At 42.8% G+C, this 72,089-nt stretch overlaps 1 protein-coding gene and 1 long non-coding RNA gene across 3 annotated transcripts; both read right to left on the reverse strand.

Moving 5' to 3' along the window:
* Nucleotides 1–310: 310 nt before the first annotated feature.
* LOC115176953 (zinc finger protein 385D) lies at nucleotides 311–43,147 on the reverse strand. 2 transcript variants are annotated; one of them, XM_029737376.1, is made up of 8 exons: nucleotides 42,836–43,147; nucleotides 32,573–32,718; nucleotides 14,706–14,813; nucleotides 10,980–11,151; nucleotides 4,679–5,029; nucleotides 4,231–4,412; nucleotides 2,607–2,708; nucleotides 311–1,894 (listed from the first exon to the last, which is right to left on the reverse strand). In XM_029737376.1, the coding sequence occupies exons 1-8, from the start codon at nucleotides 42,855–42,857 to the stop codon at nucleotides 1,649–1,651; spliced, it is 1,329 nt and encodes a 442-aa protein (XP_029593236.1). In that variant the 5' UTR covers nucleotides 42,858–43,147; the 3' UTR covers nucleotides 311–1,648. The 2 variants fall into 2 exon arrangements, with proteins under 2 accessions (XP_029593236.1, XP_029593235.1); XM_029737375.1 differs by having other exon boundaries at nucleotides 4,679–5,050.
* Nucleotides 40,457–40,935, reverse strand: LOC115176954 (uncharacterized). Its single transcript, XR_003872311.1, has 2 exons — nucleotides 40,734–40,935; nucleotides 40,457–40,633 (listed from the first exon to the last, which is right to left on the reverse strand). It is a non-coding gene; the product is annotated as an uncharacterized LOC115176954 (long non-coding RNA).
* Nucleotides 43,148–72,089: the final 28,942 nt, after the last annotated feature.

Raw genomic sequence — 72,089 nt, forward strand, 5'->3', positions numbered from 1 at the left:
GGTCTTAATTTAACGTTAGGATTAGGTAAAAAATCAGACTGTATTACTTTGTGGCTGTGCCAGCTAGCGATCACTCCGCAGAGCTGCCTCCAGAACAAGATTCATGACAAAAAAACTCAGCAAGCAAGCTGAGAGCTTTCAATTATGGAGTATGTCTATATGACACAATGACATGTAGGAGTGTGTGCATTTTACATTTGAGTAATTTAGCAGACGCTCTTATCCAGAATGACTTACAGTAGTGCATACATTTTTCTACATGCATGTTGCCACTGTACAGTCCCATTGGTGAATTGTAGCATCAACAAAGTTAACAAAGTAAGAGTCTTTTATTTGAAATTGTTCATCTTTTACACATGAACAGATATTATACACAAGCCTTAGTGGTCCCTTGAGCCCATGACGTGGTCATTCAGAATGGTTATTGGGTGTCAGCTGGGATGGTTTTAAGGTGGAGGGCAAGGTCACACACAAACGCCCATATACACCCACACACATACGCACGCACACACACAAAGAAACAAACACTTACACACTAACAGACACAGACACGTAATGCAAGAGAAACTTCCACACATACTCTAGCCATCTAATGCACTGTAGACGTCAACAGAGGGGGGACTTAAAGTGCAAACAGCAAAAGAGGAGATCCTTCCCAGTCTTTTTTTACAAACATGAGTAATAGCTACCTCCACTGAAGCAATGATCTTAGTACGACACTGTCTTTACAAACATGATATCCCTATAGCACATTTATAGCTCAAACTGTGCCTTGCATTAGACAGAAATGACACTGCATAGTTCACTGGTTTGTCTTATACATTATTGCAGTACAATATAACTCCAAGTTCTGTTCTTGGGTATGATTCATGGGTATGAGAATGGCACAGGAACGTGGGTGGCTGTGTGGGTACTACTAAGTACTAGCTACTATAAGGAGGGAATTGTGATGAGTCAATGACTCAGTGAAGATGGGCGAGTAGATTCGACAGGGTGGTCCTACAGTAATGATGAGACTGGCCTGTAGTCCAGTGGAACAGGAGATGCAGTGCTAATACTGTAAAGTAGTAGTAATCCAAATGGAATAGAGTGGGCAGTAGTCCAGATGTAATGCTTCAGGTTGTCTGTAGTCCACATGTTTTGTTGAAGATGGTGGGTCTTCAGAGGATACACACCAGGACGACGAACGGTTAAAAGCCGTGGGTGGCCGTCCTATGGCCTCTGACCAGAATATCGGCTATTATTTCCCCATGATTCTACATTTGGATCATTTGGATCGTTCACACCCAGCAGGTGATCGCTAACACACCGCGGCCATCTGTTTATTTTAGCCGTTATTCGTTCCGGTGTGGTTCTTCTCTGAATGTAGGGGGAACCGCAGAGGGAAGGGGGACGCTGATCCATTCTGGGTCATTGATGGGTTTCTTGGGAAATCCATAACGGGAGGTCTGGCCAGCCCAGTAGGGTTTATCTGGCAGTATGGGTTAAACAATTCCTCTGTGCCTATTATCCCCATATTCTGGTGAAGGTGGCCTGTGGTCCAAATGTATAGAGGGATAAGCAGAGGGAAGGGGACTCTGGTTCATAACAACTTCCGTGGCACGTCCGTCATGGGAAGTCCATGGAGTCTATAGGGTGGGGTTGTGAGTCAGTAGGGGGCAAACAGTAACTGTGTATGGGAGGTCCTGACAGGCCCGGGCGTGGGGCGGAGCAGGGCAGCAGGGAGGGTATGTGTCTGAAAAAGGGTGGGGCCATGGGAAGGAGTGTGGGTGGAGCGGAGGCCAGGGAAGGCCGAGCCCATGGCTGCTGCTGCTGATGCCAATGCTGCCAGGTGAGCGGGCATTATCTGGGTTATCTGAGGTTGGCACAACTCCTTCCCCACTGTCAGCTTCACCTGGAGAGTGAGAGTGAGAGAGAGAGAGAGAGACAGAGAGGGAGAGCGAGAGGGAGAGCGAGAGGGAGAGACAGAGAACAAAAACTAAATCAGTGTCTGAGAGTATGGGTTTGAAGGTCAATGGAGCCCTTTGAAATAGCCTTCTGTATTAGTGATAGGGAAATGGAGCTTCCTCTGAACACCAAGATGGAAATTGTTATGTGCTGTCAATCAACTGACTCATGTATTCTAACCTACTGGGAGGAATCTTTGCTCTTTCCATATAAAAGTGTCTCCTCTGGGTTAATACAGTTCATGATGGGATTTAGAGGAGTCATTTCCCACAGATTGTGAACCCCTGGGCCTGGTCGCAAGTTATCTCTGTCTGCCACTTTATGAGACCCATGATGGAAACTTGACTTTTCCCTCATTTCTTTCTGTCATTTGGCCCCAGATGAATCCCCAATACATTCCACCTTTAGCATGCTGGTCTCAGACTTTCATTTTTACTACGCCTGTAAAGTCACAAACCGTATTAACTCATATCCAGGGGTTATTGAATCAACAAATAATGAAGAACACTGTTTTAGATGACAAAACAAGAGAAAGAGATACCCTCAATCGTGTCTCTCACATCTTGGTGATATAGATTTGTGGAGTAGAGACTTTCTGATTGTTTAGGTGATTCCTACGATTCTGTATTTTGTCAGTATTGAGACAAGGAGGGACTTACTGGTTGTGTGGCCTGGCCTTTCGGGGGTTTACTGTAGGGACTGTATTTGGGTTTGGCCGGTTTGCCTGCCGCTCGGTCTTTGTGACGTCTGCTGCTGATGTGCTGGAGGAGAGATGGAGAGGACAGTAAGGTTATATAGTAAGAAAGAGAGTGACTACAAGTGATTGGTCCTAGATTTATCCCCCGCGGGACGGTTGAGCTAACATAGGCTAATGTGATTAGCATGAGGTTGTAAGTAACAAGAACATTTCCCAGGACATAGACATAACTGATATTGGCAGAAAGCTTCAATTCTTGTTAATCTAACTGCACTGTCCAATTTACAGTAGCTGTTACAGTGAAAGAATACCATGCTGTTGTTTGAGGAGAGTGCACAGTTATGAACTTGATAATGTATTAATAAACCAATTAGGGTTCATTGGATCAGTCTAAAACTTTACACATGCACTGCTGCCATCTAGTGGCCAAAATATACATTACGCCTGGGCTGAAATAATACATTATGGCCTTTCTCTTGCATTTCAAAGATGACTGTACATATTTTTTTAAATACTATGTTTTTTTTCTTTTAATTATCTTTTACCAGATCTAATGTGTTATATTCTCCTACATTAATTGAACATTTCTACAAACTTCAAAGTGTTTCCTTTCAAATGGTAGCAAGAATATGCATATTCTTGCTTCAGGTCCTGAGCTACAGGCAGTTAGATTTGGGTATGTAATTTTAGGTGAAAATTGAAAAAAATGTCCGGATCTGTCATGTTCACTGTTCTCAAACTCCCTGTCATAGATCAGCCAAGGCGCAGCGTGCCGGTAATTCCACACACTTTATTGAAGAAAACCAAACCAAACAAAACAATAAACAGGTAAAACAGAAAGAAACATGGCGCTCTGGGGCTGCTCAAAGGCAGCTACACAAAAACAAGATCCCACAACTCAAGGAGGGAAAAAGGGCTGCCTAAGTATGGTTCCCAATCAGAGACAACGATGGACAGCTGCCTCTGATTGGAAACCACACTCAGCCAAAACAAAGAAATAGAAAAACTAGATTTCCCACCCCACATCACACCCTGACCTAACCAAACTAGAGGAAAATAAACGTCTCTAAGGTCAGGGCGTGACAGGATCCTTAAGAGTTAAGGGGGATCTAAACAACCAAGGAGGACAGAACACCACTAATTGATTTGGAAGGGTTGTCAGCCGTAGAGGTACAAGAAAATTGCCAGTAAATGCAATATGTCAAAATTGCATGATCAATGCGGCACTCTAAAAGTCCAAATATATTTATAAGAAAACTTGCCAATTCAATTTTAAGACATGTTCCATTCATCCAGTTTTGAAAGTCTACCTACTAATTTGTTTCTATTCATTTAGTGTAATCAATGCTTGAAAACGGTTTTCTGCCATGTCAAGGTTATATTTCATAGGCTTAGTAATCATTTCCAAATAGACACTACTTCAACAAACCCAAGAGAGACAGATACAGTTATACCACTGATAAGAACATGACATTTAAATATAGTGAATTCAAACAATTCCCATTAACCAAATTCACAATGTTCACTCATGGAACTGTGATAATATACAATGGCTAATGTTCATGTAACACCCTGGTGTAGCTCACCTGTTTTAGCTGTGTCTCAGAGTTGACGTGTACATCGCAGATCTCACAGTGAAAGGTTTTGTTCTGCAGGCCCGTGGCTGCCTTGGTGGGCGGAGCTAGGTTACTCTTGACCCCTGGCCGGGGGAAGGACTTGATGGAGCCCACACCACTCCTGGCCTCTAGCATGGTCTTGTGCTTCGTACCTGGATGATAAAATAGGAAAAAGTGAGTTACAATAAGGTCTTTCAAGCATTTGCATCCACAGTCCTTTGCCACTATTATGTAAACAGCATTGAGAGACACTGACATTATCTGCCAATGAATAGACCCTAACAATCAATTGATGGTCATGATTGGCTGTGTTCTTCACATTGACCAAAGAGTGAACTCTATTTAAGAGCTGCTATACAGGGTTAGCAATCGAGCCCCTCAGGGACAGGAGACCCTGAGAGGAGGGCGGATCTCTCACCACTGTTATGAGCCTCCAGTTGGGATGCCGAGTTGACGGCCATCTTGCAGAGCGAGCAGTAGAGCAGACGCCTGGCTTTCTCTTCCTCTGTCTCCGGGTCTGTCTCAGCCTCTTGCTCCACCTCCATGTCTGGTTCTAAAGGTGAGCTGGGTTTGGGCGAGGCCCGGTCGTCCCATCCTGTAGCTGAGGTAGTCTCTGTCCCTGTGGATGAGTTGGGACTCGATGCCAGCGTAGGTGCCAGGGGTGGTAACATCGATGTCATGGGTGCCAGGGTTGATGCCAGGGATCCCAGGGTTGGAGCCAGTGTGAGCACAGGAGATAGTGGTAGTGGCGATGCACCTGGAAAGCCATCTGCAGAGGGCAATAGATGTGCTATTTCAGCAGGGAAGGTAAATTAACATGTTACAAGACGACTACTGCACCAAAAATAATTGTCTCATGTAGAGAGATCAAAGTCATCTATGGATCAATAAGATCTGATGAGAGAAACAACACAAGTTGTTATAAAAAATACAGTGAACTGGCTCCTCATTTACCAAAATGACATTTTAGTCTCGGCAGCATCCCCTGATCGATGTCAATTCCTCTCAGTTCTCTCTACTGCAATGACACAGAGTGAAGATCGCCAGGCAAGGGAGCGAATCAATAGTGAATTATGTCGTGCTATTTTAGCAAACCACTATGTATGGCCCTTATTTGTATGGCCCTTATGTCAGAGAAGCACAATACTGATGGGAGTTACAACATCACTAGACACACATTTATCACAGTCCAAGAACAAGCTATTCATTCACTTTCTGCTATTAAGGTGATTTTGAGAGCAGCCGTTAGGTTTGGTATGTAATTACAAACACAAAAATGCGTTCATTTATTAGTGTTGATGAGCGTAAAAGAATGAATGTGATTTGTGACAATGTTAATGTCATTGAGTATTGAGCAATCTTCCAGTGCAAGAATTGTAATTGCTTATTCCATGAGATCTCAATTAAATGATTTGAAAACTTTACATGAACTTCCACATGACCCCAAACCATTTCATTCATAATACTCTACAATATCCACATTACAATATACACCATTCACTCCAGTTGACATTTTTGACGCTTGATATCTGTTATATCACATGACGCCACCATAATTAGCATTTGAGTGAATCTTTAATTGGATGGTAATTGATGGTGGGCCTCACCTTGTCACTGATGAATACTGTTTCTGCTAAGAGGAAAACAATAACAGTGCCCTCTCACCCCCCTGCAATTATCATCCAGCTACTCCCAGCCTTCTCTTGAGTGCCAGGTATCAAAACACCCCGCAGTCACACTAAGCCAATCACTCAATCAAAGCCAACTCACTAGAGACCAAGAGCTGTCAACCTACCTCCTTCTGTGGGCAGGTTTTCAGCACAAAATAATGATTAGAATTTTTTGAAAAGCAGGGTTAAATGCGTTTTTTGTAGTTTGTCTGTCAACATACATGTATTTTGCTTGCATGCGCACATGCGTGTCTCTATACATGTGCTTTTGAGTATGTACTCTCTCTATGTACAATGTGTTTTTGTGGTGAGTATATACAGTATGTTATATTTACAGTATGTGTGTGGTTGTGTACTGTTCACACACAAGCACGGGTGTGACTCTTCGTTGCTTCATCTTTTAAACAGGAAATCCCATTTCAGTGACACACCTCCATTTCAATCAAGGGCGTCCTGTTCAAAAGGCAATGTAGGCACATGCATGTGTCTGTTCTTGCATTGCATTGCAGTGCACTCATCTTCCATATCGCCCTTAAAAGAGCCATTTGCCTTTCGCGAGCAGGTGATTATAGTGTACTTGGCTGGCCTAAAACGCCCTCTACTCTGGGAAGGCTCCAGTAATCCATATCCCCACTCGCTGTGACCTAACTGGCTCTGTTAAGAACTCAATCACCTCTCATTAATGAAGGTAATGACTGTGATCAATCTAGAGAGGCAGCGGGTGGGGACTGACAGCTATGGGCTAAGGGGGGGGGGGGGGGGCTAGTGAGGGAGAGAGAGAGTGAGAGAGAGAAAATGGAAGATAAGGAGTAATAGAGTAAATAAGGAAAGGAATAAGGAGACGGAACGAGAGCATGAAGAGGGAAAGAGAGCGTGGAGAGGGAAAGAGAGATTGGAGAGGAAGCAACAGTGAGAGAGAAGGAGGGAATGAAAAATAGAGTATGTGAAAGAAAGAAAGAGGAGGGAGTACAAGGGCCCCAGAAGGAAAGGGGGAAGAGATGAGATCAAATCAAAAGAGGGACACAATTAAAGAGAGAGAGGGAAAGAGAGTGGATGCCACAAAGAAAGAGGGAATTCGATTGGGGAAAAGAGACAGCTATCATGACCCTCTCGGAGAGCTCCCCATCTTTTTCGTCATCTGTTTCAGTTTTTCTTTTACTCCCCAATTTTGATCTTGTCTCATCGCTGCAACTCCCCAAACATGACCCGCCTAACCGCGCTCCTTAACATCCGCCAGCTTAACCCGGAAGCCAGCCACACCAATGTGTCAGAGGAAACACCGTTTAACTGGCGACCGGGGTCAGCCTGCAGGCACTTGGCCCACCACAAGGAATCACTAGGGCACGATGAGCCAAGTAAGCCCCCTTGGCCAAACCCTCCCCTAACCTGGATGACGCTGTGCACCGTCCTATGTGACTCCCGGCCACGGCCGGTTGTGGAACAGCCCAGGAATGAACCAGGGTCTGTAGTAACGCCTCTATCACTGCGATGCAGTGCCTTAGACCAATGCGCCACTTGGGAGGCCCACGTCACCTGTTTCTATACCTCTACAGCTCAGTTTGCCCAGGAGATTTCCTTTGGCGATAGAGCAGAAATGCTCTTCTCAAATCCTTACTCTCGTTATGCTTCAAGGCAATCACAGAGCGCCCCATGATATCTGATTACCTTTCTCAATGATGCTGGACTAAGCTCTTTAATTAAAAAGATTGAGCCCCATTATATGCCACCATGACTTAAAGGACAGAAACCCCTCAAGGCCCTGCAGTTGTGAGGCATTCTTTCCTTTCTTCATTTTGATTTTCAGGCCAACTAGAGGCAGTTTTGAATCTACTGTGATTAGGATCTTGATAAAGTAGCTTTGATACAGAAGTGTATTTATAATGGTAGTGATTATCATTTGGATAACAGAGCAAAATTATCTTTGAAATATTTCACAGCATGGGTCATAGATCTTACGTTGACTCATTCCACCCCTCCTTCCTCATTGGAATTCATTCTCCAGTGTCACGGTTGTTGGGATAGACGGACCAAGGCGCAGCGTGATTCGAGTTCCACATCTTTTATTAGTGAAACTTAAACAAAACAATAAACAAACAACGACCGTGAAGTAACAGAGCGCACATCAGCACTCAACAAAACAATATCCCACAACCCAGGTAGGAACAATGGAGAACTTAAGTATGATCCCAAATTAGAGACAACGAACATCAGCTGCCTCTAATTGGGAACCATACCAAGAGCACCAACATAAAAATGAAAAAACTAGAACACCCCCTAGTCACGTCCTGACCTACTACACCATAGAGAACCAAGGGCTTCTACAGCCCTAAACCTCCTCAGAACTTCTCACAAATGAGGGTATTTACAGTAAATCCTAGTTCGACGCAAGTGAAAAGCAGGTTTCATGCACAGAGTCATCAGCTTTGCCACTTTGTGATGCATGTCTGTGTGTAAGGGCTTTTTCCAACCCAGTGCATACAGATTTGGATCTTTGAATTCCTTGTTAGTTAGGAGACGTGCATGGGGAGCTTTAGTGGTTAACTGATGGCTGAACAAGCCTAAGCTAGCCCCCATGCCCCATGCCTGTTCTATTGTGCAGCTGCTGTCAGTGCAGGCATGGCTCCCCTGACAATCTGCTCTTTAATAGCTAATATCAGGGTACATTTCCTCAGGCACTGGACTGGAACTGAGAGATGGCGACTGCGTTATGGGCAACTCTTCTCTTTCTTAGCCACGTGCATGCGCACACGCACACATACACAGACAGACACCCACACACACAGCTTGACAAGCAGTGGCTAAGTCATTGGCTAATTTATACAATCTCACTGTGGCCAGCTGTCCATTCGAAGCCACACACAAGTTCACAAGTCTAAAACACACACACATCTTCAAAATGCATACAGAAAATACATGAACTCACATGTACACAAAATGTGTGTTATAATGGCTCTTTGGCAGAAGTTATGCATCAACACTGTGAGCCCACTATCAAGAGAGACTGCAGTTCCTCTCCCCATTCCTCATATCTGCTCTCCGTTGCCATTTCTCTTCCCTGACCTCTGCTTTTCATTAGAGGAGCTCACGGGCACTGATATACCTCTAAATACTTCAGCCTTAAAGATAATGTGGCGTTTACCCGCCTCGCCAATTAATTTCCCTGACATCTGAGCACATTAATATTCATTACCCAACGCCACTTTTGACAAACGGACGCTCCCACGCTTTGTAGACACGATAGTGAGGTGGAGGAGAAACCTGCTTGTTTTGTTTTGGGAGGTCAGTGATGAAAATGATTTATGGCTATTTGTTCCTTTCCCGATACAGTGTTTAATGGTCTGTCTTTGAGGCCTTTCAGGGTCTTATTTTTAAACATTATTTTGTGAACAATATTTTCCACGTAGTGAGACGTGGGCTTGCTCTTGAAACACACCTATGAGTGAGCTCTGGACTGCATTTCTCTAACAAATACATAAATATTAAAAGATATACTGTCTGAATAAACTAAAGCTTGTTTTGGAATTCATTAGGTGCGTACCAGACTGAAGAGTGATATCAGCTCTCGTTAAAGGGGGTTTCAATTAAAACATGAGGAGGACCAACACATACATTGACGAAATCCCCCATTGTGGAGCAAACGTTATTTTAAAAAGTTACCTGGTATACTCTACCTTCACAACTCCAATCAAACTTTATTTGTCAAATGCTCCGAATACAACAGGTGCAAACCTTACCGTGAAATGCTTACTTACAAGCCCTTAACCAACAATGCAGTTCAAGAAAGAGTTAAGAAAATATTTACCAAATAAGCTAAAGTAAAAAATTATAAAAACACAATAAAACAACACAATAAATAACACAATAAAATAACGAGGCTATATACAGGGTGTACCGGTACTGAGTCAATGTGCGGGGGTACAGGTTAGTCGAGGTAATTCGTACATGTAGGTAGGGGTAAAGAAACTAGAACGTGGGGACAAAACATTGTCCCATTGGAATAAATATCTTATGTCTTTTGAAATATGTTGATACCCTCTCCATACATTGTGAATTATCCTATTCTGCAGGTGTGAGCATGTGGGACCAGAGTGTTCACAATGCAGCGCCTTACAGAGTGTGAAGAGGAATCGCAGAACCTGAGCTCAATTATAGGGCGGCAGGTAGCCTAGTGGTTAGAGCGTTGGACTAGTAACCGAAAGATCGAATCCCTGAGCTGACAAGGTACAAATCTGTCGTTCTGCCCCTGAACAAGGCACTTGGTGTCATGGTGACACATGACACCATGTGACACCATGATCACTGTTCCTAGGCCGTCATTGAAAATAAGAATTTGTTCTTAACTGACTTGCCTAGTTAAATAAAGGTAAAATAAAAATATGGATGCTTGTATGTGCTCCAGAAATGTGCTCCTGGTTTAAAATCGCTTACTCATGGAACATTGGATTGTAGGCCCTATACTGAGGCACTCAGACCTAATCCTGGAAAGCCATGGTCCAAGGTTTCATTGGTGCCGTTTTATTAGGCAATTAAAGATGGATACAGGAATACTTTACAAGTGGACAGAGGTTACCCAGATAGCACTCTGGTTCTCCAGGTCCAATGGATTTAGCTGTAAGATTAATGGAATTGACAGAAGGTCACCCTCCACTGACTACATTTTAGAAAGATAAAAGACAGTCAAGCTTATCTGGTCCTGGTGCCTGTCTCCTGTACTAAATATACATCATCAAGACGTCTCCTGTATCTACTTCCTCCTGCTCCCAACTTCCTCTATTGTGACACCATGATCAGATATACAACATTTACAGTAATGTTATCCAGGTGAAAACAAATGGATGTGAAGAAAGAGAACTATCAGCACACTGTTTCTGTACTGTTTTCTTTTGCAACCTTTACACCAAAGGGACCTGGTCAGGTATTTCGGCAGACTCGGCACCTTTTGAAATTTGTTGGATGGATGTGACAAAGAAAAGAGTGACAGACAGAGCGAGTGGAAGGGGATTGGAAAAAACAGCGGATACGGAAGGAAAGTAAAGGAAAATTACCAACCTTTCCTGTCAGTGCCGTAGCACATTGCTGGAGGGTTGATGCTCTTAGTAGGGGTTTCGTAGTTGGTGGTTTCCTTGGTGACCACTGAACCTTTGAGCTTACATTTGGTAGCGTCCAGAGATTTCAGCTTCTTGGCGTGTTTTGTTCCTTTGTAGTGGGCTACGGCTTGGCTCTGCGAGAAGAACAAATAGCAGGCTCGATTTAAACCTGGCCAAACTATGACCAAAAACTAAAATATACAAAACACAGTGCGCTGCAGAGTTTGTCCCAGTTTAATTTACAATGTTATCCATGCTCCTTTGCCTGTTATGTGATGTTTGTCTTTGTCTCGCATGTCAGTATAGTATCAGGGGCCATGTGACGGTGAATCTGTGATAGTCTGATGTTTCATTAATGTAGCTGTTTGAGTTTAGAGTCCAGACACGATTCTTCCAAGATTCACCTTCACAACGGATTTACCCAGACGCATGGACTGGGCCACATGCAAAAACTTTCAGTCGTCCTTGTTTACCTCCACATACTTTCTGGCTGACTTTGCCCGTGACAAGAATTCTTACTTGCTGTTTGCAATTTTTAGGAGAACATTTCTCCATCTCATTAGAGCAAATCAACAAAATGGAAATTTCCAGAATAAAAACCTTTTCTCTACACTCAACCTAAATTGATTTAGTCTGTGGAGGACATAGACAATTACTGGCATTGGAAAATGCATAAAATACTAAATCCTCTAATGCAAGGAACCAAAAAAAAGCCAAGCATGGCACTAGCTAGGTTTCCATCCAATTGGCAACAGATTTTCATGCAAATATTCTGAAGTCAGAAGAAATGATGTGTTATATAGCGAATCTCTGGTCTTGGCACGTGCGCTCTAACCACCATCTTGCAGATACAGTGCGGATAGGCTACCTACATGATAAGAGCAAGATTATTTTAATTTTTCCGAATGGCAGCCAAGCATCGATTATCATGTCATCAGAATAAGACCCTAGATATTTATTGTAAAGGATCATCAAGCTCATCAACTTGCACTTTCACCACCCTGTGAAGTTCATCATAACTTATTTCATCTGTAGCCTAATATACAGCCTGCTAAACGAGTCGTAGTGGAAGGACCACACAATATCATCGCGTGACTTCAAATTTACTTCGATATGATGGTCATTCTATCAATATTTGCGCATAAAGGCATTTCCACCGTCATTTCTCGCATCATTCATTTTACAGACCCAAAAAGATCCCACCTTGTCTAGCGTATTTTGTTTGGTTGACATTTGGAAAGTTTTCTGACAAATTTGCTGTTTCCATCAGGCCTGTTACGACATTTTTGATCTGACATGTTCTTTACATGCATAAAAAGGTTGGATGGAAACCTGGTTCATGTCTATGTTATCTTTCCTCCAATATATTGCTTCCTTATATCATGCTCCAGTTATCCAAGCCATCAGTAGATTTTTGCCAGAAGTGATATGGATGAGTGTTTAGTGTAATCAAGACCATAATTAATCTTTCATTAGAGCAATGATGTGGAAGAATTGCCTTAATGATACTTGAGATTTGACACAGACCAGATTAAGGTGGGGAAGGAGGCAATTCATTTTTGGATGGTCTATAAGTGAGAAAGACATCTTACCAAATAAGACTGTCAATTAGCCATTTAGTCAGTCAATCATCGCACAGAAAAATTAAAGTACATTCCCACGTGTGATATTTCATGTTCTGTGCATTCTTTAAATCATTCTTAAAATATACTCTAAACATATAGATCAGCCAAACCGGTGACATTTTTTGGTTGGGTTATAGTCACTATGTTACAGTATATGGGTGGCTATATGGAAATATCTTGCTGGCCGTGTAATTAGATCAATAAAACCACGTGTATGTTACTTGAACTCTGTGAAGCATTTATTTGGGCTTCAATTTCTGAGGCTGGTAACTCTAATGAACTTCTCCTCTGCAGCAGAGGTAACTCTGGGTCTTCCTTTCCTGTGGCGGTCCTCATGAGAGCCAGTTTCATCATAGCGCTTGATGGTTTTTGCGACTGCACTTGAAGAAACTTTAAACTTTAACTTTAGGACTGACTAACCTTCATGTCTTAAAGTAATGATGAACTGTGGTTTCTCTTTGCTTATTTGAGCTGTTCTTGCCATAATATGGACTTGATCTTTTACCAAATAGGGCTATCTTCTATATACCCTACCTTGTAACAATAGCTCCAACACAACCTAGGAAGCCAAATACCATGATGATGTCTCCAATGACTAAGAGCAGGTTTAGAGCTGGGACTGCTTCATCTGCAATACTGCCTCCATCCATATTTACTTTGGTAGATGGAGACACCCATAAGGATGCATCCATCGATCCAAGGCAGCAAGTTGAAGAAGAAAAGCAGATACTTCAGGCCCTTTTTATAGACTGCCATTTTCTGTCAACAGCCAAGCAAGAGGTGGAGAGAGTGAGTGTGAAGTTCTCCACAGTGTGAGACTGGTTTGGTGGTAGTGGGTGTGTTTGTGGCTTGTGTTTTACTGGTCACCAATCAGAACATCAATAGTTATCTCCTCAGGTTGAAATGTGAGGAGACATCCTCCTCTAAAGAATCCTCCTCTAAGGTAAAAAATAGTTTTACTGTTTCAGCAAGATATTTGAGAGCTGTGTCAGCTTATTGAGGCATTTTTGACTTAGCGCAGAGGAAAACTGGGTGGGAATATCCCAATTATATGGTACAATGGAAAGACCGCTTTAATTAAATCATATTGTATGTATTTTAGCTTTTTTCACCACTCAAAAGTTCAGGTATTCCATTCTTCACCAAAGTAAGTTAAGCTACACGCACCATCCAAACAACCTCCAAGTCCACCAGGTTTCTCCATCCAATTTAAACTCCTATATAGTCAATCTGCAAAGATGCTAAAGTATTTTTGATGCCCAAGTGACATCAAACTGAAATTTCTTCTCCCTATCTCGGTACCACGGAGATTTGATAGGTAAACACCATCTTTATCTATTTGCTCAGGAGTTGTGATTGATGGCTGGGATGGATGATGATTATCCTGAGCTAGACCTCAATGCTGAAGAAATAATAACTGCCGCATTGAGTAATCACTAGCACATTGGGGCCCTGAATAGATAGATAGCTTCCTTAGAGGAGGAAGTATGACAATGCCATTTTGGAATGCTACTGAATTAACTACCCCTGGCTCAAAAATGTGTTTTAAATTGTAGGAAAATGCGTATTGATGGTAAGAATAAGGAAATTGTACATTCAGCTTCCATGCATTTTAGTAATGAGGGTTATATCAGAACTACTTTGTTTATTATTAAACAACTGCTGTAATGTATTGCAAGATAACAGTTGCTTACTCCAACTTTAAAGCCTTTACAAGAAAGTTGCCCTAGATTATAAAGATGGCATGTTGTGCTGGATATATTATTCAGGACACATCGTCATGTGAGACGAGTGACATCATGTGCTATTTCACAATAGCACATGATGTCCTCTTTTATAACAAATTACATGTACTTTTCAAGATTCATGAGCCCATTATGTCTTATGTTTCAAGCAAGACTTTGCTTGAAGTATGACCTCGTCAACATCTTCTGTGATCCTGTAAATATGGGTCGAGCATGTAGGAGTGGACCGCTGTGCTTTGTTATTCAGGTCAGTACAACACAACACGGGATTCATCGAGGGCATTTGGTACCCCGTATGATCTCCAGAAGCTCACTCACCTGTGAGTTGAATCTCAGTTGGCACACGCTGCACGAGACGTGTCTTCTCTTCGCCAAGGGAGGAACTCCAAACGTGTGATGCATAACAGCTTTCTGAACTGGGTCCATCTGGGGGGAGAGAGGAGAGTATAGAATCTAAGTGAGATACAGTGTTAGAGCAGACCTCTAAATCAACCACCTTACATCCCTTGGTGTGGTGGAAAGAGAAAATGATTTGCTTTAGAGCAGGGTTCCCTAACTTGTGGCAGGTGATTTATTTTTATTATTATTTATTTTTTATTGCTGGACACAAAAGACTGTAAAAACACCAGCAAATCAACAACAAGGGATTTTAATTTTGGAAATCTGTTCCATAGTAGAGAGATATGTGTTCGTATACAAAGCAAGGTTTGAAGTTATTATGTTTTAGTCAAATACTATATATGTTTGGGCTTCTTGCGGCCAATTTGCAGTATGCAAATGATTTGTAATTATGTTCCAGCCCCCTGACCATCCGCTCAAGAAAAGATTGGCCCGCGGCTGAATATAGTTGATGAGCCCTGCTTTAAAGCTTCTTCGTGGGTTAGACGCTTAATATTAGCTACAGCAGCTGTCTTCCAACTCAGACACAGACATATTGCACATTAATCTTAGTCAGTAGACACAATAACCTGTAATTGTTCACTCTCTCTTTGGTCTTTCATTGTTCAATAATCATCAGCCAACAGCGCATGATCAATTCAAACAACGTCGTGCTGTACCCCAAAACAAAAGTGTATTGATCAAATCCTTTAAGTTTAGGGCAGGAAGAAGGTGTAAAAGATACTTCTGTTGAAGCATTTGCTTCCTTTATCATGTGTTGCTGCAATCTCTTTCTCTCTGTTTGATATTGTTTGCACCTCAATCTGTCTAATGACCGAGTTTAAAGGAGTTAACAGCCATCTAACACGGAGAAAAGTTCCATTGTTAGAGCTGGATTAGGGGAGCTATCTGTTGTTGGCTTTCTATACCAAATACATAAAACACTTCAAACATTATTTATTTTTTATATGCATTAGATTAGTAAACAAAAATGAATTGGGTTAAAATTGGGATGAAACCTCAAATGTTGAATTAAAATGACAGTAATCAGGCGGGGTAAGAGGTCAGATATACATTACCGTTCAAAAGTTTGGGGTCACTTAGAAATGTCCTTGTTTTTGAAAGAAAAGCACATTTTTTTATCCATTAAAATAACATCAAATTGATCAAAAATACAGTGCAGACATTGTTAATGTTGGCTAATTGATCATTAGAAAACCCTTTTGCAATTATGTTAGCACAGCTGAAAACTGTTGTTCTTATTAAAGAAGCAATAAAACTGGCCTTCTTTAGACTAGTTGAGTATCTGGAGCATCAGCATTTGTGGGTTCAATTACAGGCTCAAAATGGCCAGAAACAAAGAACTTACATCTGAAACTCGTCACTCTATTCTTGCTCTGTGAAATGAAGGCTATTCCATTGCCAAGAAACTGAAGATCTCGTACAACGCTGTGTACTACTCCCTTCACAGGACAGTGCAAACTGTCTCTAACCAGAAAAGAAAGAGGAGTGGGAGGCCCCGGTGCACAACTGAGCAAGAGGACAAGTATATTAGAGTGTCTAGTTTGAGAAACAGACGCCTCACAAGTCCTCAACTGGCAGCTTCAATAAATAGTACCCCGCAAAACACCAGTCTCAACGTCAACAGTGAAGAGGCGACTCCGGGATGCTGCCCTTCTAGTCAGAGTTGCAAAGAAAAAGCCATATCTCAGACTGGTCAATAACAAGAAAAGATTAAGATGGGCATAAGAACACAGACACTGGGCAGAGGAACTAAACTTGGATTAGCTAACAGAATGTGCCATTGGAACACAGGAGTGATGATTGCTGATAATGGGCCTCTGTACGCCTATGTAGATATTCCATTAAAAAATCTGCCGTTTCCAGCTACAATAGTCATTTACAACATTAACAATGTCTACACTGTATTTCTGATCAATTTGATGTTATTTTAAATGGACAAAAACATTGTTTTTCTTTCAAAAACAAGGACATTTCTAAGTGACCTCAATCTTTTGAACGGTAGTGTATATAGACGGGTTAGCTGACAATGTCACAAAAACGATGCACGAGCGTCCACAGCAGAAGTCTGTGTGTTGTTTTGATTCTGGACCGTCAAATCGCTAGCAACAATGACAAGAAGCTGCCATGTGGGGAATCGTAGGTGGATCGCTTCAGCTTGTTGCATCTTGTTATTGATAACATTGTTTTGAGGTGTTTTTGACTCTTGTCACGTCTATGCTAATGTGACAAACATTTGCTAGCTAGCTAACCAACTACAGTAACGCTGTATTTGAGAGACAATAAGTGCTCATTGTGCAAATGTATTTATGTTTTCAATAAAGATTTGGAGAGGAAATATAGTTTACATGTCAACAATCCTTTGATTTTAAGCCAAACCCCCCTGTTGTGCTCCACAGTTACACACGCATCGGTTTATTGCTAAATAACCCACCTGTCTATAGATCTAGATCTATAGGGCTACAACTATACTGTTAAAAAGGGAACATTCTACAAGAACATAATTGGATTAACGCAATCATAGTGTAGTAGTGCTACACTGTGGGTGAATTGAAGAAATGTGTCTTACGCAACATTCTTCCATTGTAAATCTCACCCAAGTTTTGGAGAGAAGATGACATGAATCTGGCACAGGTCCCTGGCAGGGAAAGCTTCAGTACCGATACATTAGCTACAGCCTGCTGGGAAATAGGCTAATATGGAGGACTGGAAACGGATCGAGTGTGAGAAACATCTGTGCCACGAAAAACAGGATGACCTTCTACTTAAAACACGCACTGGGCTTGAGTGTCAGAAATGCAGAAATACCATCACAATCAGTGTCAAATTAATATTGGGACAGGGCTATGTAGACTTAGAATAATAAACACACAATACACCAAAGTTACTAGGGAAGTACTTCACACAGGTAACCTTGGTGTGTTTCGGTGTATATTCACTGTGTGTTCACATAGCCTCATCACATAACATTCACAGAACTCTCTTCTAGATCTACTGTATAAAATGTGTCCATTCCACAGTCCTCCACCACTCAGCTGAGGCCCCGTACACACTCCGGTTGTACAACTGATGTACAACGTATTTCACACAATGGTGATACAACCTGATAGAGCTTGTCTGCAAAACATTTTTTTACGGTGTCTCCACAGCACTTGTGTAATTATTTTGGTGCAGAAAAACTCTGTTTTATCACAACCGTTTAAACAAATGCGTTGTAAACAGTGGCGGTTCTAGACCATTTCAACTGGGGGGGCCAAGCTGGGGCCAGTTGTACTGTTAGAGGGGGTGGGTACATTAGACGTTATTGTTGTCATATCGTTTTCTTCAATGCATTGCAGGCATTAGCAGGCAAAAGACCATGTTCATAATCATTAGTGTTCCGCGTTGCCACTGTCTAATAACGGATGTAAAAAAAGAACGATAGCAAAAATTTGTTATGTAAAAATTATTTCATGCTCCACATTTAGGGGGGCCACAAGGGGGTCCAAAATTGTTGTCACAGGGCCCCCCCCCCCAGAACCGCTAGTGTTTGTAAATCAGTTCACACTTGAGTGTGAACAGGGCCTTAACCAGCACAGCTGCATTCCTTGTGACACATTATTCCTCCATCAGACTCTCCCATCAGCCACCCACTGCGCCACATACTGCACAGAGAACCTCCTGCTGGGAGCCGGCTTCAACTGAGATATCTCCCCATCCACACACACATCTTTATGCTAAGTCACACGCCTATTATCAAAGCCCACGGACATGTAGTTTTCCCTTTTTTATTCTCTCCGTCCGAGCGAGTGTCTCCTTTCATTCATGTGTCCTCTGTGATTCATGCTGATGTGTTGGGAGATGTCGGGGGACCATCGCCCCTGACGACAGAGGAATAACCCGGCCGTTTAATGGATACTATCCGACAGCTGACAGCAGCCTGTCTGTTGGACAGTTCAGAGCATCGGCCGTGGGACCGGTTCACTCAGAGCAGGTGATAATGCAACAAGACTAGACAATGATGAGACGCAGTGGCAGTGTGTGTAGGTGACTTTCCCTTCCTAACTGTGATAAACTGGACAAACAAAACCCTGAGCACTATTTTTGTTAATTTATCAACATTTTATTTTCTATATACCTATACAAGGCCCATATATCACTGTATAAAACATTAGGTCAAATGAATCCATAGATCAGCCTTTTTGCATATTGTCATAATTATATTCAAAATAATAGTATTTTGTGTGCTTATACATTTAGTAAAAGACTGTGGCAGCAGCTCAAATGCTGCCCAATATCATACTTATGCTTTATGTGTCCTTGTAGTCTACTGGTTAGGATTCCACCACTGCAGTAATGTGACGGCATCAGAGAGAGAGAGGGAATGAGAGCGAGAGCGAGAATGACTGGTCAATACACTGAGCCAGCCCCCACCGTGAGGTCTGAATGTTCCATTCACGGCCGCCAGGCACGCTTACCATTAACTAAAGTGGGATGAATGACCTGTCAAAAGTAATCCTCCGTCCTATACGTTTCCCAATTACCTCGCTGCCTGGGCCAGTCAGTTAGTTATCAACAGACACGCCGCTATAGATTGTTGCCACACCAAAACATTTGCAAGTCAAATGCGGGGGACGCTCATAACTAATGAGAAACAACAAGCTTCCCAGGTGTTAATAAAAACGCAGACCCTTATCACATGAGAGGAAGTTGAGAAGGGAAGAGAGGAAGCAATGAGGTCTGAGGGGTGAAGAGAAGAGAGTCTGCTGTAAACTGAGCGCACAGACTAGTGGATTTATCCCCTGAAGATGCTGAAAGACAGCGGTAGAGAAAGATCAATCCATTTTCCCTCACTGTCTGAGTACAACTGTTAAACTTTGAGTACTTTTTCGTAATCATATACCGTGTGAAGTGGATATGTTTGGTGTAATATGGATTTGTTTGCAACAGGAGGAGAGATAGGGAGAATGAGAGCGAGAGAGAGAGAGAGAGAGAGAGAGACGAGAAGGAATTTCCCCATAGTGTACTTGAGTGGGTCACTGGATAGGAACATTCACAGTGACCGTGAGTAGAATGAAACTCATAGAATCTTGATTCAATTTAATATTCTAATAGGAATATTATTCTGTTAGTGCAGATCAATTTCATCTTCTTCAAAGTGTTAACTTGGCTCAAAAAGCCTCAGGGAACATTCTGTTTTCTTTCTATTGTTGTGCTTGTTTATCTCTCCTCCTTAGGGTTGAAGCATCTCAAATTGAAAAGGATTCGAGTGTGTTTCTTCATCATGTGTAGAGGAAAATAGGTCTAGTGGATCTCAGTGGAATTTGTGTGTGTGTGTCTATCATTACTATGCAAAGGGGCAGTGGCACTGTTGAGCTCTTCAATTGGGCTTCTTATTCAATATGCTGCACAGAAGGCTGGAGTGGGGGTTCATTATGCATATTGCTCCTGTGAATATTACTGCTTTTTAAGGGGTTTTAAAAGGTTTTGGATTCTATAAAAGAATGTACGTTTTATGCTGTTGTTCCCCTTGATACAGGCACTTACTGTCAGTAACGCTAAATAAGAGTGTTAAATGATTCAAATGTATGTAGAGAGAGAGAGAGAGAGAGAGAGAGAGAGCCTGAATGGACTACTTTTGATGAATACGGAGCAAGCATGAGGATAATTCTCTCTCTCCCCCTCTCTATTTCTCCAATCTCTCCTTTATAACCCATTCTTTCTCCCGCCCTCTCTGTCTGCTCTTTTTCTCCATTGCGCCTCTCGTTCCACTTATCTATACCTCGGCTTTCTGCTTCTTGTCTCAGATTGTATTTTCTCCAGTATGAGTGGTACTTTAGCATTTTCCCATCGGTCTTCACCGCTGACCCTTCTCACACCATCAAGATCCGTCAGGATGAAATATTGAACTAGGGGTGTCTCCTCTGCTCCCCAGAGCCACCTGGCTGTCTCACACTGTCCCCGACCTGCTCAGATGAAAATGTAACACCTTAACCCCTTAACCCCTGCCCCACCCCTTGCCTCAGAACAAAGCACATCTGAGCTCCATCAAATTGTCTTTATCCATAGAACTGTCACATGTGACATGATATAAAACCCCTAACTAACACCTAAAAAAAAGTAGCCTTGAACATTATGAAACAACGCTTACAAAGGGCATTTAACTGCACCCCCCCCCAACAAATCAACTTATTTGAATGAGTCCATCTACAACAGCAATACAATATTTTCACAGGTCTTGAGCCAAACTCACCACAATAAAAAAGGGATTTCATCAGATCAAATTGACGTGGTTCGGTAGTGTTTTGCTAAATTCCTTCATAACCCAATTTCTAATCTATCAATCCTCTCTGGCAACACCCCACTGGATCAAGGGGAGTTATTCTCTCATGACATGGTTCAATGAAATCTAAGATGAAACAATTTATCTTCTCATAATATTCTCTATGAATATCAAACAAGGCCAATATTCATGATAATGAAAGAAAAACCTACATTGCTATTGAATTCCTCTTTTCCAAATCAATGCCCTGAAATAGAGAAATGCTTGGCTTACCTGCAAACACAGAATATAATAATGGTGAACACTTTAATATCAATGAATTCAAGGGTTTTACACACATGCCTACACTGCTTGAAGCAGGGCTGGCCCTTGGTATACTGTAAGCTACGTAGGTGGTCACCTAAGCAAGGGTTTACCAAACTTGGTCCCCTGGGTGCACACTTTGGTTTTTGCCCTAGTAAGTTTGCTGATGACACAACAGTGGTAGGCCTGATCACCGACAACGATGAAACGGCCTATAGGGAGGAGGTCAGAGAACTGGCAGTGTGGTGCCAGGACAACAACCTCTCCCTCAATGTGAGAAAGACTAAGGAGCTGATCATGGATGACATTGACGGGGCTGTAGTGGAGTGTGTCGAGAGTTTCAAGTTCCTTGGTGTCCACATCACCAACGAACTATCATGGTCCAAACATACCAAGACAGTCATGAAGAGGGCACGACCAAACCTTATCCCCCTCAGGAGACTGAAAAGATTTGGCATGGGTCCCCAGATCCTCAAAAGTTTCTACAGCTGCACCATCGAGAGCATCCTGACCGGTTGCATCACCGTCTGGTATGGCAACTGCTCGGCATCTGACCGTAAGGCTCTACAGAGGGTAGTGCGAATGGCCCAGTACATCACTGGGGCCAAGCTTCCTGCCATCCAGGACCTATATAATAGGCGGTGTCAGAGGAAAGCCCATATTGTCAGAGACTCCAGTCACCCAAGTTCTAGACTGTTTTCTCTGCTACCACACGGCAAGCGGTACCGGAGCGCCAAGTCTAGGACCAAAAGGCTCCTCAACAGCTTCTACCCCCAAGCCATAAGACTGCTGAACAATTCATAAAATCGTCACTGGACAATTTACATTGACCCCCCCACCTTTGTACATTGCTGCTACTCACTGTTGTTACCTATGCATAGTCACTTCGCCCCCACCTACATGTACAGATTACCTCAACTAGCCTGTACCCCTGCACACTGACTTGGTACCGGTGCCCCCTGTATATAGCCTCGTTATTGTTATTCTTATTGTGTTACTTTTTATTATTACTTTTATTTTAGTCAACTTGGTAAATATTTTCTTCTTCTTGAACTGCACTGTTGGTTAAGGGCTTGTAAGTAAGCATTTCACAGTCTACACTTGTTGTATTCGGCGCATGTGACAAATAAAGTTTGATTTGATTAGTACTATACATCTAATTCAAATAATCTAAGCTTGATGATGAGTTGGTTATTTTAATCAGCTGTATAGAGCTTGGACAAAAACCAAAACGTGCACCCAGAGGGGGCCCGCCCCAGGACCGAGTTTGGAAAACTCTTGCCTAGGCCCCCGACCAACATTTAAAAATATATTTTTGGGGAACATACTGTTGAGAATAGTAGAATACACAATTTCTAAATTTGGTGGTGCATCAGCAGTTTTCCTTTTCTTACTGACAGTCAAATCAAATCAAATGTATTGGTTACATACACATGGTTAGCAGATGTTGTTGTGAATGTTGCGAAATGCTTGTGCTTCTAGTTCCGACAGTACAGCAATATCTAACAAGTAATATCTAACAATTCCACAACAAAAACCTAATACACACACATCTAAGTAAGGAATGGAATAAGAATGTATAAATATATGGATGAGCAATGTCAGAGTGACATAGGCTAAGATGCAATAGATAGTATGGAATACAGTATATACATATACATATATGAGATGAGTAATGCAAGATATGTAAACATTATTAAAGTGGCATTATTAAAGTGACTAGTGTTCCATTTATTAAAGTGGCCAATGATTTCATCCTCTCTGTGCTAGAGATGGCTGTTTAACAGTCTGATGGCCTTGAGACAGAAGCTGTTTTCAGTCTCTCGGTCCCAGCTTTGATGCACCTGTACTGACCTTGCCTTCTGGATGATAGCGGGGTGAACAGGCAGTGGCTCGGGTGATTGTTGTCCTTGATGATCTTTTTGGCCTTCCTGTGACATCGGGTGGTGTAGGTGTCCTGGAGGGCAGGTAGTTTGCCCCTGATGATGTGTTGTGTAGACCTCTGGAGAGCCCTGCGGTTGTGGATGGTACAGTTGCCGTACCAGGCGGTGATACAGCCAGACAGGACGGTCTCAATTCTGCATCTGTAAAAGCCACATTTCTTCAGCCTCCTGAGGTTGAAGAGGCGTTGTTGCGCCTTCTTCACCACACTGTCTGTGTGGGTGGACCATTTCAGTTTGTCAGTGATATGTATGCAGAGGAACTTAAAACTGTTCACTTTCTCCACTGCTGTTGATGGGGGGTGCTCCCTCTGCTGTTTCCTGAAGTCAACAATCATCTCCTTTGTTTTGTTGACGTTGAGTGAGAGGTTATTTTCCTGACACCACACTCTGAGAGCCCTCATCTCCTCCCTGTAGGCTGTCTCATCGTTGTTGGTAATCAAGCCAACTACTATTGTGTCGTCTGCAAACTTGATAATTGAGTTGTGTATGGCCACGCAGTCATGGGTGAACAGGGAGTACAGGAGGGGGATGAGCACACACCTTTGTGGGGTCCCAGTGTTGAGGATCAGCGAAGTGAAGATGTTGTTTCCTACCTTCACCACCTGGGGGACAGCCCGTCAGGAAGTCCAGGACCCAATTGCACAGGGCGGGTTTGAGACCCAGGGCCTCAAGCTTAATGATGAGAATGGAGGGTCCTATGGTGTGGAATGCTGAGCTATAGTCAATGAACAGCATTCTTACATAGGTATTCCTCTTGTCCAGATGGGATAGGGCAGTGTGCAGTGTGATGGCGATTACATCGTCTGTGGACCTATTGGGGCGGTATGCAAATTGAAGTGGCTCTAGAGTGACAGGTAAGGTGGAGATACTATGTTCCTTGACTAGTCTCTCGGCTCTCTCAGGTCAGGGCGTGACAGTTTGGGGGGGGGGGGGGGGGTACTGTCACGCCCTGACCTGAGAGAGCCGATTTTTCTCTGTTTGGTTAGGTCAGGGTGTGACATGGGGTGGGCATTCTATGTGTTGTAATTCTATGTTGTTTTTTCCTTTGATTGGCCTAGTATGGTTTCCAATCAGAGGCAGCTGTCTATTGTTGCCTCTAATTGGGAATCATACTTAGGCAGCCCTTTTTCCCCACAGTCAGTTGTGGGATCTTGTCTTTGTTTGGTTGCATGTGGGTTGCACTACGAAGGGTTTTGGTTGTTGTGTTGTTAGGGTTTTTTTTTTGTCTGGCTGGCTCACCTTTAAAATAAAAGATGAACTCAACTCATACTGCGCCTTGGTCTACCTTGAACGACGAACGTTACAAGGGGGGGAGAACATTTTAAGAATGAAAGTGAGAGGGAAAGCGAGTTGGGAAGAGAGTGGAAGACAGAGGGGGAGAGAGAAACAGGAAGACAGCACTCCAAATTGACTTAGACATCACTATTTCAACAACTCTTCTCTTCCAACTTGTTAGGCAATCACATGTACCTACGAGGGAAGGATGGCTAGCCTCACAGGAGGGTGCTTTTTATTAAGGAGGCTGTGCTGACCGAAAGCATCTGGCCATTTCAGAATGAAGCGCATGATTGCAAAAATAAACCTACGCTTCTTCTGGCGTGGGCTTGTCAAGGATGTGCACAGCTTGGCAAGTGAAATAACCTTTTATCAATCACATTCTATTATATCTGAAATGATTGTGATTTCAATGAATGTCATATCAGAGGGCACACGGTGTTTCAATGTGACTTTGTGCTTAAAAAGTCAGTACCTGTCTAGCCTGCCAGAAGTTAAGTTTGAGAGGGTGAAGACTGTTGCGCTAGAGTTGAAGCCCATCAAAGTTGTTTCACCATGATCGATAAGTGTAACAATACAATTTTTGCCCTGATAAGTTGTTTTGTAATGGTTGCTTTATTTATTATAGTGTGTGTGTGTGTGTGTGTGTGTGTGTGTGTGTGTGTGTGTGTGTGTGTGTGTGTGTGTGTGTGTGTGTGTGTGTGTGTGTGTGTGTGTGTTTTAGTATCCTTACAAATATGAAAATCTGCATACTGCATGACACAGATACGGGTAAGAATAAAGTAATCTTCTCTCTAACACTTTAAAATGTTAGTGGCGGACCTGATCGGACCCTTCACTAAATCCAGGAATGGCAACCGCTGGTGTCTGACGGTGACCAATCACTTTACCAAGTGGGTGGAAGCAATATCCATTAAGGTCAGTAAAGGAAGAGAATGTGCTTTAAACTCTAAATTTCCTTCTGTAACCTATTAAAAAGGTTGCTTGGAACCAAAAATAGATTGCCACCTCCAAGGTGATGGACATCTTCAACACCCACAGTTCTCCTGAGGCCATCTTGAGTGAAACAAGGTACGGAGATTATTGGTTATATTCTGTTTTTAAAATTTTATTTTATGGTACATAAGACATATTTCAATATTTTACATTGTCAATAGATATCGTTTTCCTACCCCCTCCTCCAGGTTTTGGATAAACGGACCAACCAGACCCTCAAGATTGCCATGGGCATGTCCCTTGCCGCGTACCAGGAATGGTGGGAGGACAACCTGAAGGTAATTCTCTTTGCACACAACAGCAGCGTCCAGGCCTCCACAGAGTACTCGCCGATCGCCTGATGTACGGACGGGAGCGGCAGCAGACTGAAGTAAACAATGCAATAGTACTGTATATACAATAATTGCATACACTATAGTCTTTCAAATGTGTGATTGACTTAGTGTTTGTCTATTGATATTTTTGTATAACGTACTTTCAGATCATTGAAACTCCACCTGATGTGGTGGAAGTTGTCGATCCAGATCAGAACGCTTTCGAGGACCACCTTCAGGCACGGACTGAGAAGGATGTGGAGGTTTTTGACCAAGTAAAAATTATTGTCTGCTGTTAATGAATTTTTCGGGCCCTCCAAGAGATATGTAAGTAATTTATTTGTAATAATATGAAATATAATTGCATTTATTTCTATTATCAATCAAGGTCGGACTGAACATCGACAAAGCGCAGGAGAAACAGAAGGAGAGCTACTGGTAGAAGGACGAAAGGAAGGCGAGACCTGGGAAACCTCACTGCTCTTTCGCTCCTAGCTGGGGTCACCATCTGTTAAGGTGAATATAAACATCTCAGATAATAACTATTTGCATTTGCACACAAAATAACCTGAAGTTGTAGTTTCCGGAACACTGATTTTTCTCTGTCTTCCTAGGGTTAACTCGGTGGAAGCCAACAATCTTCTACAGTTGGAGTGGTTGGACGGTCGACCACTGAAAGCACTGACGCCTTAAACTTCGGTGAAGCCCATGAGACAAAGTATGTTAAGCTTTGGTTGACATTTGAGAAAGCTTATAAAAATGTACCTCCTTAATTTACCTCTCCAATTGACTTTAGGACTATCGATTATCAATACCCAGGAGGTATCTCAACCAACAGAGCCATTTAGTTCGTATCAGTCTGATTCTCTGTGCTGAGTCGGCGGGGGACCAGCTTGAGGTAGGATATACCTTCAAAAACGGTCGAAAATTACATATCTTCCATTTGTAACACTGCACTAATCCATCACATTAAATGTAACCTGTGTTTGCTTGTTTATTACTGGCTCCTACTCTGGCTCCTACTCTGGCTCCTACTCTGGCTCCTACTCTGGCTCCTACTCTGGCTCCTACTCTGGCTCCTACTCTGGCTCCTACTGTCCAGGACCTAGGAGTTCTGCCTAACACCCAGACATGAATCCAACTGATATGCTTCATTACCAACCAGCCGCCAACGTTTCATTACATCTACAGCTACTGTTGTCATTACCTGCTAAGAAAGTTTTCTTGCTCCATCATACTGGGCACATAATATGTGAGATACACAGATTAACTCAAAACACTAGCACTGCAAACACTCAGAATAAAGGGAGCAGCAGTGCCTGGACTTTAGTTTCACTCTTCAAGTCCCCCTTCTGAGACTGGATGCCTGTTGAGAACAAGTGACAGGCAGAACCTCCCATCCACACAGCAGCCACCTCCTCTCTATTCCACACACCAGAATTCACTATTTCAGTCTATGATTGCCATGTGAGTGTTCCAAAAAATGTGGTGAAAATAAATGAATGACAACTGTACCCCAAAAAATCAATGTTTATAAATTAAAATCTCAAAAATTGCCAGGTTGGTTTTCACAGCTGTTTCACAAGGTGTTTGTTATAAATTGTAAGGTATCCCTTGATGGTATTTGTTTGTTCAACATTATTCATTGTTGTATCCTGGGACCTACAATAGGTACTTAAATATTCAACCACAAGGGTGTACTAGTGAACTCTGCGAGAGATTTTTTTTTATCATAATAGAGGACTAGTGAAATAATATTATTTCAGTGTGGGTAAAGGACGGGTTGCTTAAAATAAACATGACAGCCAGACAAGCCAGTGTATGAATCAAACTGATTTGCATATGAATGGAGTGGAAATTAGCTGACTTTGTATCTGTAAGGTAAGTAACTTTAATGTGTCAAGCAGATTACAAGATTTGTTTTGCTATTTCAGAAACTTGGCAATGTTTAAGACATGGATTTCATGTTGAAATATTAAAAGTACCCAAAAGTAGCTAGAAGCAATGTTTTCATCTTATTGGCTATACAAAACAAGTTTAAACAGCGATTGTCTTGTGGAAATCAGCTTTATTTGCATAGCGTGCCGAAAATAATGCCATTTAGGCTGTAATGGTCTAAAAAATTTGACGCATTAGGTCATCATACCATTGATATAGCAACGGACGCTAATAGTTTATCGAATCCCATTGTGATGCAGGGGGGGGGGACATTTTTTGGTCTGGGGGACATTGTTTAGCATGACTGGCCCTAATTGATTTTGTTAGTCACTCTCACTCAGATATCATATTAACATGGCATAAGTCATGGTAAAATATGTAGAATTGCAGGAAATTATCTGTAAAACGGCACATTTTTCTCTCCACCTGATGGCAAAACGAGTAGAATTGCATGAAATGTGCTATAATTGCAAAATCTTCTCTCAGCTCCATAGCAAAATATGTAGAATTGCAGGAAATCAACTTTCAAATTAAAACTAAGTCTAAAACTACTTTTGCCCGCGAGGTGGGGGGGCCACCCAACAAATTCTCGCCTATGGCCTCCAAGAGGTTAGGGCCGGCCCTGGCTCGAAGTGATATGATACTTTTTATGTGAACGCAAGGAATGATATCTTTGGAAGTTTGTAATACTACTGAGCTCTAGAAATTGTAGTTTGTATACAAATCAGAGGATGTTTCAGGAGTCTCAGATGGACAAGCGTGGAGGAAGACTTATATACATATCATAAACCTTACACAAGCACAGCGGAAGGGAAGTATAAATGTTCACAGAATCCCAGCTCGAAGTAGGGTGTGGCAAAACACCACAAAAGATCTTCTACGATAGGCACGTTCAGCCCTCTAGCCGCTCTAGGCTAACAATCTAAACAATGATGTAGTCTTGAAAGTTTGTCAGTCTCGTAAATCCACTGGGTCAACCTTGTCTCGGTGCGAAAATCTTTCCTCCACTAAATCTTTCCCCGGGGACCGTAGATGGCAAGTGTGCTTTTCATTAGGGAACAATCGGTGCTGCAGGTGCAAACTGCTAGCGTGACTCCCCAGCTGTTTCTGGTTTAGCAGTGAAACATGGAACCGCGCAGACTTGAAACTCACGCACACATCCCCACAATGGACAGATGCCTCTACCAGGGGTGTGAGAAAGAGCAGTTGGGTAATACACAGAAAACAGGTGAACATCTTAAAATTGCCAGATTAACAGTTTATGGTTGATACATTGTCACTTTTCCTTATTAATCTTGGCCCACTTTGAGAGCAACTAATAATGCAACAGAATCATGTGTCCTTCTTATGAAAGATTTTTAACTCAAGGGTTCATTGGTTGATCCAGTATAAATCAATCTGTGTATCATAGACTTTGGGGCTACATAGACTCTTGAATGCACTGTAACACATCTAGTACAGTATGATTTATTGTCAACTTTTCACACAACATTTCACAACATACATAATTGTCCCATCTAAATCAATTTTGTAAATGTTCTACTTTGGAGAGGGCTTACTGCAAATCTTGAGACGAGAGAAAGCACTTCAAAATATAAGTGTATAAGTATTGACAATACTTTGCCAGGCAAGCTGCTGGCACGTAGCATACCCATAAAGAATTGGCTTTAGCTCCACAGTTTATCTCTGCATTCCTACTGAGAGAGCTCTGCTGGCCGCTGCCCAGGAGAGTGAAATGTTATCGTGGGAGAAACCATCAAGAGAGTGCTGGCCACGTAAAGATACTGTTAAGGGCAGAGGTTAAAAAGTACAGAGTGCTAACTGATAGCAACCATTGCATTAACCATATAGTCTGTATTGCGTGTTTACATCAGGTGTAATTTGCAAGGGCGCACCACAAGGGTGGTCCTTATCCCCACAGCGTTCTCCTCTTTGGTGGTTCAGCTGCTATCCTTCTGGGAATACAATTTATAGAATCCATTAGCTGTTACAAGACTTGCGTAAATCAAATAAAAATCTACAAATAGTCTCCGGCCCTTTGTTCTTTTTTCAAATCACGTAGCACTCCTCCGCTATCATTTATCATCCACAGCAAAAACAGATAAAGCTGTATGCTTATATGCAAGTGCATTTGAAACCTACATTTCCATTACTGGTATTGATAGAATAACAGACTTTTAGAGGGGGGGATTGAAATGGGTTGTGATGCTTGAGGGACTCCTGGCTGAAGCCCATGTGTCATTCTCAGTCCGGGACTACAAAGCAATTTTCCAGCGTGCAGATCGGTGAGAAGGAATCAATAACTCACATTCCTGATTACTCTACAGAGGAAATAGAGTTTGTATTGTTTCTTCAAGACAAATGTAGGCCCCTAGAAAGATAAATGTGTATTTTCAGCGGTGAAAGAAAGCCCCCTTAACTGAAAACTACTTTTCCCATTCACTCCTTTCATTACACCCCCAAAGCAACACCTGCCGGTGCTGAGTGTTGAGCTCTCATTCTTTTGATTTGGTTTGTTTCTGTTCTTTCACTCTGGTCATCTCAATATCACTACTGCAGAGTTGCTGTAATCTAAAGTTCTATCTATTTCACGGTTGGTTTCACCTTAGCCGTGAACGGCCTTCCTGCACTGTTGTTCCTTTGTCTACAAAAACTTTCTCATCCTGACAAATAAACCTAATGTTTTCTAGAAAAGGTGAAGAGGAGATTCTACAAACCCATTCTTTCTAACACAAAATACTTAATGCCCAGAACGTAATATGCAAGGAATTGAGCAGGGGGTTGCACAGCTTTTATAGAGCAAATGAGTAAAAAAAGTTTATTACGTTATATATTATATCTACACACTGTCACATTACATAAGAACACATTTCTATTTTATGAGAAGTATCGCACCCCAGGAAGAAGGAATAGCAACCAAAACATTGAGGAATGTTTCCTGCTATCCTTTGTGGCGAAACATATCCAGTCACATACTGTATTACAAAACATCATTGGCTGAGAGCTGCAAGGAGACTTGGAATCTATCTCATCAGATGCAGGTGTGGTCATGCAAGTAACTCCCGGCTCTGGAAAGAAGGTGGAAAACGTGTCTGCTGAATATCACGCCAGAACTCTGACACTTTATTACACCGGAGTAGATTAACGGAAAACTGTAGTCATCATCGTAGTCTATATTATTCTTTTGTATATTGCGAATCAGAGTGCATAAATGTTTATTGTGCCTTAGAGGCGCATTAGCAAAACTGACCTCATATCTCATAGAACAGCGACCTTTCCAATAGCTGAGGATGGTAAGTAGCTTTAGCTAAACCTTGTATAGTACATTTAATAATGCCTAATACCTCTCTATCTACACTGGAAAATAATGCAGGATTACCACACATGTTATTGACCCACTTCCTCAATCATTTAATTGAACTGATCCCTTCTTTCTGATGGAGGGCATTTACGGTCGAAACGTCACAATTTCAACTCAAATTAGATCAATAAGGCAATGAGTTTTCAATTGAGTTTTAGTTTTCGAATTCAAAACATTGAATTGATCCCACTCACAACAATGCTGTGAAACCTCTTCACACAAAACTAACCATGGATCATTTCAAATGGACACACATAAAAAAGCGTTCCATCCCACATGCAAGAAACAGACGTCACCACTTTGTTATGTCCCTGAAACCAAACCAATACAAAAGATATGCAAGTGTAAGCAGCATAACCAAACATGGAACAATAACTTGTGCATAAACACTTTTATAGTGCTGTTGATCGTTCCAACGCTAGCTTTAACAATCACCTTATTCATTCTGCCAGTGATTAAACGTCAAGGGCACAGAGAAAGGAGAGTGAGAGAGAGTGAGAGAGAGAGAGAGCGTGTGAGAGAGAGAGATGGAGAGAGAAAGAAAATAGCGTATGGGAGAGGTAATTACCCCATGTTAATCCAGTATCAGCTTTCCGTGATTTGGAGGCTTCCCAAATCACGGAAAGTGAACTCATTATTTGCCGAAAGGTCTGTTAAATGCAGATTAGAAGGTGAGAAGAGGAATGGAGGCAAGACTTGGACTTTCTTATGAAATCCATTCTTGATACTATCTGGTCTTCAACTGGACTATCCAAGCCTTGTTCCGTGATGATGTCCCCGCTTGTCTCCTGTGTTTTCCTGCAGCTGTGCTCCATATTTCTGGTTCTGATTCAAGAAGACTTTAAATTGAGCTATCCCCTGTAATTCAAACGCAAAAAGCTCAAGCCGTAGACTTTTATCTGTCACATATTTTCCACTAGTCATCATTTTGTGATGATTTTGCTCAATTCAAACCTGATGAGGCCACATACAGTATTTGCCTATAATTTATATCTGCGTACAAAGAAAACAGTGCAAGAGAATACAGTCAACTTCTACAATAAGTGCACATTGGATATGTGTGAAGTCTGTTCACATGCAACGTATTTAACTAGTCCCAATTCCAATATATTCGTTTAAATTACACTGCCTGCTCTGGTTTAGTGCACACATTTACGACTGTCCTAAATCATTGTTTACATCAGCAGCTGAAAGTATTGGAAATGTATGGTCAAATGTTTGAAAGAGGCTCACATTTCAAAAGACAAATCACATGCCCTCTGACATGAATGTCATCATACTAAATCTAAACCATTACACCAACGATATCAGATACCATACTTTATGACCTTAGCCAGACCTAACCAGGATCATAATGCCCTGAGCTGACCCTTATCACATGACCCGGGACTTACCGTGCTGAAGCCGGGGAAAAGGCTGACTGCTGAGGCCGTATCCAGGGGAAACGGGAGCTGGAACTGCTTCATGCCCAGAGACTGCTGCATGGTGGGCAGAGCAGGACGTATCAGCGTCGGCAGGAGGCCATTTTGACATGCATTACCTGTAGAGGAGAAGAAAGAGAATGGGCCATGTTAGATGGTCTGTGCTGTGGTGGTTCTCGGTTAAAAAGGATTATGATATTATGAGCAAACTGTAAAACAGCTCATAGACCAAACCACCCAAAAAATTCAGATTCAAATGAGATGAAATATGAGAGCACTTGTATCTGGGGGGCTCCCGAGTGGTCCAGCGGTCTAAGGCACTGCATCTTAGTGCAAGAGGCATCACTACAGTCCCTGGTTGAAATCCAGGCTGTATCACATCCGGACGTAATTGGGAGTCTCACAGGGTGGTGCACAATTGGCCCAGTGTTATCCGGGTTTGGCCGGACGACACTTGTTAATTGGATCATGGGAATGCCATGTCAGCGTTATCCAGTTGTATTCGACTCTTTAAGAATCCTTCGCTTCTATCTCATAAGCACTGTTTAAAGCTGCAATCAATATATGTAACTTTTTGGTTGACCCGACCAAATTCACATAGAAATGTAAGTTATAAATCTGTCATTCTTATTGAAACCAAGTCTAAGAAGCGGCAGATATGTTCTGTGTGCTATTTCTATGCTTCTCATTGTAAAGATTTGTTTTTGCGTCTTCTACTTTCGGTTTTGTACACCTGCTTCAAACAGATGAAAATACTATATTTTTGATTATTGAAAATATATTTCACAGCGGTTTAGATGGTACAATAATTCTCTACACTATAGTTGCTTGTTTTGTCAGATAAACTGAAATTAGGCAAACTTTTTGAGTTTTAGCAACCAGGAAATGGCGGAGAGATTTCTGCATAGTGCATCTTTAAGACAGAAATGTCCTAATGCTGAAACCATCCTCTAAATTACAAATGTGAAATGAGTGAACCATGCCAGACAGATCCATAACTAAAAAGATTCAATAGCAAGGGGTGCAAAACTCCCTGGAAAAACCAATGTAAATACTTTTATTGTCATCTACATAAGACAAGCCAAAGCGGGCTTTATAAACCATGAATAACAACCAGTAGAGCCTTTCTTCAACACCGGGGGATTAGAAAGCAGCTTTCCAAAACATTAGGAATTAAAGAAAGCCATTCCGTACCCATTAATTAGAACCAGGGATGACTTTTACCACAGCACATTTAACAACATGACGAACTCAGAGCCAGCATGACTAAAAGCGCAGATACCATATCAAAACACCGGCTTGAGACAAATAAAAACTATGTTTGCCACATCAAGTCCCGAGGCGAGGGTAAGGGTGAATAAAAAGAAGGAGTTGTAAAAAAGAAAGAGAGAGAGAGGGAGGGAAACCAAAAGTATTTTTTCCCTCCGCTCGGAGGAGCGCTGCCATCTGTTGGAAAGCAGCAAATGCCGATGCTCATGTGGAGACACGTCCCAGTTCTCCTCTAACAAAGCATGTCCTTCTGCAGCCATCATCCCTGCAGGATCCTCCACTGACATGTTGCCTGACGTCACCCTGGAAACACGCTGCTGACAAGCCAAATTGCCGACCAGCCAGATTGCCGACCAGAAATGTAACGTGCAGTCAAAACAGCCTATTCAAACAACCAGAACTGTACTCTGGTGGAGGAGTGAAGAGTGAGCTACAGTATCCATTGGGTGGTGTTTCAAATATACTGCTCAAAAAAATAAAGGGAACACTTAAACAACACATCCTAGATCTGAATGAAAGAAATAATCTTATTAAATACTTTTTTCTTTACATAGTTGAATGTGCTGACAACAAAATCACAGAAAAATAATCAATGGAAATCCAATTTATCAACCCATGGAGGTCTGGATTTGGAGTCACACTCAAAATTAAAGTGGAAAACCACACTACAGGCTGATCCAACTTTGATGTAATGTCCTTAAAACAAGTAAAAATGAGGCTCAGTAGTGTGTGTGGCCTCCACGTGCCTGTATGACCTCCCTACAACGCCTGGGCATGCTCCTGATGAGGTGGCGGATGGTCTCCTGAGGAATCTCCTCCCAGACCTGGACTAAAGCATCCGCCAACTCCTGGACAGTCTGTGGTGCAACGTGGCGTTGGTGGATGGAGCGAGACATGATGTCCCAGATGTGCTCAATTGGATTCAGGTTTGGGGAACGGGCGGGCCAGTCCATAGCATCAATGCCTTCCTCTTGCAAGAAGTGCTGACACACTCCAGCTACATGAGGTCTAGCATTGTCTTGCATTAGGAGGAACCCAGAGCCAACCGCACCAGCATATGGTCTCACAAGGGGTCTGAGGATCTCATCTCGGTACCTAATGGCAGTCAGGCTACCTCTGGCGAGCACATGGAGGGCTGTGCGGCCCCCCAAAGAAATGCCACCCCACACCATGACTGACCCACCGCCAAACCGGTCATGCTGGAGGATGTTGCAGGCAGCAGAACGTTCTCCACGGCGTCTCCAGACTCTGTCACGTCTGTCACGTGCTCAGTGTGAACCTGCTTTCATCTGTGAAGAGCACAGGGCGTCAGTGGCGAATTTGCCAATCCTGGTGTTCTCTGGCAAATGCCAAACATCCTGCACGGTGTTGGGCTGTAAGCACAACCCCCACCTGTGGACATCGGGCCCTCATACCACCCTCATGGAGTCTGTTTCTGACCGTTTGAGCAGACACATGCACATTTGTGGCTTGCTGGAGGTCATTTTGCAGGGCTCTGGCAGTGCTCCTCCTGCTCCTCCTTGCACGAAGGCGGAGGTAGCAGTCCTGCTGCTGGGTTGTTGCCCTCCTACGGCCTCCTCCACGTCTCCTGATGTACTAGCCTGTCTCCTGGTAGCGCCTCCATGCTCTGGACACTACGCTGACAGACACAGTAAACCTTCTTGCCACAGCTGGCATTGATGTGCCATCCTGGATGAGCTGCACTACCTGAGCCACTTGTGTGGGTTGTAGACTCCGTCTCATGCTACCACTAGAGTGAAAGCACCGCCAGCATTCAAAAGTGACCAAAACATCAGCCAGGAAGTATAGGAACTGAGAAGTGGTCTGTGGTCCCCACCTGCAGAACCACTCCTTTATTGGGGGTGTCTTGCTAATTGCCTATAATTTCCACCTGTTGTCTATTCCATTTGCACAACAGCATGTGAAATTTATTGTCAATCAGTGTTGCTTCCTAAGTGGACAGTTTGATTTCACAGAAGTGTGATTGACTTGGAGTTACATTGTGTTGTTTAAGTGCTCCCTTTATTTTTTTGAGCAGTGTATAAACGTGTCCATAGAAAAAAGGAGGGAAGGTATCTGGTTGTGATTGAATTGTTATACAGTAAATGTTTGCACTTACAAGAAGGCACATGGGAGTCCAGCATCTCAGCTCTCCCGAATGACAAAAAGCAAACAAAATACATACAGTTGAAGTTCGAAGTTTACATACACTTAGGTTGGAGTCATTAAAGCTCGTTTTTCAACCACTCCATATATTTTTGTTAACAAACTATAGTTTTGGAAAGTCAGTTAGGACATCTACTTTGTGCGTGAATCAAGTAATTTTTCCAACAATTGTTTACAGACAGATTATTTCACTTATATATCACAATGTGTCTTTAAACAGCTTGGAAAATTCCATGTCATGGCTTTAGAAGCTTCTGATAGGCTAATTGACATCATTTGAGTCAATTGGAGGTGTACCTGTGGATGTGTTTCAAGGCCTGCCTTCAAACCCAGTGCCTCTTCGCATGACATCATGGGAAAATAAAAATAAATCAGCCAAGACCTCAGAAAAAAAATTGTAGACCTCCATAAGCCTGGTTCCTCCTTGGGAGCAATTTCCAAACGCCTGAAGGTACCACGTTCATCTGTCCAAACAATAGTACGCAAGTATAAACACCAAAAGTGCAAATCAATCCCTGGACAACAGCAAAGGACCTTCAGAAGATACTGGAGGAAACGGGTACAAAAGTATCTATATCCACAGTAAAACAAGTCATATATCGACATAACCTGAAAGGACGCTCAACAAGGAAGAAGCCACTGCTCCAAAACCGCAATAAAACAGCCAGACTACAGTTTGCAACTGCACATGGGGACAAAGATCGTACTTTTTGGAGAAATGTCCTCTGGTCTGATGAAACAAAAATAGAACTGTTTGGCCATAATGACCATTGTTATGTTTGGAGGAAAAAGGGGGAGGCTGGCAAGCCGAAGAACACCATCCCAAACGTGAAGCATGGGGGGGAAACAAAAATAGAACTTTTTGGCCATAATGACCATCGTTATGTTTGGAGGAAAAAGGGGGATGCTTGCAAGCCGAAGAACACCATCCCAACCGTGAAGCATAGGGGTGCTTGGCTGCAGGAGGGACTGGTGCACTTCACAAAATAGATGGCATCATGAAGGAGGAAAATTCTGTGGATATATTGAAGCAACATCTCAAGACATCAGTCAGGTAGCTAACGTTTGGTCGCAAATGGGTCTTCCAAATGGACAATGACCCCAAGCATACTTCCAAAGTTGTGGCAAAATGGCTTAAGGACAACAATGTCAAGGTATTGGAGTGGCCATCACAAAGTCCTGACCTCAGTCCTATAGAACATTTCTGGGCAGAACTGAAAAAGTGTGTGTGAGCAAGGAGGCCTACAAACCTGACTCAGTTACACCAGCTCTGTCAGGAGGAATGGGCCAAAATTCACCCAACTTATTGTGGGAAGCTTGTGGAAGGCTATCCGAAACGTTTGACCCAAGTTAAACAATGTAAAGGCAATGCTACCAAATACTAATTGAGTGTATGTAAACTTCTGACCCACTGGGAATGTGATGAAAGAAATAAAAGCTGAAATAAATCATTCTCTCTACTCTTCTTCTGACATTTCACATTCTTAAAATAAAGGGGTGATCCTAACTGACCTAAGACAGGGACTTTTAACTAGAATTAAATGTAAGGATATGTGAAAAACTGTGTTTAAATGTATTTGACTAAGGTGTATGTAAACTTCCGACTTCAACTGTAGGTCAATATTTTAGCCCATCTTTTAGTCTCCGCAGTAACTCAAAAACAGTAACTCAAAAACCAATTTCCCCATTTCAGGATGGCGTACTGAGACAAGGCTCTTTAACCTCATGCGTTCATTTTCACATTTTCCTTCATTCCGAAGGATAACAAAGCAACACTGATCTCCCAACATGCACGAACACACAAGGAGACGTTCCATCTTTTAACAGTGCCTCGTGTAAGGCTAGTGTTTCAACTCCCTGACCTGAACGTTATATTGGCTCATGGCTCATGGCGTATTAAGAGCGGAGCTTGTAGACTTGAGTAAGTCCTGTCTCTAGGTATGAGACCCTCTAGCTGTGGATTGTACACTCAGAAAAAAAGGGTTATACAGCTGTCCCCATTGGAGATCCATTTTTGGTTGAAGGTAGAACCCTTTTTGCTTTCAGGGAGAACCCTTTTTGGTTCCAGGTAGAACCCTTTCTGAAAAGGGTCCTACATTGAACCCTAAAATGGGTTCTACCTGGAACCAAAGGGTTCTCCTATGGGGAGTGTGCAAGGGTGTTTTCATGTGGTGTGTTTTGAAACACGTGTAAAATAGATATGTGTGCTGCTCGTAAATGCATGTAAGTGTGTCCTCGTAAGTTTGTTTAATGTGTATCTGTCAACGTCTTGCGCGTCACGCATCTTTTCATGCATGTCTGTGCGTGTGAGCGCCTTGCATATCGGCCCTCTTAAAAATGTCTTTATCTGGGACTAAAACCCTGCGGCAGTGTGTCTAGTGAAAGTTAAGATGTCTGAAGGGCACAGACTAACGTGAATAATTAATCGTCTTCCATTGCTCTCTCCCACCTCCTCCTCTCCTGGTCCTGGTCCCGACTGCTCTCCTATAAGATCTGTCCAATTGGCCGAGATTCCACACAGCCAGAAAACCGTTGTCATGGAATATAGAATCTACGAAGCAACGGTTTACTATTTCATGGAGCAAATATAAATCCAATTATTGGGAAATATGAGTTCAACTGCGTGTCAAAAACATTCATATCCTGATGATGTCTATTCAGATGTGTTTCACAGCATTGTGCTCTGAGGGGCTGTCTGACTGTATTCCATGACCCTAAAATTACACTCAGGATCAATCACTGTAATTAAGATGCAGGGGTTACAGTACTTTCACCCCATTTACAAAAACAACAAAGCATGTAGAAACATAAAAATCTCTTATTAATCAATAACATTTGAAGATTGGTCAGTTAGAAAACAGATTTATTCCAATGTACCCCTAGGCTACATGTTTGTATCCATTTCACTATGCTCTCCGCTGCATTGCTAACAGTTAGCATTTAGCTCCGGGCTCAGACTAGAATAGCCTGGCTAACACAAGAACCCCACCCTCCCAATGTAACCCGCTCTGTTGTCATGACTTTCGTGGTGTAACCTCTAATAAACACAGCTGTCTCAGAGTTTGATCCAACAATCACATCCCCTGTGCTCTGTAATCTGAGGTTAACCAAAGAGACGTTTACGTGCTCTTAAACTCCAACAGCCAGGCCAGACACACCAGATACGTCCAATTCAACACTAATCCCTTGTATGATTACAGCTCACACTAGGAGAAATGACTCCCGCTGAGTTACTGTCCTTCCATTGGCCTTCTTCATCCATTTGGTTCATGAAGAGGGTTATTTGCATAGGGGGACAGGGGTATTTTCCCCCTTGATTTTTGTTAATTTTTTTTCCCATCAGAAATTGTAAGGGATCAAATTCATAGGAATTTGTAGAAGTATTATGGGACATGAGAATTTATATTATTCAAAATGTGTATTTAAAAAAGTTTTAAATCAAAAACATCTTTGAGGAAAACCACGAACTTGGATTTGTATTCTAAAAGTATTATATCACTAACACAACAGCTAATTTAGCTTGTTTATAGTCTAACATATTATGCAAACTAAATTAATATCTTCATCCACAAATGCTTAAGCAACGCACGTTCTCCACAACCAAAACCTAACAAGCTTCCTTCCTCCCTGTTCCTCCATTATGCAATGACGGCATTAGACATTGGTACAAAAACAACATAATCCCATTATTTTATTCACAATGCACTTCTCGTACATTTGACAAAAGTGACAAAATAGAGTTTCACCACCTTATCATCACTAGGGCTACCCGTCACCAGGTGGGTCTGTGCGTTGGCTAAAGTTGATGAGTCATGAGGCTGAGCCAGAACCAGGGAGGTGACTCCACAGACCAACGACACCAGAGCAGTCACGTCCCCACTACATCAACACTCCTTGCCCTTCAATGTACACAGCGGGCTAATGTCAACAGTATGCATATCAGAACAGGAGAGATTGACTGCATCAATTCTTGTTTTTGTGAGAAATATTATTGTGTAGAAAATTCCAAATGGTCTGTATAATCAACTTACATACAGCCCTGACAGAAATACTTACCACACCCGACATGCCACCAGGGATCTCTTCACAGTCCACAAAACCAGAATGAATTCAAGGCAACACACAGTATTATATAGAGCCATGAACTCCCTTCAATCAAATGATTCAAGCAAACAAATAAAACAACATGCACAGCACTTAGGCTTTTAGGCATATGTATATGTACTGATGTGTGTGTAACTGTCAGTAATGTGTGTAACTGTCAGTAATGTGTGTAACTGTCAGTAATGTGTGTAACTGTCAGTAATGTGTGTAACTGTCAGTAATGTGTGTAACTGTCAGTAATGTGTGTAACTGTCAGTAATGTGTGTAACTGTCAGTAATGTGTGTAACTGCCAGTAGGACCTTTCTTTGGTTGTATTCTTTTCATTTTCAAAGTGTGTAACTCAGTCCATGAGCTGTTATTTTCTATTGATATTCTATATTATGTCAGGTTCCATGTTTTGTGTGGACCCCAGCAAGAGTAGCTGCTGCTTTCAGCAACAGCTAATGGGAATCCGAATAAAATACAACAACAAAAATAGTCCTGTGAATGAACACCTGCCAGGCAACCAACAGTCACAGGTTTTTGAGAGCTAATACATGAACACCTGCCAGGCAACCAACAGTCACAGGTCTCTGAGAGCTAATACATGAACACCTGCCAGGCAACCAACAGTCACAGGTTTTTGAGAGCTAATACATGAACACCTGCCAGGCAACCAACAGTCACAGGTCTCTGAGAGCTAATACATGAACACCTGCCAGGCAACCAACAGTCACAGGTCTCTGAGAGCTAATACATGAACACCTGCCAGGCAACCAACAGTCACAGGTCTCTGAGAGCTAATACATGAACACCTGCCAGGCTACCAACAGTCACAGGTTTTTGAGAGCTAATACATGAACACCTGCCAGGCAACCAACAGTCACAGGTATCTGAGAGCTAATACATGAACACCTGCCAGGAAACCAACAGTCACAGGTATCTGAGAGCTAATACATGAACACCTGCCAGGCAACCAACATTCACAGGTTTTTGAGAGCTAATACATGAACATCTGCCAGGCAACCAACAGTCACAGGTTTTTGAGAGCTAATACATGAACACCTGCCAGGCAACCAACAGTCACAGGTCTCTGAGAGCTAATACATGAACACCTGCCAGGCAACCAACAGTCACAGGTCTCTGAGAGCTAATACATGAACACCTGCCAGGCAACCAACAGTCACAGGTCTCTGAGAGCTAATACATGAACACCTGCCAGGCAACCAACAGTCACAGGTTTTTGAGAGCTAATACATGAACACCTGCCAGGAAACCAACAGTCACAGGTATCTGAGAGCTAATACATGAACACCTGCCAGGAAACCAACAGTCACAGGTATCTGAGAGCTAATACATGAACACCTGCCAGGCAACCAACATTCACAGGTTTTTGAGAGCTAATACATGAACATCTGCCAGGCAACCAACAGTCACAGGTATCTGAGAGCTAATACATGAACACCTGCCAGGAAACCAACAGTCACAGGTATCTGAGAGCTAATACATGAACACCTGCCAGGCAACCAACATTCACAGGTTTTTGAGAGCTAATACATGAACATCTGCCAGGCAACCAACAGTCACAGGTTTCTGAGAGCTAATACATGAACACCTGCCAGGCAACCAACAGTCACAGGTTTCTGAGAGCTAATACATGAACACCTGCCAGGCAACCAACAGTCACAGGTCTCTGAGAGCTAATACATGAACACCTGCCAGGCAACCAACAGTCACAGGTCTCTGAGAGCTAATACATGAACACCTGCCAGGCAACCAACAGTCACAGGTCTCTGAGAGCTAATACATGAACACCTGCCAGGCAACCAACAGTCACAGGTTTTTGAGAGCTAATACATGAACACCTGCCAGGCAACCAACAGTCACAGGTCTCTGAGAGCTAATACATGAACACCTGCCAGGAAACCAACAGTCACAGGTCTCTGAGAGCTAATACATCACACCTGACACACATCCTACATCATAACCTCTTTCCTAAAGGACACATTAACAGTCTGCTCGCAATGTCACCTGGCTCCAAAACAAAAACTCTGTGACACTTTACTAAAAGCCTGCAGGTGTAATACATTATAATGCAGTTAAAATGCATTACAAGTCTTGTCATGAGCATGATCTATAATGAACACCTTATAATGTCAGAATCTCACTCTATAAGGCTGCAGTATAATTTGAGATTATTTTAATCCCACAAAAAAGACAGTGCCCTTTTACGAAGCTTTGCTGTGGACGAATCAGTGTAATTATTCTTCTAACGTGAAAATGTAAGCCAGTGATGTGAAGAGCACTTGAAAGGAAAGCACTCCTGCTTTAAGTCTGTCTAAGCCTTTCATCAAACACAAATCTAATGGAAGAAGTCAAATTCTTTCATTTCTCAAACTATTCTACACAGCATATCAAGTGGCTCTCAAAGCCGACCGTGAACTAGCTTTGTCCTTCTTTGAATTCCTTCGCTATAAACACATCGGAGAGACTCTATAAAACATATGAGATGAAATCCAAACCTTGGACTTTCAACCCCACACATGGATCTAGTCTGGCAGGATGGATAATGGCTAGGGGGGTAGACACGGTGCCTAGGGCTTATGTGGAACTTCACACTTTCCTTCCTTTTACGTTAACCAAACCATCCGCTCCATCTCTGACGATGATGTATGTACGCTAATACCACACAAACACACGCACACACATCAACTCACCGAAAAACATGCTGCTCTCCATGACTCCTTAGACATAGGGGTCTGTATGTCCTCTCGGATGCCCTGCCAGGTTGTGTGTGTGTGTGTCCATGGGCAGCAGCCTGGGCATGTCTCACACACTCTTTATGCGTGTTTGTGTGAGTGTGTGTGCAGCGCTGGAGTCCGTCTCTCTATCTGCGTGTCTTGTCTGCAGCCGTTACTGTGCACAGCCGGCACCCTCCTCTAACAGTGGTCTGTGTCCCCCTCCTTCGTCTCTCTCTCTCTTTCTCTCCACACACTGCTCTCTCTCTCTTTCTCTCCACACACAGCTCTCTCTCTCTCTCTTTCTCTCCACACACTGCTCTCTCTCTTTCTCTCCACACACTGCTCTCTCTCTCTTTCTCTCCACACACTGCTCTCTCTCTCTCTCCACACACTGCTCTCTCTCTCTCTTTCTCGCCACACACTGCTCTCTCTCTCTTTCTCTCCACACACCTCTCTCTCTTTCTCTCCACACACCTCTCTCTCTTTCTCTCCACACACCTCTCTCTCTTTCTCTCCACACACCTCTCTCTCGTTCTCTCCACACACCTCTCTCTCTTTCTCTTCACACACTGCTCTCTTTCTCTTTCTCTCCACACACTGCTCTCTTTCTCTTTCTCTCCACACACTGCTCTCTCTCTCTCTCTCTTTCTCTCCACACACTGCTCTCTCTCTCTTTCTCTCCACACACTGCTCTCTCTCTCTCTCTCTTTCTCTCCACACACTGCTCTCTCTCTCTTTCTCTCCACACACTGCTCTCTCTCTCTCTCTCTTTCTCTCCACACACTGCTCTCTCTCTCTTTCTCTCCACACACTGCTCTCTCTCTCTCTCTCTTTCTCTCCACACACTGCTCTCTCTCTCTTTCTCTCCACACACCTCTCTCTCTACACACTTCTCTCTCTCCACACACTTCTCTCTCTCTCTCCCTCTTTATCGCTCCCTCTCTCTCTACACACTGCTCTCTCTCTCCACTTACTTCTCTCTCTACACACTGCTCTCTCTCTCCACATACTTCTCTCTCTTTCTCTCTCTCTCTTTGCTCCACACCTCTCTCTCTCTCTCTCTCTCTCTCTCTCTCTCTCTCTCTCCACACTTCTCTCTCTCTCGCTCCCTCCTTGCTGGTTCTGCCTGTCTCTCCTCCCCTCCTCCTGTACACTCTCCTCTCTACTTTACTTGAGTGCTGGTCCCTCTGCGTGCTTCTCTTCTCTCCAAGGTGTCAATCTACATTTTCCAGCTACAGCTTCTCTTCTGATCTTTTGCTCCTCTCTCTCTCTCTCGCTCTCTCTCTCGGGGTTTCTTCTCTGTCTGTCTCTTCTTTGTTAAATGTGTAAAACTCTCCCTGTCGCCTCACACTTTCTATATATCTTTCCCTCTTTTTCTCTCCTTTCAATATCTTACATTCTTTAACTACCTATCTTCCTCTGTTCTCTCTTTCTCTGTCTGTTTTCTTACTCCCTTTATTTTTCTCCTGTTACTCGCTTGTTCTCTGCCTGTCCATCTCTCTCTACCTCTCTCTCATGCTCTCTCTACTTCTCTTTCTCCATGCTCTCTCTACCTCTCCATGATCTCTCTACCTCTCTCTCCATGCTCTCTCCATCTCTCTCCATGATCTCTCCATGCTCTCTCCCTCCATGTTCTCTCTACCGCTCTCCATCTCTCTCTCCAAGCTCTCTCTCCCTCTCTGTCTGTAATCTGACTCCTGGAGCTGGGATGATATCAGTGCTGTGCTGTTGGTGTGAGCGCCACTGCTCTTCTCCGTCTCTTTCCGGTGGCTCCTCAGGCACAACACAACACAACACTGAACAGCACCATGCACACGGGACAGCCACCGGCCACACAGACGGCAGGTCGCTGTTACCCAGAAATATCAACTATCTTTTGTGATGCACAACAAGGGTTCGCCTGTATATATATATATATATATATATATACACATATATGTGTGTGTGTGTGTGTGTGTGTGTGTGTGTGTGTGTGTGTGTGTGTGTGTGTGTGTGTGTGTGTGTCAGCATCCACCCACTTAACCTCCACCGCCCTTGGCTCTGTTTTCACACAATCACTTTGATTGGTTCACTGTAATGCCTCTGAAGGTCAGACAGCAGCATTGACCGCTCCAAAGCCTAGCCACCGCTATCGACTACAAATGAGACAGTCCTGATCAGAGCGGTGTCTGTCCACACACACACCGCGAGATAGCGAGCCCAGCCATTAGTGACATCATAACTGTCTCCTCGAGACCCAAAAAGAAATCAATGTTCTCAAGTGTTGCGATTCCTCTCCTCCTATCCCCTCAGGCTCCGCTATGGCGGCCATCTCGCGTCGCACAGATGTTTTCAATTAATCCTGAATTCCCATTCTGTCTCGCCCAACCCCCGAGCCCACTTCCAGTAAATACGTTTATTCCATATCTGAAATGGCTCTCTCTCTCTCTCTCTCTCCTGGGCGAATGTGTTTTTAACCTTGACTCGCGGGTGTCAGTGGCGGGATGGTGCATTATTTGTCACCATGAATAGAGGTTAAAGCAGCGACTCAGCCCGGAGGAGCACCGCTGCACCACATGCAAGTGCAGCCTGGGCTACTTCATTACTCTTGCTGTCACTTCCATGACGTTTTCCATTAGTTATATGGCTATCTGATCAACAGGCAGACTCCCCGGCTTTTCAAAGCCTTTAAACTGCTATCTGGGAAAGAGCCAGGAGAGAGAGAGAGACGCACATGAACAAATTCTACAGTTTACTATAGAATACTACAATACTTACTATAGAATTCTATAGTAAACTGTAGTAAGTATACTGTAGAATTCTATACTACACACTGTAGTATCCATCGATCCTGTGTAGTACTTACTATAGAATGTTGTAGTACACAGTAGAACACAACAGTCACAAAAACACTACACTTTAACGATAGTAAATACTAAAGTACTTCATTTGCATATACCCTGCCATTCCTCTCCCTCATTTTGCAATTTGTGCCACCAATGAGTGAGAAACCTACATGCCAAGTATACAACATTATTGTGTTCCCTACAAGTTATAGAAAGAGCAGAAGCTCTGAACTATCCGTTCAGACGCCAGTCCTACCTACCTACAGGTTATAGAACATTTGCTCTCTTAGTATTTCTCCATTGGTTTCCTGAAGGAGAAAGCCTCCACTTCTTTGTCAAAGATAATAAAACAAAAACACTATAGTAAATACTACAGTAATGTTCGCAAAAACACTACAGTAAATACTACTGTAAAGCACAGTCCGCAAAAACACTACAGTACATTTAAAAAAACAAGTTATATGGAAGACACTTATCCAGAGCGACTTACAGGAGCGAATACGTGCCTTGCTCAAGGGCACATCGACAGATTTTTCACCTAGTCTGCAAAACACTACAGTGAATGCTATAGTGTTTATACCATATTATAAACTGGGTGGGTTGAGCTCTGAATGTTGATTGGCTGAAAGCCATGGTATATCAGACCATATACCACGGGTATGGCAAAAACATACTTTTTCCTGGTCTAATTACATTGGTAACCAATTTATAATAGCAATAAAGTATCTTGGGTGTTTGTGATATATGGCCAATATACCACACCTCCTCGGGCCTTATTGCTTAAGTACACTATTGTATTTTTTTCATGTGGGGAGAAAGAAAGCGAGAGCAAGAGTGAAAGCGAGATCTGTAAGGGGCGCTGTGATTCGATGCAGGTGTCGTGACCTTAAACCAACTCACATATAGATGTGTGCGGGGGGGACAGAGTTGCATTAAGACTATGGTTTCATGGAGACGGGGGGTGGTGACCAGGGATGTTCTCTTGATAAGTGCATGACTTAGACCATTTTCCTGTCCTGCTAAGCATTCAAAATGTAATGAGTACTTTTGGGTGTCAGGGAAAATCATTTTCTTTAAGAATGTAGTGAAGTAAAAGTTATCAAAAATATAAATATTAAAGTAAAGTACAGATACCCCCAAAAAATATTAAAATAGTACTGTAAAGTCTTTTTACTTAAGTACTTTACTGTCACGCCCTGATCTGTTTCACCTGTTCCTGTTATTGTCTCCACCCCCTCCAGGTGTCACTTATTTTCCCCAGTGTATTTATCCCTGTGTTTCCTGTCTTTCTGTGTCAGTTCATCTTGTATGTTGCCAAGTCAACCAGCGTTTTTTCCATTCCCCTGCTTTTTGCATTCTCCTTTTTCTAGTCCTCCCGGTTTTGACCCTTGCCTGTTTCTGGACTTTGTACCCGCCTGCCTGACCATTCTGCCTGCCTTGACCACGAGCCTGTCTGCCACTCTGTACCTCCTGGACTCTGATCTGGTTTTGACCTTTTTGCCTGTCCACGACCATTCTCTTGCCTACCCCTTTGGATTAATAAACATTGTAAGACTCCAACCATCTACCTCCTGTGTCTGCATGTGGGTCTCACCTTGTGCCTTGATACTTTACGCCACGGCATTTTGATAAACACATTGAATAAGTGAATAAACCCACCAGAGAGAAATGCCCTTCAGGCATGTCATTCTGGTTCTGTCCTTTATTAGGCCACACTGTTTGGTATTCAAGCCCTAGTCTCAGCGTTAGTCAAACCCCAGAATTCTCTGAAAACAATGTATGCAAGGCATAGTGTGAATATTCATAGATGTTGTCTATACTGACCAACTTGGTGCAATGCAAGATTTTGTAATATACTGTTGGAACTGTGTTGTGGGTACAGAGTCGAACTGTCATGACAACCGTAGAAGAAGTAGAAACAGTACTAGGTCAAACTCTTTCAAGAACATGAGTCATTTAAAGACAGAAAATATCATAACCACAGCACTGGAAACTTAACACCATTGGCCATGTTAACTTAACCACACGCTCAGTAGGTAAACTACGTATTACGCTGATGATAGTTGACAGTTACAGATAGTTTATGAAATGAAACATTACATGCAAACAGTACCATCAATTGTGTGTAATCCCTCCATGTGTGAGGACGGCGATTTGGCCCGCTTCCCTCCTGCAGTGTCTTCTGGGAGTAAAACTTGGGTTCCCACCATTTCCTCAGCATGTGTTTTACATCATCAGGTCAATAGTGTACAGCAGGGAGATACCATTCATATACCTAGAGGGTAGAACGCTCGCAACGTAGCATTTCTAACCACCTACAAATATGCAGAAACATCTTTTACATGATAGAGATGGTTTGGGCCCTATATGCTCCATATTTTCTATTTGAGTCTCAGCCAAGCCCAACAGCAGTAGGAGGCCATTTAAACAAAACTGGCGCACAACATATTTCAACTATTTTTCTAATCATATTTTAGCAATCTGCTTCAGTTATCAATCAATGAATTTATCATCCAGTAAATTATTTTCTCAGCAGTGAGGAACAAAGCAACAACATCACGGTCCCATCATCTGCACCACGTGTGTGTATTATAGCTCTGTACCCAGTTGGGTGATTTGAAGCACATCGCTTTGTTGGGATAAAGTACCCTGACGGACATAGTTAGATAGAGTTTGGGGAAACTCATCCACCCACTCCACACTTTATCACTGAACATCACAGAGCCAACAGAACACAGGCAAGACAGGCTCCGGCATTCAAACCAATTCCATATTCTTTAATGTACTTGTTCTCTCTCCCTATCTCCGTCCGCCTCTTTCTCTCTCTATTTTTCCTTTATTCTCTCCTTTATCTGTTTTTACAGCTTGTAAGAGGAGCAGTTGGAAGGAAAGGAGGGAAGTATTGATCTCCAGAGGACAGAGAATTACTGCAGTCTAACACACATTGGTGTCAAGAGCTTATCGCGCCACTGAAAACAACATCCCCTCAGACAAATGTTTCCCACTACAAATAGATCTGACTGGTTTGAATCCAAGGAAAACTCGATAAATAGAGAGAGAAATGGAAATGAATAGATGGTGGGGGTGATGTTGTCAAGGGAATACACAAAGGGGAAAGGCATGATTATGTGTGCAGAATAGAATAAGACGCAGTGCATTCGGAAAGTATTCAGACCCCTTTCCTTTTTCCAGATTTTGTTACGTTACAGCTTTATTATAAAATTCATTTAATAAAAACATTTTCACAATCTACACACAATACCCCATAACAACAAAGCGAAAACAGGTTTTCAGAAATGTTTCCAAATTAATTCAAGTATTCAGACCCTTTGCTATGAGCCTCGAAATTGAACTCAGGTGCTTCCTGTTTCCATTGATCATCCTAGAGACGATTGGAGTCCACCTGTGGTACATTCAATTGATTGGACATGATTTGGAAAGACACACACCTGTCTATATAAGGTCCTACAGTTGACAGTGCATGCCAGAGCAAAAACCAAACCAATAAGGTCGATGAAATTATCTGTAAAGCTCCGAGACAGGATTGTGTCGAGGCTCAGAACTGGGGAAAGGTACCAAAAAAGTTCTGCAGCGTTGAAGGTCCCCAAGAACGCAGTGGCCTCCATCATTATTAAATGGAAGAAGGTTGGAACCACAAAGACTATTCCTAAAGCTGGCCGCCCGGTCAAACCGAGCAATTGGGGGAGAAAGGCATTGGTCAGGGAGGTGACCAAGAACCTGATGGTCACTTTGACAGAATTCCACTGTGGAGATGACAGAACCTTCCAGAAGGACAACCATCTCTGCAGCACTCCACCTATCAGGCCTTTATGGTGGAGTGGCCAGACGGAAGCCACTCCTAAGTAAAAAGCACATCACAATTGACTTGGAGCTAAAAGGCTCCTAAAGGACTCTCAGACCATGAGAAACAAGATTCTCTGGTCTGATGAAACCAACATTAAACTCTTTAGCCTCAATGCCAAGCGTCATTTCTGGAGGAAACCTGGCACCATCTCTACGGTGAAGTATGCTGGTGGCAGCATCATTTTGTGGGAATGTTTTTCAGCGGCAGGGACTAGGAGACTAGTCAGGATTGAGGGTAAGATGAACAGAGCAAAGTACAGAGAGATCCTTGATGAAAACCTGCTCCAGAGCGTTCAGGACCTCAGACTGGGGTGAAGGTTCACCTTCCAACAGGACAAAGCACACACCCAGGACAACGCAGAAGTGGCTTTGGGACAAGTCTCTGAATGTCCTTGAGTGGCCCAACCAGAGCCCGGACTTGAACCCGATCTAACATTTCTGGAGAGACCTGAAAATAGCTGGGCAGCGATACTCCCCATCCAACCTGACAGAGCTTGAGAGGATCTGCAGAGAAGAATGGGAGAAACTCCCCAAATACAGGTGTGCCAAGCTTGTAGCGTCATAGCCAAGAAGACTCGAGGTTGTAATCACTGCCAAAGGTGCTTCAACAAAGTACTGAGTAAAGGGTCTGAATACTTACATAAATGTGATATTTCAGTTGTTTTTTTTATATACATTTGCAAAAATGTCTAAAAGCCTGTATTTACTTTATCATTATGGGGTATTGTGTGTAGACTGATGAGGGAAAAACATTTTTTTATCAATTTTAGAATAAAGGCTGTAACATAACAAAATGTGTGAAAAGTCAAGGGGTCTGAATACTTTCCGAATGCACTGTATGTTCAAATGGCTATAGCTAAATCTATTATACATATGTAGCCTTGGACCATTTTTTGTATTGCTCTATTCAAATACCTGCTATCGCATATACTGTACATACAGTGTCATGAAAAAGAATTTTGCATATTTTTGATACTGAATGTTATCAGATCTTCTACCAAAACCTAGTATTAGATAAAGAGAACCTGAGAGAACAAATAACACCACGACGGCATACTTATTTCCTTTATTTCATAAACCAAGTTATGCAACACCCAATGACCCTCTGTGAAAAAGTATTGCCCCTTACACTCAATAACTGGTTGTGCCACCTTAAGCTGCAAGGACTGCAACCAAACTCTTCCTGTAATTGTTGATCAGTCTCTCACGTCGCTGTGGAGGAATGGTGTCCCACTCTTGCATACAGAGCTGCTGTAACTCAGCGACATTTGTGGGATTTCAAGCACGAACTGCTCGTTTGGACGACACGGGTCCCATTATGCCTGGCAAAAATTAAACACTGCATTCCACAGTAAGAACCTTATACCAACGGTCAAGCATGGGGTTGGTAGTGTGATGGTTTGGGGATGCTTTGCTGCCTCAGGACTGGGATGACTTGCCTTGATTGAAGGAACCATGAATTCTGCTCTGTATCAGAGAATTTTACAGGAGAATGTCAGGCCATCCGTCTGTGAGCTGAAGCGCAACTGGGTCATGCAGCAAGACAATGATCCACAACACACAATCAAGTCTACATGAAAATGTCGAAAAGGGAACAAATTTGAAGTTGAGGAAAGGCCTAGTTAAATTCCAGACAAAATCCCAATTGAGATGTTGATGAAATGAGCAGTTCATGTTTGAAAACCCACAAATGTCACTGAGTTACAACAGTTCTGCATGCAAGAGTGGGCCAAAATTCCTCCATAGCGAATGGAAAGCATTTGGTTGCAGTCATTGCAGCTAAAGGTGGCACAACCAGTTATTGAGTGTAAGGGGCAATTACTTTCTCACCCAGGGCAATCGGGTGTTGCATAACTTTGTTAATTAAATAAATAAAAGTAAAACAAATGTTTTATTGTAAATGCATGTTCCCTTTATCTAATATTAGGTTTTGGTAGAAGATCTGATAACATTCAGTATTGAAAATATGCAAAAATGTGAAAATCAGACAGGGGGCAAATACTTTTTCACAGCACTGTACAACATTATACAGAGTTATGAAGTCACTCCATGTCAGGAGAAATATGGAAAAACAATACATCTTACATATTGTTGTTCCCTTGTAACATGGGAATTAAACATCCAGAGGTTTGGGTATGATGTGATCTCTGAAAACAGGCGTTTCAAACAAATTGAAACTCGTCTTAGCTTTGTCTGCCAGCTCTTTTACTGCTGAACTAACAGGGGAATGTTCTTCTCCTCTTGACATTGGACGAGAAAAAGCAACGGTTCTGAACTTTTAGCCGAGCCAAACTCGACGGGAGAGGTTCCAAGCTTTAACAGCTGCTAATTGGATACTGATGTGGACTTGACATCGTCGGATTCCAACCAGTTGTGAGCTCTTGTTAGAAACTCACGCAAATCTAGGGCCGAGAGAACGGCCTAAAAGACCAAAGTACATGCTGTGGAAGATGGCTTTGCTATTTAAACATCGATGTTAGGAGGACCAGAAAAAGTAAACTGGGCTAAACTGGGTGGAAGTTAGTAACGTTTGAAATGTTGGGTAGAAACAGAAACCAAACAAAAAACACTTACACACACATGTATTATATTATTCAGGACAATTACCGCAAAAAGAACAAATTGGTTGGATGGGTCCTGTGTGTGTTTGCCCATGATGAATTATGATTGGCTAGGGATGTAGCCAATCACCTGATCATGGTTATCAGTTGCTTACTGCTGCAATGGAGAACAGTGCCACGTCATTTGTCACACACACTGATTACGGTTTTATGGCTGCTCATAGCATAAGCTATGTCATTCTCATGACAGTGCCAAATGACACTGACAGTCGCTTCATGGAGGCATTTCAGGGAAAGTGTCTTACAAGAAAAACCTCCCTCCTTAACTGATTGGATCTCATCTCAACATCTATTTTTCTCTATTACAGTTGGCACAGCCAGAGCTTAATTGCTGCTGACATGAGTGGGGAGTTTTAGCTGCTATGAATCACAGAGGTAGTGTAGTGACGGACAGATGGCGTCTCAGTGCTAAAGCCGATCTGAGCTGTGGGGGTTATCGATTGGCAGCCTCCTCAGCTCACCAAGCCTTCAGGACGCCGGGTCAATATGGATTTGATTTGCGCCACACAGAAATGAGTTGGATCTTAGTTGAGACGTATTCTGAGGAGGTTGCTGAGTGTGCATGCAAGTAATTAAAGAGACAATGTGGATTTGATCAGCAGAACCTAACCAAGCCTGAGTTATCTAGCTTCTCCTGCAGGGAACACTTCTTTAAACTTTTCCTCCCATCAGAAACCAGAGCCAACTGTCATAGAATCAAATCGTCGATTCCAGTTTTGCTTACTCATGAAAAACTGTGATGTAAGTAGGACTTTGAACAATCGATCTCCATCTTGAATCCCTCACTGTTAGTATTTTTCCATAACACCGCTTGGCTGAGGGAAGTACAAAACTAAGAGATTCAGCCTCTCCAGTCAAGCACGTCATCGATGACACCCAATATTTTTTGCCCAATACAAACTTTCTAGGCTGGTCCATAAAGGTTGCTATTGTAAAATATGTGAGACAATGGTTGTTGTGCTTATTTAATCCATTTGAATCATTCCTGGATTTGAGTGCTACAAGAGGAAATTCTCCAATGTAGAAGTAATGCAACACCCCAATATTATACCATATTTGTCTAACCTGGTGATACTAGTGCAACATTCAATCATGAGGTCATTTATATCCTTACAAAGGATGAGTTCTGCAGATATCTCATTATCGCTATAGTCACATCCCATGGCTGCACGGCTCATCCCTAAATGTGTTATACCGTTAATATCTTATTCATAGATAGCGCGAACATACATTAGCTATTTCGATCCAGTGTGAGTGCACATAATTTAACTCAGAACGAATTTGTTCTGACACGTCCAGGTATTGCCATGAATTTATTCATACCATTATTATGCATGATACAGGCCAAACAAGAACCCCTCCTCGAAAACAGAGATTTTTCTACACGTCCTTATACATTCCATTGGGTATTGTAGTTGTATCGTTTTCTCTGTGGGCCTCGTCCCAATTGTAAATTCGACAATGTTTAACTCAATAAAATACGTAACCTCGAGGTTATTAACTGTTTTCGAACCGCTATCATCCAACCCATAATGAACGGAAAGAATGTGCACCTTGTCATGGAGTGATACGTAAATCCTAATAAATGCGCCGGCCGGCCAAGGGACTGCAAGATAAATGGACGCATCCTCCATCCTCCCCCTGCCCCTGTCAAGATTAGCAAGGAAAGATGCACTTTATTGGATATTCAAACCTATTTTCCATTGCCAACTCGATCACCAAGATATATGTGGAAACATCCTGTGGAAACATCCTGTGGAAACATCCTGATGTGTCTTCCCTGGCAGGGTGAAAGAGGATAGCACCTGGCAGGAGAATCATGGAATCAGGGAGGGTGCGTGAACGGCGGTGAACCGGGACCGACAGTTGAGCAATGGCAGCGGACAGGGTGGGCTGCCCGGTCGCCCTTGAGCTGGCCAATCATGAGCGGTGGGCTGTTTGTTAGGCGGACACACAGATCACAATGCTGTAATTACCAGTCAGGGAACTAACTGAATGGAGGAGAGCTTGTAGTCGACACTGACTCAACTGTCGTTGAGTAATGGCAAAGGGTTGGAAACAGTGCTGACACCTTGGCTTTGAGGTGAGCCCGTGTCCAAGACTGTAATACCGACATCAGGCAAGCAAATACATTCCACATCAGACGGAGAGCGGAGAAGGAAAACATTAGTCTACAGCGCTGAAAAAGAAGAAAAAAACGTAACTGCAATATCCAAGACATGTACACCAACCACACTAGAAAAAAAATGACTCTTTGGGTCAACCTAAAAAAAAGTGTCAACTGTACAAGCAAATAAGTTAGGACTTCTCAATTGAAAAAAATATACATTTGTTTAAACCAGTATGATTCAATGCCAACTGTTATATTTGATTAATAACAAACCTATATTTCAAATTGCAACCTACTTCTTCAACACTCAACTTACTTTTCCCTTTTGATGAAACCTAATAATTAACATAATACAGTACCAGTCAAAAGTTTGGACACACCTACTCATTCAAGAGTTCTTTATTTTTACTATTTTGTACATTGTAGAATAACAGGGAAGACATCACAACTATGAAATGACACATATGGAATCATGTAGTAACCAAAAAAGTGTTAAACGAATCAAAATATATTTTCTATTTGAGATTCTTCAAAGTAGCCAACCTTTGCCTTGATGACAGCTTTTCACACTCTTGGCATTCCCTCTTTTTTTTGTTTTTTTACAGTGCACCTGTATGAAGACTGTAAATGGGTACATACAGTACACAGGCCAAAATACAGGCCTTTCACATCCTAAAACTAAAATGGAAACTAATGTTAAAATGTCTGCACCATTTGACTTAGCACAGTAAGGAAAGCAACTAGGACTAACTGTATTTATAGTGAGATCCATTCTACGAGACACCAGGACTGTCATAGTATGAAACGCTTGCGTGAACAATAGACGGTTGCTACTTCCTAGTATCACTGTCACACTAGCAGAAGACAACAGGAGGAAGAAGAAAAGAGAAAGAGGAGAGAGAAAAAGAAGACAGGCAGACGGAGGAGAAAGCTAAAGGAGGAATGCGAAGAAAATGGAGAGAGAGAGAGAGAGAGAGAGAGAGAGAGAGAGAGAGAGAGAGAGAGAGAGAGAGAGAGAGAGAGAGATTAACACAGTGATGAGAGAGAGGGGGAGGGTCTTGCTGTAGATATTGAAAGCTCTCAGAACACAGACCTTTTTGCTTTGATGAGATCTGCACTGACCAGCAGGCCAATGAGACATCTAATTTCCTCCACTTCAATGTGATGAACCCAGCATTTCATTGAGCCCTTATCTAACACAGTGACATACACTAAACAGTGTTGCTCAACTTCAGTATCTTCAAACATCCAACCAGCATCCAGAACTCAATATGATGTCTGTCTCCCAGTTGATTGCCTCTATGGTTCCCTCAACTTCCCTGACTACAGGAAGCAGTGCATAACAACACCATCACTACTTCAATGTTGACTCTGTGACATCCATCCAATGAATATGCAAACAGAAACCTGATATACACCTAAGTAATGCTTGCATATGAATCATGGAGAACTTAAAATGCATTCCACTTTTACATGTGCATCGGTTGCCGTGCTCATACCACACCTAACAAATGTGAACTGACACCAGCTGTGAGAATCAAAGTTAAAAACGTGGTTATTTTTCTATTGGACCAAAGAGACTGACAACCATATTAAGTGAAATAAAAAAACACTTTAAAAGTGGAAGTGACAGCATTTTAGCAACATGAAATCTTTTTCAGACCCCTTGACTTTTCCCACATTTTGTTACATTACAGCCTTATTCTAAAATTGATTAAATTGTTTTTTTACCCTCATGAATCTACACACAATACCCCATAATGACAAAGCAAAAACAGGTTTAGATTTTTTTAGCAAATCTATTACAAATAAAAAACTGAAATATAACATTTACATAAGTATTCAGACCCTTTACTCAGTACTTTGTTGAAGCACATTTGGCAGCGATTACAGCCACGAGTCTTCTTGGGTATTTTGGGAGTTTCTCCCATTCTTCTCTGTAGATCCTCTTACGCTCTGTCAAGTTGGTTGGGGAGCGTCGCTGCACAGCTATTTTCAGGTCTCTCCAGACATGTTCTATCGGGTTCAAGTCTGGGATTTGGCTGGGACAAGGATATTCAGAAACGTGTCCCAATCCTACTCCTGCGTTGTCTTGGCTGTGTGCTTAGGGTCGTTGTCCTGTTGGAAGGTGAGCCCCAGTCTGAGGTCCTGAGCGCTTTGGGGCAGGTTTTCATCAAGGATCTCTATGTACTTTTCTCCGTTCATTTTTCCCTCGATCCTGACTAGTCTCCCAGTCCCTTCAGCTGAAAAACATCCCCACAGCATGATGCTGCCACCACTATGCTTCACCACAGGGATGGTGCCAGGTTTCCTCCAGACGTGACACTTGGCATTCAGGCCAAAGAGTTCAATCTTGGTTTCATCGGACCAGAGAATCTGGTTTCTCATGTTCTGAGAGTCCTTCTGGTGCCTTTTGGCAAACTCCAAGCTGGCTGTCATGTGCCTTTTACTGAGGAGTGGCTTCCGTCTGGCCACTCTACCATAAAGGACTGATTGGTGGAGTGCTGCAGAGATGGTCGACCTTCTGGAAGGTTCTCCCATCTCCACAGTGGAACACTGAAACTCTGTCAGAGTGACCATTGGGTTCTTGGTCACCTCCCTGACCAAGGCCCTTCTCCCCCGATTGCTCAGTTTGGCCGGGTGGCCAGCTCTAGGAAGAGTCTTGGTAGTTCCAAACTTCTTCCATTTAAGAATGATGGAGGCCACTGTGTTCTTGGGGACCTTCAAAGCTGCAAACATTTCTTGGTACCCTTCGGTGCCTCATCACAATCCTGTCTCGGAGCTCTAGGAAAATTCCTTCGACCTCATGGCTTGGTTTTTGCTCTGACATGCACTGTCAACTGTGGGACCATATATACAGGTGTGTGCTTTTCCAAATCATGTCCAATCAATTGAATTTACAACGTATGGACTCCAATCAAGCGAGCACTTAGATAGGGTCATTTTCACATTTTCATACATTCTTAGAATGTTTCGGAATTTAGGTATACCAAGGCATTTGTGAAAATTCTATAGCAATATAGAGTGGGAAAGCGGCTGTGCAGTTGGACAATTATAGACACTGCAGTAAATAAAATTGAATAAAACACGTGTCTCCTCCAGGACCGGAGTCTACGCAGACCGGTGCACAATAGCCAATCAGAGGTACAGTAGGCCAATATGCAAACAAGCCATTTGCCACAAGGGCCTGCTATCATTCACTTTGAACTGGACTGTGTGTTTACAGTCAGTTGCAACAGCACGACTTTAGATCATTGGACCGCATTCTGCAATAGCCACAAAATACACATGAATGGATTACTGCAAATATGTAGCTAAATACCACGGGAGTCTTCTTACATTTGGGAACTTTACAGTCCTATTGATTAAACAAGGGTAGGCTATCAACAAGATCATCAACTAATGCTAGCCAGAGCAAGATGAGCTAAAATCTAACAAAAAAACATTAGATAAACCCTCTCAAAAATGTTCAGCTAGTTGGCAGTCATAATTGCATTAATAAACGATGGGGAATAGCCTGTTTGTCCTTCTGCAGCTTGCCTGCCAAGGCATGAGTTGTCCCAACCAAGCACCCAAGCTAACTGGCTAAAGTTGGCTAGCTTGCTAGCTAGGTACTTCCAGACAAATGAGAAAACACCTCACTGACCATTTTACTCGCCCTAGCTGAGCTGGTTAGACTGTTTACATGTTATATATGCTGTGTATGCTGATAACTCAACCATATACGTGTCAGCAACCATAGCTAATGAAGTCACTGTAACCCTTATCAAGGAGTTGGTCAGTTTTGGAATAGGTGGCCAGTACTAAACTGGTCCTGAACATCTCTAAAACTAAGAGCATTGTATTTGGTACAAATCATTCCCTAAGCTTTAGACTTGAATCTGAAAATGAATGGTGTGGCTGTTGAATAAGTTGAGGAGACTAAATTACTTGGTGTTACCATAGAATGTAAACTGTCATGGTGAAAACATATAGATTCAATGGTTGTAAAGATGGGAAGAGGTCTCTATGTAATAAAGAGATTTTCCGCTTTTTTTACACCAAAATCCACAATGCAAGTCTTGCAGGCTCTAGTTTTGTCTTATCTTGATTATTGTCCAGCCATGTGGTCAAGTGCTGCTAATAAATACCTAGTTAAGCTGCAGCTGGTCCAGAACAGAGAGGCACCGCTTGCTCTTCATTGTAATCAGAGGGCTAACATAAATACTATGCATGCCAGTCTATCTTGGCTAAGAGTTGAGGAGAGACTGACTACATCACTTCTTTTTATAAGAAACATTAATGTGTTGAAAATTCCTAATTGTTTGCATAGTCAAATTACGCACAGCTCTGACACACACACTTTACTCCACCAGACATGCCACCAGGGGTCTATTCATAGTCCTGAAAATAGAACAAATTCAAGAAAGCGTACAGTATTATATAGAGCTATTATTGCATAGAACTCCCTTCCATTTCATATTGCTTAAATGAACAGCAAATCTGGTTTTAAAAAATCAGATAAAGTAACACTTCACGGCACAACGCATCTCCCCTATTTGACCTAGATATTTTGTGCATGTATAGATATTTAGGCTATGTGTGCCGTTTTTAAATGTATGTAGTTCTGTCCTTGAGCTGTTCTTGTGTCACGTCCTGGCCAGTATAAGGGTTAATTAGTATTGTAGTTTGGTCAGGACGTGGCAGAGGGTATTTGTTTTATGTGGTTCAGGGTGGTGTGTTTGTTTTAAGGGTGTTTGATTTAGTATTTCCGGGTTTTTGGTTGATGGTCTATGTTTATGTATTTCTATGTGTAGTCTGGTGAGTGTGTTTCTATGTTGTGTTGATTGGGGTTGGGACTCTCAGTTGAAGGCAGGTGTTGTCTATCTGCCTTTGATTGAGAGTACCATATATTAGGGTGTGTTTGTGTTTGTTATTTGTGGGTGATTGTTCTGTGTTGGGCCTTAGGCTTTGCCAGACTGTTGTTGTTCGTTCGTTAGTTCTCGTGTTTTTTTGTTATTTTTGTATTCATTTTTGAAAATAATCATCAAGATGAGCATACACATACCTGCTGCGTTTTGGTCCTCCTTAACCGACGACGACCGTGACATCTTGTCTATTGATGTTCTGTATTATGTCATGTTTCATGTTCTGTGTGGACCCCAGGAAGAGTAGCTGCGGCTTTCGCAACAGCTAATGGGAATCCTAATAAAATATCAATACTACATAGAACGTTTGTGACTATTCTTTTTTTTTTTGCCTATATTTACTAACACCGGTCATATTCAGCGGGTGTTGCGCGTTCGTAAATTACTCAGTTATTCTGCACTCTAGCACATTCAGACAAGAGTGCTCTGAAATCGACGTAGATAGCTAGCCAGAGTGAATTTGCGAATGCAAGAGATATGCTAACTGGATATCAGTCGTTCAGCATAGCTAGCTAGAAAAAGCGATTCACATTTCTTGCTAGCTAGCCAAATGACAAATGCATCTCTACCTGTGTAGCCACCGAAAAACGATATGAGAGGAAAAGTCAGTCACTCACCCACTCCTCCAATGACATGACATCCTCCTAGCAGCTAGCTAAATATCTAGCTAACGTTAGGCTCTGTGTTTTTAGCTCGCTACATAAATAGATATGCTAGCATATTAGCCACGTTATGACTGACTTGTGATCATTGCCTTTGCTAGTTTGATTGACATTTCCGGCATTAGTTACATTCATCCGTTTTTGTCCAAAATATTGAGTCATTGAAACGGAAACAGTGCATCCCGAATGGAGACAGCAAACAATGTACCGGGCCAGTTGTGATTTCCAACATGATAGCAATATTTTTGGGACTACCAAGAAATGTATTTGTGAATTATATTAATCATGCATTGAAATGCATCCATCTATTCTGCCAACAATGCCTTTGTGTACGTCATTGGAATGTTGAGTCAAATAGAACCTTTTAAAACCTCTTATAAAGTTGGTTTTGTAGCATAAACTGGGAATTGTATATGTTTTACTGATATTATCATTGTCTGTTTGTTTCATATCTGCAAAGTAGTTCAAACGCTTCCAGTTCCACTTTAAGATTTTAACTGATTTTGAAATGTCTTATATCTCAAAGGTCATCAGTGGAACAGCTCATTTATTTTAGCTTCAAAGTATTTTGGTATCATGCCATTCTCAGGGCCTGACTCAGTTCTGGGAAAGCAAGTGCAATACTACAATTTCCTGATACTTGTAATACAATCTCAGTGTCATTGTCATTATACACAGCGGTTCACCTGCCATGCTTGTGCCATCCCTCCTGCATTATACTGCCTCTGATGCTCTAATGAAATACCGAGTAACACTTAACTTAAAGTGGAACTGACAGCGTTTTAATTACTATGCAGATATGAAACAAAACAGACAACCATAATATCAGTGAAAAATAAAAAAATTCCAGTTAATGCTACAAAACCAACTCATGCAAGGTTTTAAAAATAGGTTCCATTTGACAAAAAATTCCATGACATAGAGTAAATGCTGACTAGACCGGGCACGTGCGTGTGCCATCGTGTGTATATTGATTTTGTCCATCCACACTAGACGCGATCAGGACACGCAGGTTGAAATATCGAAAGAAACTCTGAACCAACTATATTCATTTGGGGACAGGTCGAAACACATGAAACATTCATGGACATTTAGGTACAGTTGATGTCGGAAGTTTACATACACTTAGGTTGGAGTCATTAAAACTCCACAAATTCCTTGTTAAAACCTGTTTGGGATAGGGGGCAGTATTTTCACGGCCGGATAAAAAACGTACCCGATTTAATCTGGTTACTACTCCTGCCCAGACACGAGAATATGCATATAATTAGTAGATTTGGATAGAAAACACTCTAAAGTTTCTAAAACTGTTTGAATGGTGTCTGTGAGTATAACAGAACTCATATGGCAGGCCAAAACCTGAGAAGATTCTATACAGGAAGTGCCCTGTCTGACAATTTGTTCTCCTTCTAGGGCATCTCTATCAAAAATACAGCATCTCTGCTGTAACGTGACATTTTCTAAGGCTTCCATTGGCTCTCAGAAGGCGCCAGAAAGTGGAATTAGAGCTCTCCAGTCTCTGGGCGAAAAACAGCAGGCGTTTTTGTGAGTGGTCCTGCTGAGAACAATGACACTGGAGCGCGCATGCACGAGACGACTCCATGTTTTTCTTTCAGTGTTTGAATGAATACAACGTCGCCCGGTTGGAATATTATCGCTATTTTACGAGAAAAATAGCATAAAAATTGATTTTAAACACCGTTTGACATGCTTCGAAGTACGGTAATGGAATATTTAGCATTTTTTTTGTCACGAAATGCGCCCCCGCGTCACCCTTCGGATAGTGACCTCAACGCACGAACAAAACGGAGCTATTTCAATATAACTATGGATTATTTTGAACCAAAACAACATTTGTTGTTGAAGTAGAAGTCCTGGGAGTGCATTCTGACGAAGAACAGCAAAGGTAATCCAATTTTTCTTATAGTAAATCTGAGTTTGGTGAGGGCCAAACTTGGTGGGTGTCAAATTATCTAGCCATGATGGCCGGGCTATGTACTCAGAATATTGCAAAATGTGCTTTCACCGAAAAGCTATTTTAAAATCTGACACCGTGATTGCATAAAGGAGTTCTGTATCTATAATTCTTAAAATAATTGTTATGTTTTTTGTGAACGTTTATCGTGAGTAATTTAGTAAATTCACCGAAAGTTTGCGGTGGGTATGCTAGTTCTGAACATCACATGCTAATGTAAAAAGCTGGTTTGTGATATAAATATGAACTTGATTGAACAAAACATGCATGTATTGTATAACATAATCATAATGTCCTAGGAGTGTCATCTGATGAAGATCATCAAAGGTTAGTGCTGCATTTAGCTGTGGTTTTGGTTTTTGTGACATATATGCTTGCTTTGAAAATGGCTGTGTGATTTATTTTTGGGAGGGTACTCTCCTGACATAATCTAAAGTTTTGCTTTCGCTGTAAAGCCTTTTTGAAATCGGACAATGTTGTTAGATAAAGGAGAGTCTTTAAAATGGTGTAAAATAGTCATATGTTTGAGAAATTGAAGTTATAGCATTTTTGAGGTATTTGTATTTCGCGCCATGCTGTACCATTGGATATTGGTGAGGCGTTCCGTCCCTAACAGGTTTAACAAACTATAGTTTTGGCAAGTCGGTTAGGACATCTACTTTGTTAATGACTCAAGTCATTTTTCCAACAACTGTTTACAGACAGATTATTTCACTTATAATTCACTGTATCACAATTCCAGTGGGTCAGAAGTTTACATACACTAAGTTGACTGTGCCTTTAAACAGCTTGGAAAATTCCAGAAAATGATGTCATGACTTTAGAAGCTTCTGATAGGCTAATTGACATCATTTGAGTCAATTGGATGTGTACCTGTGGATGTATTTCAAGGCCTACCTTCAAAATCAGTGCCACTTTGCTTGACATCATGGGAAAATAAAAATAAATCAGCCAAGACCTCAGAAAATAATTGCAGACCTCCACAAGTCTGGTTCATCCTTGGGAGCAATTTCCAAATGCCTGAAGGTACCATGTTAATCTGTAAAAACAATAGTACGCAAGTATAAACACCATGGGACCACGCAGCCATCATACTGCTCAGGAAGGAGACGTGTTCTGTCTCCTAGAGATGAACGTACTTTGGAGCGAAAAGGGAAAATCAATCCCAGGACAACAGCAAAGAATCTTGTTAAGATGCTGGAGGAAACAGGTACAAAAGTATCTATATCCACAGTAAAACGAGTCTTATATCGACATAACCTGAAAGGCCACTCAGCAAGGAAGAGGCCACTGCTCCAAAACCACCATAAAAAAGGCAGACTACAGTTTGCAACTGCACATGGGGACAAAGATCGTACTTTTTGGATAAATGTCCTCTGGTCTGATGAAACAAAAATAGAACTGTTTGGCCATAATGACCATCGTTATGTTTGGAGAAAAAGGGGGAGGCTGGCAAGCCAAAGAACACCATCCTAACAGTGAAGCATGAGGGAGACAGCATCATGTTGTGCGGGTAATTTGCTGCAGGAGAGACTGGTACACTTCACAAAATAGATGGCATCATGAGGTAGGAAAATGGATATATGTGGATATATTGAAGCAACATCTCAAGACATCAGTCAGGAAGTTAAAGCTTGGTCGTAAATGGGTCTTCCAAATGGACAAGGACCCCAAGCATACTTCCAAAGTTGTGGCAAAATGGCTTAAGGACAACAATGTCAAGGTATTGAAGTGGCCATCACAAAGCCCTAACCTCAATCCTTTAGAGAATTTGTGGGCAGAACTGAAAAAGCATGTGCGAGCAAGGAGGCCTACAAATCTGACTCAGTTCCTGACTCAGCTCTGTCAGGAGGAATGTGCCAAAATTCACCCAACGTACTGTGGGAAGCTTGTGGAAGGCTACCTGAAACGTTTGACCCAAGTTAAACAATTTAAAGCAATGCTACCAAATACTAATTCAGTGTATGTAAACTTCTGACTCACTGGGAATGTGATGAAAGAAATAAAAGCTGAAATAAATTATTCTCTCTACTATTATTCTGACATTTCACATTCTTAAAATAAAGTGGTGATCTTAACTGACCTAAGACAGGGACTTTTTACTAGGATTAAATGTCAGGAATTGTGAAAAACTGAGTTTAAATGTATTTGGCTAAGGTGTATGCAAACCTCCGTATTCAACTGTAGCTATCTTGATGTTGCTAGCTAATTTGTCCTGGGATATAAACATTGGGTCCTTTCTTATGGATCTTTGTAGAATTGTGACTCATTTTGAGTCACACAAAATCTTGTGTCCTCTACTTCGACAATGAATTCACAGATAAAAGGGGAAATCTAGTTAGTTTCTGGTAATCTCTCCTCCTTCAGTCTTCTTTTGTGGACTTTATATGGCGGTTGGCAACCAACTTTAAGGTGCATTACCACCACCAACTGGACTGGAGTGTGGATCTCAGTTCATCTTTCAATCACCCACATTGGTATGTTCTCCTAAAAACCAATGAGGAGATGGGAGAGGCAGGACTTGCAGCTTGTGAAGCATCAAAAATAGAACCTAGTTCTATTTTAGTACCTGGCTACACAGACGCTTGTTGACACGTGCGAGCAGTGTGGATGAAATGATTGAATAACATGTATGTGTACATTTATTTTCCAACGCTCGCGCATACAATGTGGGCTGTGTGTTCAGCATGTAAGGCATTGTTGGCAGAATAGATGGATGCAGTTCAATGCATGAATAATATAGCTAATTCAACAACACCTTTCTTGGTAGTCCAACAAATATTGCTATTAGAGGTTGTAAATCACAGCTGGGCTGGTACATCCAGCCATTCGGGATGCAATGTTTCAGTTTCAATGACTCAATGTTTTGGACAAAAACGGATGACTAAGGCTAGCAAGGGCAATGACCACAAGACAGTCATAACGTGGCTAATAGGCTATGTATTTATGTAGCTATTTATTAGCATGCTAAAAACATGGAGCCTAACGTTAACTAGCTAGCTGCTGGGAGGATGTCATGTCATTGGACGAGTGGCACTCTTTTTCCCCCATATCGTTTGTTTTCCGGTGGCAAGTGTCATTTGGTTAGATAGCAAGAAATGTGAATCACTCTGCTAGTTAGCTATGCTGAACTGTTATCCACAGTTAGAAAATCTCAAAGTTGTCAATCAAAGGCATTTGGCATCAAGCAAATGGGGGGGCAGGTAGGCAAGTTTCCATTCAGTTGTCAAAACATGGGTTGGGACAAGCATGTATTGGCAGGAAAGCTGCAGAGGGGCGAGCAGGCTACTATTCCTTATTGTTTATCAGTGTAATTTTGACGGCCAACACAAGCTAAACAATTTTGAGACAGTTTATCTACTGTTCCCTCGTTAGATTTTAGCTCATCTTGCTCTGGATAACATTAGTTGTTGATCTTGTTGTTGTTGATGTGCATAAGCAACTGAGGGAGAGAGAACCTACATTTTCATGGATGTTTGATTAATAGGAATGTAAAGTTCCCACATTTAAGAGGAATCCTGTGGTACTTAAATATTTGCAGAAATCCATTCAGGTTTATTTTGTGGCTTTTGGTAAATGCTTTCTAATGATCTAAAGTCCCGCTGTTGCTACTGCCTGTAAACACACAGTCCAGTTCAAAGTGAATGATGGCAGGCCCATCATGGCTTATTTGCATATAGGCCTACTGTAGCTCTGATTGGCTATGGTGCACCAGTAGGTGTAGAGTCCAGTCCTGGACAAGGCTGACACGTTTTTATTAGGTTTTATTTAGAGGTCGACCGGTTATGATTTTTCGACGTCGATACCAATGCCGATTTTTGGAGGACCAAAAAAAGCCGATACCAATTGTCACGACTTCCGCCGAAGTTGGTCCCTCTCCTTGTTCGGGCGGCGTTCGGCAGTCGACGTCACCGGCTTTCTAGTCACCACCGATCCATGTTTCATTTTCCATTTGTTTTGTCTTCATTGTACACACTTGGTTTCCATTCCATAATCATTGTTCCTTATTTAACCCTCTGGTTTCCCCCTTGGTTTTGTGCGTGTTTGTTATTGTCAAGTTGTCTCGTTTTGTGATCTGGATTATTGTCTCCTTCATGGAATATTTTTTTGTTGTTGAGTAAAGTTACGATTATTACTCATCTCTGTGTCTTGCGCCTGACTCCGCCTTACCCACATCACCTAGACATCTGACAGAAACACGCACACAAACCAATGGAGTCAGCAGGTGGACACAGCCCTCCTCTACCTGTGGAGGAGCGCGTCCAGCAGCACGCGACTATGTTGCAAAGTCTCGGCACAGCCATGGATCGCGTGCTGCAAACCATGGAGCGATGGGAGAGAGGGGGTTTTCCAGCAACCCCATCATCATCACCCCAGCTCCCACAACAACCCACACCACTGTCCACCCCTCCTTCACCTGGACCCAGTGGGATTCGGCTCGCGCTCCCGAGGGAATATGATGGAATGGCTGCCGGGTGCCAGTGGTTGCTACTCCAGCTGGAGCTCTACCTGGCAACCGTTTACCTGGCTCCTTCGGGACGCGAGAGTGTGAACGCCCTCATCTCCTGTCTATCTGGTAAAGCACTCGAATGGGCCAACGCTGTCTGGGGAAGAGAAGGAGCGACATTGGATAACTATGAGGATTTCACTCGCCGCTTCCGGGTGGTTTTCGATCATCCACCTGAAGGGAGAGCGGTAGGGGAATGCTTGTTTCATCTCAGACAGGGGATGAGGAGCACACAAGTCTTTGCACTGGACTTTCGAACCTAGACACCTGCCCCACAAGGAAACACCACGATCCTGGTTGTGGATAGGTTTTCTAAGTCCTGCCGTCTCCTTCTTTTGCCCGGTCTCCCTATGGCCCTACAGACTGCGGAGACCCTGTTCACGCACGTCTTCCGGCACTACGGGGGCCCTGAGGATATAGTTTCTGATCAGGGTCCCCAGCTCACGTCCAGGGTTTGGAGGGCGTTTATGGTCACCCTGAGAGTAACGGGCAGGTGGAGAGAGTTAACCAGGATGTGGGTAGGTTTCTGCGGTCCTATTGCCAGGACCGGCTGGGGGAGTGCGCGGCTTTCATCCCCTGGGAAGAGATGGCCCAGAACTCACTCCGTCACTAACCTATCTCCTTTCCAATGCGTACTAGGTTATCAGCCGGTTCTGGCACCGTGGCATCAGAGCCAGATCGAGGCACCTGCGGTGGATGAATGGTTTCGGCGCTCGGAGGAGACATGGAATGCTGCCCATGTGCACCTGCAACGGGCCATCAGGTGGCAGAAGGCGAGCGCCGACCGCCACCGCAGTGAGAACACCGGGGGACCGGGTCTGGATCTCGACCCGAAACCTGCCCCTCCGCCTGCCCTGCCGGAAGCTGGGTCCGCGGTTTGTGGGGACATTCAAAGTCCTGAGGAGGCTGAACGAGGTTTGTCATAAATTACAGCTCCCCCTGATTACCGTATTAACCCCTCATTCCATGTGTCTCTCCTCAGGCCGGTGGTGGCTGGTCCGCTCCAGGAATCTGAGGTGCGGGAGGTTCCTCCGCCCCCTCTGGACATGGTTCCTCCGCCCCCTCTGGACAGGGGGCCCCAGCCTATGCTGTTCGAGCCATCATGGACTCAAGGCGTCGGGCGAGGGGCCTTCAGTACCTCGTGGAGTGGGAGGGGTACGGTCCGGAGGAGAGATGCTGGGTGCTGGTGGAGGACATTCTGGACCCTTCGTTACTGCGGGAGTTTCACCGTCTCCACCCTGATCGTCCTGCGTCCTGAAGTCCACCCTGAAGTCATAAACAGCGCTGCGCTTCAAGCATTGCGAAGAGCTGCTGGTGAACGCAGGAAAGTGCTGTTTGAATGAATGCTTACGAGCCTGCTGCTGCCTACCACCACTCAGTCAGACTGCTCTATCAAATATCAAATCACGAGACTTAAATATAATATAACAAACACACAGAAATACGAGCCTTAGGTTATTAATATGGTCAAATCCGGAAACTATCATTTCGAAAACGAAACGTTTATTAATTCAGTGAAATACGGAACCGTTCCGTATTTTATCGAATGGGTGGCATCCATAAGTCTAAATATTGCTGTTACATTGCACAACCTTCAATGTTATGTCATAATTATGTAAAATTCTGGCAAATTAATTATGATCTTTGTTAGGAAGAAATGGTCTTCACACAGTTCGCAACGAGCCAGGCGGCCCAAACAGATGCATATACCCTGACTCTGCTTGCACAGAACGCAAGAGAAGTGACACAATTTCCCTAGTTATTATTGCCTGCTAACATTGATTTATTTAAACTAAATATGCAGGTTTAAAAAATATACTTGTGTATTGATTTTAAGAAAGGCATTGATGTTTATGTTTAGGTACATTGGTGCAACGACAGTGATTTTCTCGCTTGTTAAATCATCACCCGTTTGGCGAAGTAGGCTGTGATTCGATGATAAATTAACAGGCACCACATTGATTATTTGCAACGCAGGACACGCTAGTTAAACTAGTAATATCATCAACCATGTGTAGTTAACTAGTGATTATGTTAAGATTGATTGTTTTTTATAAGATAAGTTTAATGCTAGCCAGCAACTTACCTTGGATCCTTGCTGCACTCACATAACAGGTGGTCAGCCTGCCACGCAGTCTCCTCGTGGAGTACAACGTAATCGGCCATAATCGGCGTCCCAAAATGCCGATTACCGATTGTTATGACAACTTGAAATTGGCCCTAATTAATTCCGCCATGACGATTAATCAGTCGACCTCTAGTTTTATTTGCTGCAGTGTCTATCAATTGTCCAAATGCACAGCTGCTTTCCTACTCTATAGAATTTTCACTAATCCTTACTCTACTTCATTCCCAAACATTCTATGAAAGTATTAAAATGTGAAAAGTGCTCGCTTCTCAGAATTAAAAAAAAAGGCATCATTTTTTTCCTGGGGGTGTATATGAAATTATTTTAATTTCATGTTGCTAGAAGACTGTCAATTCCATTTTAAAACCTGTTTATAATGCTATTATTTGTTATAAGCATGTATGCGCCTTTATAATGTCTTATTGTAGGGCTTATAATGTGTTATGACTCCCTGATCCTTTCCACAGATTTAATTTAAAGACATGTTCTGGAACTTTGGCGACAACCATTTTTTTAACATTCTACTTTGGGATGGACAGGTCAATGTGTATGTAGCTCATACATGCAAAATGTATGAGCAGAATTACTGTATTACCTCAACTAGCCACAAAGTCCCTAGTTTGAAAGTGTCTGTTTTTCTGGAAGCTGTGCTGTGACATTTTCTCTACCTTTTCTCCCACGTGGGCCACCCCCCTAGCAATTTGGGTTTTTGGCAATGAGCTTCATTGCCTCACCATTTGAGTGACTGCTAGCAAGATGCACACGCAGCAGAGTGAGAATGACAACAATGACGGGGTGCACATATCTGCACATACAGTTCAAGTCGGAAGTTTACATACACCTTATCCAAATACATTTAAACTCAGTTTTTCACAATTCCTGACATTTAATCCTAGTAAAAATTCCCTGTCTTAGGTCAGTTAGGATCACCACTTTATTTTAAGAATGTGAAATGTCAGAATAATAGTAGAGAGAATGATTTATTTCAGCTTTAATTTCTTTCATCACATTCCCAGTGAGTCAGAAGTTTGGCATTGCATTGCTTTAAATTGTTTAACTTGGGTCAAACGTTTCGAGTAGCCTTCCACAAGCTTCCCACAATAAGTCGGGTGAATTTTGACCCATTCCTCCTGACAGAGCTGGTGTAACTGAGTCAGGTTTGTAGACCTCGTTGCTTGCATGTGCTTTTTCAGTTCTGCCCACAAACTGCCCACAAGGCTTTGTGATGGCCACTTCAATACCTTGACTTTGTTGTCCTTAAGCCATTTTGCCACAACTTTGGAAGTATGCTTGGGGTCATTGTCCATTTGGAAGAACCATTTGCGACCAAGCTTTAACTTCCTGACTGATGTCTTGAGACGTTGCTTCAATATATCCACGTAATTTTCCTCCCTCATAATGCCATCTATTTTGTGAAGTGCACCAGTCCCTCCTGCAGCAAAGCACCCCCACAACATGATGCTGCCACCCCGTGCTTCATGGTTGGGATGGTGTTCGTCGGCTTGCATGCAGCCCCCTTTTTCTTCCAAACATAACGATGGTCATTATGGTCAAACATTTCTATTTTTGTTTCATCAGACCAGATAAAATTTCTCCAAAAAGTACAATCTTTGTCCCCATGTGCAGTTGCAAACCGTAGTCGGACTTTTTTATAGCGGTATTGGAGCAGTGGCTTCAAAGGTCCTTTGGCTTTTTTACGGCAGTTTTGGAGCAGTGGCATCTACACAAGGTCCTTTGTTACATTTACATCATTTAGCAGACGCTCTTATCCAGAGCGACTTACACATTGGTGCATTCACCTTATGATATCCAGTGGAACAACCACTTTACAATAGTACATCTATATCTTTTTTTTGGGGGGGGGGGGTTAGAAGGATTACTTTATCCTATCCCAGGTATTCCTTAAAGAGGTGGGGTTTCAGGTGTCTCCGGAAGGTGGTGATTGACTCCGCTGTCCTGGCGTCGTGAGGGAGCTTGTTTCACCATTGGGGTGCCAGAGCAGCGAACAGTTTTGACTGGGCTGAGCGGGAACTGTGCTTCTGCAGAGGTAGGGAGGCGAGCAGGCCAGAGGTGGATGAACGCAGTGCCCTTCTTTGGGTGTAGGGACAGATCAGAGCCTGAAGGTACGGAGGTGCCGTTCCCCTCACAGCTCCGTAGGCAAGTACCATGGTCTTGTAGCAGATGCGAGCTTCAACTGGAAGCCAGTGGAGTGTGCGGAGGAGCGGGGTGACGTGAGAGAACTTGGGAAGGTTGAACACCAGACGGGCTGCGGCGTTCTGGATGAGTTGTAGGGGTTTAATGGCACAGGCAGGGAGCCCCGCCAGCAGCGAGTTGCAGTAATCCAGACGGGAGATGACAAGTGCCTGGATTAGGACCTGCGCCGCTACCTGTGTAAGGCAGGGTCGTACTCTGCGAATGTTGTAGAGCATGAACCTACAGGATCGTGTCACCGCCTTGATGTTAGTGGAGAATGACAGGGTGTTGTCCAGGGTCACGCCAAGGCTCTTAGCACTCTGGGAGGAGGACACAATGGAGTTGTCAACCGTGATGGCGAGATCATGGAACGGGCAGTCCTTCCCCGGGAGGAAGAGCAGCTCCGTCTTGCCGAGGTTCAGCTTGAGGTGGTGATCCGTCATCCACACTGATATGTCTGCCCGACATGCAGAGATGCGATTCGCCACCTGGTTATCAGAAGGGGGAAAGGAGAAGATTAATTGTGTGTTGTCTGCGTAGCAATGATAGGAGAGACCATGTGAGGATATGACAGAGCCAAGTGACTTGGTGTATAGCGAGAATAGGAGAGGGCCTAGAACTGAGCCCTGGGGGACACCAGTGGTGAGAGCACGTGGTGCGGAGACGGATTCTCACCACACCACCTGGTAGGAGCGACCTGTCAGGTAGGACGCAATCCAAGAGTGAGCCGCGCCGGAGATGCCCAACTTGGAGAGGGTGGAGAGGAGGATCTGATGGTTCACAGTATCAAAGGCAGCAGATAGGTCTAGAAGGATGAGAGCAGAGGAGAGAGAGTTAGCTTTAGCAGTGCGGAGAGCCTCCGTGACACAGAGAAGAGCAGTCTCAGTTGAATGACCAGTCTTGAAACCTGACTGATTTGGATCAAGAAGGTCATTCTGAGAGAGATATCAAGAGAGCTGGCCAAGGACGGCACGCTCAAGAGTTTTGGAGAGAAAAGAAAGAAGGGATACTGGTCTGTAGTTGTTGACATCAGAGGGATCGAGTGTAGGTTTTTTGAGAAGGGGTGCAACTCTCGCTCTCTTGAAGACGGAAGGGACGTAGCCAGTGGTCAAGGATTAGTTGATGAGCGAGGTGAGGTAGGGGAGAAGGTCTCCGGAAATGGTCTGGAGAAGAGAGGAGGGGATAGGGTCAAGCGGGCAGGTTGTTGGGCGGCCGGCCGTCACAAGTCGCAAGATTTCATCTGGAGAGAGAGGGGAGAAAGAGGTCAAAGCATAGGGTAGGGCAACGTGAGCAGGACCAGCGGTGTCGTTTGACTTAACAAACGAGGATCGAATGTCGTCAACCTTCTTTTCAAAATGGTTGACAAAGTCATCCGCAGCGAAGGAGGGGGGGATTCAAGAGGGAGGAGAAGGTGGCAAAGAGCTTCCTAGGGTTAGAG

This window comes from Salmo trutta, chromosome 37 (genome assembly GCF_901001165.1).
Source record: "Salmo trutta chromosome 37, fSalTru1.1, whole genome shotgun sequence".
In the NCBI taxonomy this organism is placed as follows: Eukaryota; Metazoa; Chordata; class Actinopteri; order Salmoniformes; family Salmonidae; genus Salmo; species Salmo trutta.

Bases quoted from the DNA above. Each gene is read 5' to 3' on its own strand.
- LOC115176953 (XM_029737375.1), bottom strand. From the start codon at position 42,857: ATGGAGAGCAGCATGTTTTTCG. The intron at 14,814-32,572 runs GTAAGTCCCGGG...CTCTCCCCCCAG, and splicing joins TTTTCCCCGGCTTCAGCACG to ATGGACCCAGTTCAGAAAGC. The intron at 5,051-10,979 runs GTTGGTAATTTT...CTGCTGAAATAG, and splicing joins CTACGGCACTGACAGGAAAG to CACATCTATTGCCCTCTGCA.